This window comes from Alosa sapidissima, chromosome 13 (genome assembly GCF_018492685.1).
Source record: "Alosa sapidissima isolate fAloSap1 chromosome 13, fAloSap1.pri, whole genome shotgun sequence".
Classification (NCBI taxonomy): Eukaryota; Metazoa; Chordata; class Actinopteri; order Clupeiformes; family Clupeidae; genus Alosa; species Alosa sapidissima.
Genome location: NC_055969.1, coordinates 17,448,934 through 17,509,881, shown reverse-complemented (window position 1 = coordinate 17,509,881; position 60,948 = coordinate 17,448,934). Strand labels below are relative to the sequence as shown.

General features: G+C 40.6%; 2 protein-coding genes and 1 long non-coding RNA gene across 3 annotated transcripts; all 3 read left to right on the top strand.

Annotated features, from left to right (window-relative positions):
* Positions 1–6,388: 6,388 nt before the first annotated feature.
* LOC121680949 lies at positions 6,389–30,146 on the top strand. The gene is made up of 3 exons (XR_006021880.1): positions 6,389–6,534; positions 25,110–25,117; positions 30,137–30,146. It is a non-coding gene; the product is annotated as an uncharacterized LOC121680949 (long non-coding RNA).
* LOC121680850 (myosin heavy chain, fast skeletal muscle-like) lies at positions 11,301–21,544 on the top strand. The gene is made up of 38 exons (XM_042060398.1): positions 11,301–11,516; positions 11,616–11,759; positions 11,847–12,003; positions 12,117–12,144; positions 12,281–12,398; positions 12,487–12,579; positions 12,910–12,973; positions 13,058–13,156; positions 13,239–13,342; positions 13,421–13,559; positions 14,005–14,123; positions 14,229–14,378; positions 14,467–14,637; positions 14,722–15,022; positions 15,127–15,200; positions 15,286–15,373; positions 15,456–15,573; positions 15,673–15,796; positions 15,893–16,029; positions 16,202–16,457; positions 16,570–16,812; positions 16,901–17,077; positions 17,164–17,309; positions 17,423–17,513; positions 17,592–17,981; positions 18,070–18,315; positions 18,438–18,634; positions 18,745–18,928; positions 19,013–19,178; positions 19,278–19,402; positions 19,501–19,809; positions 19,954–20,157; positions 20,266–20,391; positions 20,500–20,670; positions 20,765–20,869; positions 21,013–21,108; positions 21,225–21,356; positions 21,446–21,544. The coding sequence occupies exons 1-38, from the start codon at positions 11,313–11,315 to the stop codon at positions 21,464–21,466; spliced, it is 5,817 nt and encodes a 1,938-aa protein (XP_041916332.1). The 5' UTR covers positions 11,301–11,312; the 3' UTR covers positions 21,467–21,544.
* Positions 30,147–40,687: 10,541 nt separating the features above from the next.
* LOC121680839 (myosin heavy chain, fast skeletal muscle-like) lies at positions 40,688–56,301 on the top strand. The gene is made up of 38 exons (XM_042060385.1): positions 40,688–40,903; positions 41,005–41,148; positions 41,236–41,392; positions 41,505–41,532; positions 41,669–41,786; positions 41,875–41,967; positions 42,828–42,891; positions 42,976–43,074; positions 43,157–43,260; positions 43,342–43,480; positions 45,282–45,400; positions 45,530–45,679; positions 45,771–45,941; positions 46,025–46,325; positions 46,430–46,509; positions 46,596–46,683; positions 46,767–46,884; positions 46,984–47,107; positions 47,212–47,348; positions 48,505–48,760; positions 48,871–49,113; positions 49,202–49,378; positions 49,464–49,609; positions 49,726–49,816; positions 49,896–50,285; positions 50,374–50,619; positions 50,714–50,910; positions 51,021–51,204; positions 51,293–51,458; positions 51,558–51,682; positions 51,765–52,073; positions 52,211–52,414; positions 52,520–52,645; positions 52,749–52,919; positions 53,014–53,118; positions 55,758–55,853; positions 55,990–56,121; positions 56,211–56,301. The coding sequence occupies exons 1-38, from the start codon at positions 40,700–40,702 to the stop codon at positions 56,229–56,231; spliced, it is 5,823 nt and encodes a 1,940-aa protein (XP_041916319.1). The 5' UTR covers positions 40,688–40,699; the 3' UTR covers positions 56,232–56,301.
* Positions 56,302–60,948: the final 4,647 nt, after the last annotated feature.

Sequence of the window (60,948 nt, the reverse complement as noted above, 5' to 3'; positions counted from 1 at the left end):
TACCATCACTTATCTTCTACACAGGACACATTCTCACCTAGACAAGGGGAAAAGTGCAACGGAGCGCCACAGGGAACTGTGCTCTCTCCAGTCCTGTTCACCCTGTACACATCTGACTTCTGCTACAACACCGAGTCATGCCACATGCAGAAGTTTTCTGACGATACTGCAATTGTGGGGTGTATCAGGGACGAGCAAGAGGAGGAGTACAGGAGCCTGGTGGAGGACTTTGTGCAATAGTGCAAACTCAATCACCTTCAACTCAACACTTCAAAGACCAAGGAGATGGTGGTGGATTTCCGCAGGTCTAAGCCCGCTCTGCTACCAGTCTCCATTGATGGGGTCAATGTGGAGGTGGTAAGCACCTACAAGTATCTGGGTCTCCACCTGGACAATAAACTGGACTGGTCAGCCAACACTGACGCACTCTACAAGAAAGGGCAGAGCAGGCTGTACTTCCTGAGGAGGCTGCGGTCCTTCAATGTGTGCAGCAAGCTCCTCAGGATGTTCTACCAGTCTGTTGTGGCCAGCGTCCTCTTCTATGCAGTGGTATGCTGGGGAGGAAGCACAAAGAAGAAGGATGCTGGGCGACTTGACAGGCTGGTAAGGAAGGCTGGCTCTGTAGTGGGAGCTGAACTGGAGTGCATCACTTCAATATCTGACAAAAGGACCCTGAACAAACTGATCAACATCTTGGACAATGAATGCCATCCACTCTACAGCACTATTAAAAAGCAAAAGAGCTTGATCAGCTGGAGACTTCGCTCACTGCCATGCACAACTGAAAGGCTGAGGAAGTAATTTGTCCCCAGGGCCATTGAACTGTTTAATGCTTCACTAAAGGGAAGAGGAGAGATAGACTTCTCTGCTTAGTCTGTCTGCCTCTCCACCCTCTCCATGTTTGAGTACTGACTGCCCACTACTGCTTTACTACTGTTTTACTACTGTTTTACTAATGTACACAGCCTAATGTTTTTACTACTGTTTTCCTTCTACACTGTTTTTCATGCTATATTAGCACACATGATCAATGGCTTCTGCTACAATACTGAATGGCTGTAACCCTATTACCTCAACCTGTTCTTGCACTGACATAGCTTTTGATGCGTTACTTAACAAGAGAAGACGTGCGATTGGATAAAAATGTATCGTACCCCCTCACTATTTGTTCACACAATCTGCCAATCAAATCACATATCGGACAGCGGTGGGATATCAGTAGTCAAGAACGATCGGGGAAGGAGAAGCAGAAGCAAATAATAAATGCTAAAGTATAATGTTATTACAGACACTATTATTTTTCATTCGTTTGAAAATAGTTAGGCCTTCAGAGAAGGCTTTGAAGGCCCTGACGGTCCACCACTGGACGTATGTGGAGAGCTTGCAGAGTGCTAATGGATCTAATTAGCATATGAATGCAGTGAAACCGCGCCTGGCCAGGCCTGGCTTAAATATCCTTACTCAGTATTGGATGAAACCACTACTTTCAAACAAGAAAAATCACTCGTGATTAGCAGCAAAACCACACCTGGCCAGGCCAGGCTTGAATTTCCTTACTCAGTATTGGATGAAACCACAACTTTCAAATAAGAAAAATCACTTGTGATTGGTTGGCAGGTCTGTCACTATTGATCACCCTGGCTCATAATAATAAATAATAAATGTAAACCCCAATAATAAAATAATAATGTATATATGTGTATATATATATATATACTTTTTTTTTTTTTTTTTTTTTTTGGACTGTGTAAATAGTCTACTACCAGGGAAATAGTCTACTACCGGGAAATAGCCTATATATATATATATTCCACTGCTTGGTTGAATTTCCCATTGTCCTACGTAATTAAGAACGACCATTAACCGTATGTTATCTGCACACCTATGAAGTAGATCCATTTTTTTGGCCGTATCACACTTGTATATTAATTCGCTGAACTCGTTGTGAAGTGTAAATGAACTGTCATGTTGCATCCGAGCTGTAAAATGCAGACGTTCAGAACATTGCAACATTGTAGCATATGACGGAGGAGGCTTTTAGCTAGATGGATGACAGCAGGCTAAGTAAAATAGCGATGTTTCAAAGCTAAAGTTCATCAGAATCTTGGGATACGCCCGCTTGACAACGGGAGAGATAGAACTAACGACTGGCCTTTGGCCGTAGCAACCATCCATTTAGAACTAGTAACGGCAGTTTGTCCTGTGAATTGAGAAATTAGTTGATATGTGTCAGAAGAAATTAGTTCTACAAACAAGACAGGTTTAGTGATTAAAACATTTAAATTGTAACAGGAAATGAACACAACGCAAGTAGCAACAGTGGAATAAGCGGGATAATGGACTCCACGGTGGTCTGTTCACAGAAGTTAATGCACTTACTCCGCTTCGCGTCGGGGCCGTTTTACAACCTCGACCGTGCATTAACTTTTGTGAACAGACCACCATATAGATAGATAGATAGAATGATAGATAGATAGATAGAGAGATATTTTCACACAATATATATATTTGCCTCTGAAATTCTCATTGTGTTGGTGTGAAGGGAAAATCTGAATCTAAACTTAAGTCTATCGACTGTTTTAAGTCAGGTTACATTATTGGAGCTTGCAGGGAACAGACATGCACAGTTCCCCCGGCTACCCTGATTTGCATTTGTATACCTCACAGCATTTTCATTTACATGTTGGGGGGACGACTGCCAAGAAAGGCCCACGTCAATTTCTGACAATTCATGGCAGTTTTCGGCGTTGCCTGCAAACTGCCGTGAACAGCCATTAACCTGAACTTCCACGACAATATACAGTGCCGCATACTGACGAAAATCACACTTTTTATGCAGTGGTAGCAACAGCCTAACAACCACTTCCGCAGTTACAACCTAGCAACCAATATAGCAACCAAAGAGATTAACCTAGCAACCACTACAACTAACCTAGCAACAGCCTAGCAACCACCTCAAATACCCTAGCAACAACCTAGCAACCACTTCCACAATGACATCATAGCAACCAATATGATTACCCTAGCAACCAGCATAGTAATATGGTTAGCATTGTTACCATGGTTAACATTGTTAGCATAGTTAACATTGTTTACATAACTGCTAGCAAACATTAGCTGAGTTAACTAAGTAACATGGTTAGCATCATTAACATTATTAGCATTGTAAACATAGTTAGCATTGTTAGCATAATTGCTAAAAACATTATCTAAGTTAGCTAAGTAATATGGTTAGCATAGTTAACATTGTTGGCATAGTTAACATTGTTAGCATAATTGCTAAAGACATTAGCTAAGTTAGCTAAGTAACATGGTTATCATAGTTTACATTATTAGCATTGCTAACATAATATTATAATTACTTATTCCACTGCTTGGTTGAATTTCCCATTGTCCTTCGTAATTTAGAACGACCATTAACCGTATGTTATTTTTTTGGCCGTATCACACTTGTATATTAATTCGCCAAACTCGTTGTTGTTTAAATGAACTATCACGTTGCATCCGAGCTGTAAAATGCAGACGTTCAGAACATTGCAACATTGTAGCATATGATGGAGGTGGCTTTTAGCTAGATGGATGACAGCAGGCTGAATAAAATAGCGATGTTTCAAAACTAAAGTTCATTAGCATCTTGGGATACGCCCGCTTGACAACGGGAGAGATAGCACTAAAGACTGGCCTTTGGCCATAGCAACCATCCATTTAGAACTAGTAACGGCAGTTTGTCCTGCAAGTTGAGAAATTAGTTGATATGTGTCGTAAGAAAATTAGTTCTACAAACAAGACAGTTTTAGCGATTAAAACATTAAAATTGTAACAGGAAATGAACACAACGCAAGTGGCAACAGTGGAATAAGCGGGATAATGGACTCCACGGTGGTCTGTTTCCGGTGGTCTGAGTCCATTATCCCTTACATATTAGCATAATTACTAGCAAACATTAGCTAAGTAACATGGTTAATATTATTAGCATTGCTAACATATTTAGCATTGTTAGCTAAGTAACATGGTTAGCATGCTAACAAACATTAGCTAAGTAACATGGTTAATATATTTAACATTGCTATTCAGTGCTAATTACCAACCATTTCGTTTGAAAATTCTTAAAACAACAATGTTTTTTTAATACTTCAAAATAACATTTGCTAAATGAACCTTACATTTTTCAGTAGCCATAGGTGTGTAGATTTGAACAAAATCTAGTTTGGTTCTTACAGGGGCTTTTACTGCCTGAAATATCCGATTTTTAGTACTTTCCTGTGTATTACCCGTATTGTATATAAGCCACAGGACAGTGTTTATGCAAGTTAAAAGAAACAAAACCATATACCATATTAACTGCCCCCGTGTATTAACCTCATAGCTGAAGAAATTTTGCAAAATCAATGTATAAGCTGCAGCTAATAGTTGGGAAATTATGGTAATTGCTAAAATGATCTACATTATACATTTCAGTTGTACTTTTGACTAGTGTGGGAATGAGCTGTAGATGAACTGGTTGGTGAAAATATTCATACTTTACACATTGTTATCATGATCTACAGACATTTACAACAGTTTTAAAAAATTCTACACAGTTAGATCTGATGAGATAGAAACTGAAATTGGATCAATCCATTTTCAGAGGAACATGAGTTAATTTGCATATCTACAGCAGACAAAGCAACACAAGATGTTAGGGATGATCTGATTTAGGCTCATACTACAGGCAAAGATGCAAGTTCATGACATAGAGGCTGGAGTCAGATACACCTAAGCACAAATTCCATGATACATTGACAAAGCAAAATTTAAAGACATTTACGAGCATGAGTCAAAAAAGAAAACACAGACACATGGCAAGACCATCATGTTAAAGACTGGACATGAGAGAAGTCTTTTGTCACCCTCTTGGACCTTAACCATGGTGATTGGCGACACCTGAGGGGACCCCAAGGAAAATCTCTAAAGCAGCACTTGCAAAGCATTTGCAGAAACTTGCATCACTATCAGATAATCTTCCAGATGAATATAATACAGCAACAATCATTGATGGAATGTCTCTGGTCCAGAAGGTCAATAACAATGTCTCAACTTTTGCAGACATAGCTGCTGCTATTCATAGCATGATCCGTAAAGAGGCAAAGCAGAGGCATATATTTTTTTTAGATTAAATTAGATTAGATTTAACTTTATTGTCATTGTGCGGAGAACAAGTACAGAGACAACGAAATGCAGTTTGCGTCTAACCAGAAGTGCAAAAAAGCAGAAAAGTGCAGTAGTAAAGACAGTAGTAAACAGTTGTTTTGCAGAAGGTGGTTTAGAGTAGCATAAATTAAATATAAATATGTGCAGTGTATTAGCAGTTACCTTATAAGAGCAGAATAAATATGGCTATGTAATATGAACAATGTATGAACAACATGTACAGGTATGTGCAATGTAGTGGCGGTACCATTATAGTAGTAGTAAGAACAATACAGATATATGCAGTGTATTAACAAAATATATTACAGAAAAACTGAATAAATATGGATATTTAGTATGAACCATATATACAGATATGTACAGTATGTACAACTATGCTGTGTGGTAACAGTTCATTGTAGTGCAGAAACAGTAACATTACACTACAGTAGTATTAATAATAAGTGTATGTGCAGGATGAAAAGCAGTAGAATATGGCTATGTACAGTATAAGTGTAATTACAGTATGTACATTTGTAAATAAATAGACACTATGGGTGGGATAGGGTAGTGCAGTTGTGTGTGTGTGGGGGGGGGGGGTGTCGTGGAAAAACCGGTCCACTTCCGAATCCAATGAACAATTTATCACTTAACTACTAACTATTAGCACTCTGGAACAAGGTGTCCGAAGGAGACAATGCAGACAGGAGATCTCTGAAACCTGTTGATCTTTATTCACCGTATTGCAGTGATAGTCCAGCCTAAACGATGTTCAGACCAGGTGTCAAGCAATAGGGTGATGTGAGATGTCATCAGCTGGCGCCCCCGATGAGATCTGACTAACAGGTGGCTGCGGTCTATCTTTTATACTCCTTAACCTTGGGGTTGGGCCCTCTCGCCACCCTAGAAAGACACCTGTTGGCCTATCAGCATCCACCAAGGTTACGACTATTGGTGGAACCCATTGTCTCATCATGCATAAAATTATATGCAAACTGTCTTCTTCTGGGTTTTTCCCAGATTCTGTTTTTTTCCAGTTGTAACAGAGCCTGTTACTTGGCCTTGCTGTTACCACCATTACATCGTCCAATTACATCATCCTCTCGCTCTCGACCATCTAGTTCACTGTGAACTCCTTTACCTCGACCATCTAGCCAGGTGTCACTTTGAACTCCTTCACCCCCTCGACCATCTAGCCAGGTGTCACTGTAAACTCCTTCACCCCACTCCTTGACTGCTGGTCTGGTCTGTTTAAGATGTGTACAGGCCTTGAAGTCTCATAATAATTGCAGTAATATCAAAGTTTATAAAAACCATACATGCATCCGTTCATGTCATAGAAATCCACCACAGGGGCTAGGGGATGTCCACCTCCTTGTTGTCCCTGTCAAGGCTGCCATGGTCGTGGACACCTCAACAGGCATAGGGCAGGAGGTGACGGGGGCTTAGTTTGTTGGATGTCACCGGGATGCAGAGCTAGAGTTCAGTAGGGTGACAGCCGCAGGAAAGAAGCTTCCTCTGAACCTGCTGGTTTGGATGCGGAGAGACCTGTAACGCCTCCTGGAGGGGAGTGGGGTGAACAGTCTGTGGTTGGGGTGAGAACAGTCTTTGATGATGCGTGCCTTACGCAAGCATCGCTTGCCCTGGATGGCCTCGATGGAGGGGAGTGAGGAACCGGTGATGCGTTGGGCAGTTTTCACCACCCTCTGCAGTGCTTTCTGGTCGTGGGCAGAGCAGTTGCCATATCAAACCGTGACACAGTTGGTGAGGATGCTCTCGATGTTGCAGCGGTAGACGTTCACCAGGATCTGAGGAGACAGATGGACCTCAGAAAGAAGAGACGCTGGTGAGCCTTTTTGATCAGGGTAGAGGTGTTGAGGGTCCAAGAGAGGTCCTCAGAGATGTGGACACCCAGAAACTTGAAGCTGGTGACACGCTCCACCTCAGTCCTGTTGATGAGAATGGGTGTGTGTGTGTGCTAGCTTTAGACTTCCTAAAGTGCACAATGAGCTCTTTGGTCTTCTTGGTGTTGAGAGTCAGGTTGTTATCAGTGCACCAAGATGTTAGGTGCTGGACTTCCTCCCTGTAGGCCATCTCATTGTTGTTGCTGATGAGCCCAATCACCGTAGTGTCGTCTGCAAAGTTGACAATGGTGTTAGAGCCATGTACAGGTGTGCAGTCGTAGGTGAAGAGGGAGTAGTGGAGAGGGCTCAGCACATATCCCTGTGGTACACTGGTGTTCAGGGTGATGGTTGAGGGGGTGCGGTTATCTAACCTAAAAGACTGAGGTCTGTTGGTTAGGAAGTCCAGAATCCAGTTACAGAGGGAGGTATTGATGCTTAGTTCACTGAGTTTGGTGATCAGTTTGGAGGGGATGATGGTGTTGAACACTGAGCTGAAGTCAATAAATAGCATTCTTACATAGGTGTTGCTATTGTCAAGGTGGGACAGGGCAGAGTGAAGTGTCATAGAGATGGCATCCTCTGTGCTCCTGTTCTGACGATGATGAATTTAATGAATAGTTTAAAGATCCTTTGTACTTGTTTCAGCTACAATTAAAAAAAAAAAAACATTTGTACTGCAGACCTATGTCATCATTAACATTAATGTCTTCTCACAATTGAAAGTAAGAAAGGTAGAACAGTAATGATCAATAAGGTCTGCATTCAGGTATTACTGTAACATGTTGCTTTGAAAACTCAAATTAGCTTTTTTTGCACATATATCTACCAAAATGAAGAGCAAAATCACATAATGAGTCAAAATATGTATGCCAACATCAAACACCATATATGCATCAGTAATAATAAGGTTTGGATTATTTTCTGGGCTCTTATGAGTGTTTTAAGAAAAAAAGCCAATAGGCGGATTTTTTTTTTTTAATCAGAGGTGAACTTTGAAGGCCTGTACAGCCACAAAGCTACAAGATCAAACTTGCTATCATACCATTTTATACTCCAGAGATATGTAGCTTTCAGAAAAATATAGTGAGAATTTGCCCCCCCAAGTGGTAGTGACGACCCCCTGTGGCTCATGGACTATATCTTATATTTTATTAACTGGCTGAACAGCGCAGGTGACCAGTACAACATAATTTCATAGAGTGCTGAAATGTACTCTATTTTCTACTATTTTTTTAACTGTGGAATTCAGCAAATATGTTTTGTGGTTGTAAACTTATTGCATTATCATCATAACTATCCCACCTATGTGTGCATGGTTAAAATTGCAAAAGTGCAAAATAGTTTAAGCTACAGCACCAATATTTCTATCCATAGATGTAAATAATCAATTCTAACCGAAAAAAGTGTACCAGATTGATACATTTAAACGTTAAAATATACAACATTTTCTTAGGGGGTCTTCTGCCCCAGTGCAGATCTAGTGTTAGTGTCTCCCTGTTAGGAGCTGAGCACCCCTAAAGGTCTGATCCTAGAGTCGCCCTTGGTGCCTTGCTTTGCCATTCATACGCTACATGATGGCTAGTTTGTGACATTTTGCTCAATGAGTGACATACATGGCTCTTTGCCCATCATTATTTAATTCAGTGATCTGTAACACAAAAAAAATATCCCATTGGACTTTGAGACAAAAAGACAAATAGCAATTTAATAACTAATGATGCAAATGCATTTATCAATAATGTGTGTCAGTATAACTAATAGGAGGCAGTTTATTATACGGTTCTTCAGAGTGCTGCATAATATTCCATTCACATAAATGGGCCTTTCCAACGCTCAAGGTCTAATAAATCTGTATAATTACCCTAGCTGATACACTACATTCAGTGGTGCCTTCAAACTACATGGAACATAATACAGTCTCTGTGACAAATATGACAGCATGGTGTTTCAACTATGGAGCTGCAGGCCGGTTGCACATATTTGGAGAGGCACCAATCAAAACACCATAATAGGCCAACATGGTTAGCCTAGAAGGTTAACAACTATTTATATCACAAGGTTAAGGAAGCACACAGAAGAAATTATTGCTCCTGATGACTTGTGATACCTACTTTAAAGCGTCAATTTCTTTACCTTGATGTCTATGTTGTACTTTTGTTAATGCAGTGTGTCCAGGCATGAAGAGGGCGTACAAGAAATCTGTCACTGAACACCAGTCATAAAACTGCTGTGCACTTCACTTTTGGAATGCTGCCCTAAAATTTACTAGTTCTAGCAGTGCCAAAACACTTGTGACACATGCCATTGATACGCATGAATGCATGGTGGGCATAAATAGGATACAGCACATAAATATCTGACATATTAATTACATGCAATTTATTTCAGGGAGCCTACAAATCTAAGGGGAACAACATTTATTAAACTGATATTTACACACCACATACATTAAAAACAGACAAGTCATCGGCCATAAAAGGAACATTGCATAGGTGAACAGACTTATGGGGCATGCCTTACCCTTTAATTAGGATATATGATAACAATTTCATTTGTATCACACTACTATCAAAGTATAGGCCAACTGTTCTATAGTATGTTGATACAGAAAACATAATTATGGACAACTTTGTTCAATGTGCCCCTACAATAACTTGTTATTCCAGTTTTTTTTTTCTGCTCAGTTAAAAATAGCCACATAGTTTACCATAATGAGCATCTCCAGATATGAAATGTTTTTGCAACTTTTTAAATCCTAATTATTCCATAAATGAATTGGTCAAAATACACACAAAATAATTTCACAAATTGAGTCACAAAGACGGAACATAATTATGGCCCTCACTTTGAGGTAATAAACCTCTTTTACTGTTGTGTGTGACAGGTTGAGATGATGTTTAAATAGATCCAAACACATCAATCAAACATACTTTGCCTTATTAGAACTCTGCTTAGTTGACAGAATACAGCCAATATAAGAAGGGCTGTGGAGGGCTGCAGAGGGCCAGGGGGAGTTCAAGTGCACAGTAAGTCATACCTTGCTTTCACAGACACAGGCAGACAGGAGGTGGCTCCTCCTATTACAGAATGTGTCGTGGCAGACTGCATCTCTTCATCTCTAAAGCATTAAAAACGAAGCATGGACTGCTAACATTTTACATTACATTTATTTCTATAATAAATACTTGACTTTGTATGTTTAACATTTTTAGATACTCAACTGAGGAAAATTCATCTGGTCTTGAGAGGAAAAGGTAAGGCACTACATCTGATTTATCATCTGATTTATCTGAACAGCTAAAGCCTTCAAGTAAACAAATATTTTAGGAGGCATTTATTAATTATTGGTATGAATTATGACACAGGTGTAGCTCCAAAGCCTAATTTGTACATATTTATCAGCAGATTGTGTCCTATATCCCTACACCATCAATTACCTGTGCCTAGTTATGACTCTCATACTGTATGCCGCCAAAGATCTTGAGAATGGAAGCTTATGTTTAAACATCCCTACCCTACACTAAGTTATTGACATTAAAAAGCTTCAACAGGGTAATAGGAACATTTGGAAAGGTTCTATCATTGTCAATATGTTCTTCTATAATGGATAGTTTCAGTCCTTGATTATGACTACAAAAATTAGAGAAGCTGCATCTTGATGTTGCTTGGCAACCATTTAGCTACAGGAAATATATTTCTATAGCCTATATGTAGTAACCGTTTTGGAAAAGCAATAAGCCACTCAAATCCATAGGTTACACTGATTTTAGATCAGCTAAGGGGGGTTTCAGGCGCTCTGCTTGTCTGTATTTCCTAACAACGCCCCTTAGCTGTTCTAAAATCAGTGTAACTTACGGCCTCTCAGGGCTTATTAACTTCAGTAGTTTGCATAGTGTGTTTTGGATATGTGTGTATATTCAATGCGTGTATATAAGTATGATAGGGATGGGATTAGATTTCAGGACAATAATGCAGTAAATAAATTGGTTCCATTATTATTTAGATATCAAAAGACTGTGTTGTATTTGACTTTTTAAAGATTTGTACAGTTTGAGTACCCTATGTACATTGATAAGCTCCATAAATGGAGGTCCGGCAAACAATTGTGGTTTTCCTTGTTTTGCCCCTTGATGACGATGACACTTTATTTGCAGTACTGTGTCTGTCTGTATCTGATTATGAAAAGCAGTTTATGTCGAAACTGTCTGCTCTTCATGTTTAATGCAGAAACCAGCAACCATGGGGGACGGTGAAATGGCCCAATATGGCCCAGCTGCCATTTACCTTCGTAAGCCTGAGAAGGAGAGAATTGAGGCCCAAACCAAGCCCTTTGATGCAAAGACTGCTTGCTATGTGGTTGACAAAGAGGACTTGTACGTCAAGGGTACAATAAAAAAGAGGGAAGGAGGCAAAGTTGTTGTTGAAACGCTTGAAACCAAGGAGGTAATTTAGCATGGGAGTTAAACTGTTCTGATGATAAAATTACATTATCACAGAAAGTTTCTTTAACTTTGTTAAAGCTGTTTTCTACATTGGTTTTAGGAAAGGACAGTGAAGGAAGACGAAGTCTTCCCCTTAAATCCTCCCAAATACGACAAAATTGAGGACATGGCCATGATGACCCACCTCAATGAAGCCTCCGTCTTGTATAACCTCAAAGAGCGTTATGCAGCATGGATGATCTACGTAAGCATTACACTTTTGACCAAATTAAAAAAATAAAATAAAAAATTAAAAGCTGAAAAAACAATCTTCTTTATTTCTTCATTCTAGACCTACTCTGGACTTTTCTGTGTCACTGTGAACCCCTACAAGTGGCTCCCTGTATACGATCAAGCAGTGGTGAATGCCTACCGAGGCAAGAAGCGCGTGGAGGCCCCGCCCCACATCTTCTCTGTCTCTGACAACGCATTTCAGTTCATGCTTCAAGGTATGCTTTCTGTTTTTAAAGCCAACACTGAATAATATTGATACATTATACTGTATATTTGATTCTTTTATATAAAATAAACCATTCATGTAAATCTCTATTTTGCCCCAAAGACAGGGAGAATCAGTCTGTCCTGATCACGTAAGTGTCAATACATCCCTTAAAACTTTTTACAGTTTTAATAGAGGGCTAAATCTTTGCATCATATTCTATGTATTCTTTTGATACACTTTGTAATTGTGATATAGAAAATTGCAATATATTCTGTTTAATACAGTGGAGAATCTGGTGCTGGCAAGACTGTAAATACCAAGCGTGTCATCCAGTACTTTGCAACAATTGCAGTGTCTGGTGGCAAGAAGTCAGAGCCACCAGCCAGCAGTGGAAAAATTAAGGTATAGGACCCCTTGCATATTTATAGGCTAATTATCACATAACAACACAGACATGAACTTCAGTAACAATATATTTATTGACATGCAGGGCTCTCTTGAAGACCAGATTATTGCCGCCAACCCACTGCTGGAAGCTTATGGTAATGCCAAGACTGTGAGGAATGACAACTCTTCACGTTTCGTAAGTTTAGTTTCTCATCTAATGTCTAACGTGATTTTCTTTTTTTCGTTTTCAGATAAAATCAACTTCTTTGGGTTTTTCTTTTAACTCAAACTTATCATGTAATTCGTTTTATATCTATTAGAATCTCTTTTTAAAAACATTCAATGATTTCTACTTAAACCTCTACACTATCATCTTGTGCTTTCTGTATTAGTAAAAACAGCTTTTATTGTTACTTTTAGGTCTATTGCTAAATATTTGAATATTTATTGAATACTTGAATACCTGCTTTAGTTAAAAGTATGCGCTAAATTAATACATGTTATGTCAAAATGTAATCTCAAACAGGGAAAATTCATCAGAATTCACTTTGGCACTTCTGGAAAACTGGCTAGTGCTGATATTGAGACTTGTAAGTATAATTGTTCCAAGTAGAAATGCTCTTTTATTGCCTTAAATGTATCAAATTAAAATAAATCCTTTCCTATGTGAAAAGACCTGCTGGAGAAGTCTAGGGTGACATTCCAGCTTCCTGATGAGAGAGGCTACCATATCTTCTTCCAGATGATGACCAACCACAAGCCTGAAATTATAGGTAAGGTTCATATTTTCACCAATTGTTCAAAAATCAATACATGTAATTCTGAATTTTTAAAATAATGTTTTGATCCTGACAGAAATGTCCCTCATCACATCCAACCCCTATGACTTCCCAATGTGCAGTCAGGGTCAGATCACTGTGGCGAGCATTAATGACAAAGAGGAGTTGGATGCCACAGATGTAAGTCTTCCAATAATGGGTCCCCACTTCAATTTCTTAAAGAAAGCTTTAAAATAATCAAATACTTTGTCATTACAGGATGCCATTGATATCCTGGGTTTCAGTAATGAGGAGAAATGCACCATTTACAAGCTGACTGGTGCTGTGCTCCATCATGGCAACATGAAATTCAAGCAGAAGCAGCGTGAAGAGCAGGCTGAGCCTGATGGCACTGAGGGTAGGTTACGACACTATACTGAATCAGTCAGTTCTAGTAATAACTACAAGGTAGTCTTATTCATTGAGAACATTTTATTATGTTAAGTTAAAGTTTAAAATGACTGATGTTTAGCAGACAAACTGGCATTGGCAGATTTGGAATTTAAACCCAGAATGGACCGCTGCTATACCACACCCAAAATTGATATACCATCATGTTATTCATATCGCCATGTGTATTCATGGATATTTGTATTCTAAATTTCCCTCAGGATTAGAAAAGTAATATACAAAACAGTGGTCACTCCGATATCTTCACATGTTTGTGATAGTATTTCAACCCACACCATCTTGGCCAAACTTTTTGATTTAGGGAGAGGAGATGGATGTGGACAAACTTGTTTCATATGCTGTCCCAAATGCTATAAATTTCACCAAATACTACACTGTTGCCCTGTTTGTAGATGCTGACAAAGTCGCTTACCTCCTGGGCCTGAACTCTGCTGACATGCTGAAGGCTCTGTGCTACCCAAGAGTGAAAGTCGGAAATGAGTTTGTCACCAAGGGTCAGACTGTGCCACAGGTATTAAAGGATTAAAATTCTATGAAATTACCTGCTTTTATCGTGTAAGCATTTTACTTTTTGGTCTGAATATAGCATGACCATGGCTTTGATATTCTATTTCAGGTCAATAACGCAGTGTCGGCCTTGTCCAAGTCCATCTATGAAAGGATGTTCTTGTGGATGGTCATCCGTATCAACCAGATGTTGGACACTAAACAGCCAAGGCAGTTCTTTATCGGTGTGCTGGATATTGCTGGCTTTGAGATTTTCGATGTGAGGATAATTTCACATTTTTTCAAACAAAGAACAATGTAATATAATTTCCATTGGGGACATTCATATTCCATTTTTCCAATCACAGTTCAACAGCATGGAGCAGCTGTGCATCAACTTCACAAATGAGAAACTGCAACAGTTCTTCAACCACCACATGTTCGTTCTGGAGCAAGAGGAGTACAAGAAAGAGGGCATTGTTTGGGAGTTCATTGACTTTGGCATGGACTTGGCCGCTTGCATTGAGCTTATAGAAAAGGTTTGTTTTAATCAAAATGATGAAGAACTAGATTCATATTATTTCATAATGACTTCTTTTAAAACCACAAATATTTTTTAACAGCCTATGGGTATCTTTGCCATCCTTGAAGAGGAGTGCATGTTCCCCAAGGCCTCTGACACCACTTTCAAGAACAAGTTGTATGATCAACATCTTGGCAAGACTAAGGCTTTCGAGAAGCCCAAGCCTGCCAAGGGCAAGGCTGAGGCCCACTTCTCCCTCGTGCACTATGCCGGCACTGTGGACTACAATGTTGCTGGGTGGCTGGACAAGAACAAGGATCCACTGAACGATTCTGTTGTGCAGCTGTACCAGAAGTCAGGAGTTAAACTCCTGCCTGTCTTGTACCCACCTGTTGTTGAGGGTAACAAAAAGCTGTATAAAAGCTAATACAGGAATATCCAGTCTATAGTTTTTCTATGCATGTAACTCAGCTGTCGAATTTTTCACTTGTCTGTATGTCAACAGAGGCTGGTGGTGGTGGTAAGAAGGGTGGTAAGAAGAAGGGTGGCTCCATGCAGACTGTGTCATCACAGTTCAGGGTATGCAAATTACACCAATAAAGCAGAAATCAATCATCCTAAAGAGAGGTGAGGAGATGATTTCACTGTATTCTTATCTCTACAGGAGAACTTGGGCAAACTGATGACCAACTTGAGAAGCACCCATCCCCACTTTGTGCGTTGTCTGATTCCAAATGAAATTAAGAAACCAGGTAGAGAGCTTAGCTGATATTATACATTTCATTGTTCTAACTGAATTTCCCTTGAAAAATACACATATCTCTATATTAACAGGTCTCATGCAGAACTTCCTGGTTATCCACCAGCTTAGGTGCAATGGTGTGCTTGAGGGTATCAGAATCTGCAGAAAGGGTTTCCCAAGCAGAATCCTATATGGTGATTTCAAGCAGAGGTGAACTGAGAAAGCCAATGATGTATTACACATAGTCAATACTGCATTTATAGAGGAGAAAAGTAATAATGTATATGTACATGTATTTATTCTGTCCAGATACAAAGTGTTGAATGCCAGTGTTATCCCTGATGGTCAATTCATTGATAACAAGAAGGCTGCTGAGAAGCTCTTGGGATCCATTGATGTTGATCACACCCAGTACATGTTTGGACACACTAAGGTAGATATGTTTCATGCAATTTATAATCACGAGTATAGACAAGAGCTAAGCTTTTTCTGCATCAAGTTCATGCTGATATTTTCCTTTGTCTCTCAGGTGTTCTTCAAAGCTGGCCTGCTGGGTACCCTTGAGGAGATGCGAGATGAGAAACTGGCTTCCCTGGTCACAATGACTCAGGCTCTCTGCCGTGCATACCTGATGAGGAGGGAGTTTGTGAAGATGATGGAAAGGAGGCAATTTACTTTTTATATATTATTATTTTATTTTAGCGCTCAAAAGTCTTAAAGATGTGTATAGTTTGAATTGTATCATTTGTATAGTCCTATTTCACTTGCTACCCATTTCATGTAGTCATGGTTTAATATAGAAGGCTTAAAGATAAGAATCACCACCTTACTTTTACAGAGAGGCTATCTACACCATCCAGTACAATATACGCTCATTCATGAATGTCAAAACCTGGCCATGGATGAAGGTTTACTACAAGATTAAGCCCCTACTGAAGAGTGCTGAAACTGAGAAGGAGCTGGCCACCCTGAAGGAGGAGCATGAAAAACTTAAAGATGTCCATGCAAAGGTTGAGGCCAAGAAGAAGGAGCTCGAGGAGAAGATGGTGGCTTTGGTGCAAGAGAGGAACGACCTGGCACTGCAAGTGGCATCTGTAAGTGTATATATTGTACCATTTTATGTTCACAATCATACCACTACCCAGTCTCGGCATTGTGTTTTCAATACAAATCAGATGTCATGCTTCTATCTTATATTTACAATAGGGAAATGAGGGTCTCAATGATGCTGAGGAGAGGTGTGAGGGTCTCATCAAAAGTAAGATCCAGCTCGAGGCCAAGCTCAAAGAGACAACCGAGAGACTGGAGGATGAAGAGGAAATCAATGCTGAGCTGACTGCCAAAAAGAGGAAACTGGAGGATGAGTGCTCTGAGCTCAAGAAGGACATTGATGATCTGGAGCTGACTTTGGCCAAAGTGGAGAAAGAGAAACATGCCACCGAGAACAAGGTTGGGATTTCTAAAGGGCAGATCAGGTGTGTTGTAAATAAAATATTATAGTTACACTGTTTACTAATTCAAAACTATCTATGTGCAGGTCAAGAACCTAACTGAAGAGATGGCCTCTCAGGATGAATCCATTGCTAAGCTAACAAAGGAGAAGAAAGCCCTACAAGAGGCCCATCAGCAGACTCTTGATGATCTTCAGGCAGAGGAAGACAAAGTCAACACTCTGACCAAATCCAAGACTAAGCTTGAACAGCAAGTGGATGATGTAAGTTCTTAACCAACAGGAGCTTACAAAGAAATTTACATTTGATACATTTTCCCACATGCTCACCTCAAACTTCAAATTGGCAGCTTGAGGGTTCCCTGGAGCAAGAAAAGAAGCTCCGTATGGATCTTGAGAGAACTAAAAGAAAGCTTGAGGGTGACCTGAAGCTGGCCCAGGAGAACATCATGGATCTGGAGAACGACAAGCAACAGTCTGAGGAGAAGCTGAAGAAGTAATGCATGATTCCACTGAGCAACTCTATTTATGCAAACCTTTAATCAAAATACAACTAAACACTTTTGTGTAAGCGTTTACTGACATTTATTTTACTTTACTGTGACATAGGAAGGACTTTGAAACAAGCCAACTTCTTAGCAAGATTGAGGATGAACAATCACTGGGTGCTCAGCTGCAGAAGAAGATCAAGGAGCTTCAGGTTTAATTATTCTCTAGCGTGTCAAAATCTGAGCTTTTTTGAAATTTTCTGTCTTACCAATATTCTTGTTATCAATAGGCACGCATTGAGGAACTGGAGGAAGAGATTGAGGCTGAACGTGCAGCTCGTGCCAAGGTTGAGAAGCAGAGAGCTGATCTCTCCAGGGAACTTGAGGAGATCAGTGAGAGGCTTGAGGAGGCTGGTGGTGCCACTGCTGCTCAAATTGAGATGAACAAGAAGCGTGAGGCTGAGTTCCAGAAGCTGCGTCGTGACCTTGAGGAGTCCACCCTGCAGCATGAAGCCACTGCTGCAGCTCTCCGCAAGAAGCAGGCCGACAGTGTGGCTGAGCTGGGAGAGCAGATTGACAACCTTCAGCGTGTCAAGCAGAAGCTTGAGAAGGAGAAGAGTGAATACAAGATGGAAATTGATGATCTCGCCAGCAACATGGAGGCCGTTGCTAAAGCTAAGGTTGATGAGATGTTTACCCTCATGTTATCTTTTAAACAAAACAACTTACAATAAACTTTGTGCTACTAATGGGCATTTTCATAAACAGGGAAATCTGGAGAAGATGTGCCGCACCCTTGAGGACCAACTTAGTGAAACCAAGGCCAAGAGTGATGAGGGTGCCCGTCAGGTCAATGACCTCAGTGCTCAGAGAGCAAGACTTCAGACTGAAAATGGTGAGCTTGGCCGCCAGGTTGAGGAGAAAGATGCTCTTGTGTCTCAGCTGACCAGGAGCAAACAGGCCTTCACTCAACAAATTGAGGAGCTGAAGAGACTGAATGAGGAGGAGGTCAAGGTACTGAAACCTATACACAAAGAGAAGAAATTGGATTACATAGAATCTGAAACAGCTTTATTGGCCAGGTTTAAATACACATTATGTGAAAGGCTTTAACACCCTCACTTGTTAACACATAGGCCAAGAATGCCCTGGCCCATGCTGTTCAGTCTGCACGCCATGACTGTGACCTCCTGAGGGAGCAGTTTGAGGAGGAGCAGGAGGCTAAAGCTGAACTGCAGCGTGGCATGTCCAAGGCCAACAGCGAGGTTGCTCAGTGGAGGACCAAGTATGAAACTGATGCCATCCAGCGCACTGAGGAGCTTGAGGAGTCCAAGTATGTGCTAAAGATGCAAAAAAACTGAATTTGGATGTTAATTAAAGCCTTGGATTTTCTTGAGGAAAACCCATAATGTCCCACTGACATCAATCTATTGGTATTTTCAGAAAAAAGCTTGCTCAGCGTCTGCAGGAGGCTGAAGAGCAAATCGAGGCTGTCAACTCCAAGTGTGCCTCTCTGGATAAGACCAAGCAGAGACTCCAGGGTGAGGTTGAGGACCTCATGATTGATGTGGAGAGAGCCAATGGTCTAGCTGCCAATCTTGACAAGAAGCAAAGAAACTTTGACAAGGTAATGCCTCCAAAACATTGAAATGTGGAATGTATGTGAAAACTGAATAAAAATAAGCCTCACAACAAAAACTGTTTCTAAAAGGTCCTGGCAGAATGGAAGCAGAAGTACGAGGAGGGTCAGGCAGAGTTGGAGGGTGCTCAGAAAGAGGCTCGTTCTCTCAGCACTGAGCTGTTCAAGATGAAGAACTCCTATGAGGAGTCTCTTGACCACCTGGAGACCCTGAAGAGGGAGAACAAGAATTTGCAACGTGAGTCAAATCAACCCAATCCATATCTCAATCAAAAATATTTTTAAACATCCACATAATATTGTTTACTGTAATATCCTGTAACATGCATATTTGCAGAGGAGATCTCGGACCTGACTGAGCAGCTTGGTGAGACTGGAAAGAGCATCCATGAGCTGGAGAAGGCCAAGAAGACTGTAGAAACTGAAAAGTCTGAGATCCAGACAGCCCTGGAGGAGGCTGAGGTAGAAATTCAGGCGGGCTTTTCTACACATTAATAAACTGAAATGATGATGTTATATGATGTTTTAATTTTTAAAAATTCTTCATTTTCTTTGTTTAGGGAACTCTCGAGCATGAGGAGTCCAAGATTCTTCGTGTCCAACTTGAACTCAACCAGGTCAAGGGTGAGGTTGACAGGAAACTTGCAGAAAAGGATGAGGAGATGGAGCAGATCAAGAGGAACAGCCAGAGGGTGATTGACTCCATGCAGAGCACTCTGGACTCTGAGGTCAGGAGCAGGAATGATGCCCTGAGAATCAAGAAGAAGATGGAGGGAGACCTCAATGAGATGGAAATTCAGCTGAGCCATGCTAACCGCCAGGCTGCTGAGTCCCAGAAACAACTGAGAAATGTACAAGGTCAACTCAAGGTCAGTTATAGAATGAAGTAGTACAAGGGTACTATGTGATCTCATCTAACCGCCATCATTATCCATTTGACAAGTATCCATAAAACACCTGAGCTGTCTATTGGTAGCATGACATCTCTTTTGTCATTCCATGTTTTCTATTAGGATGCCCAACTGCATCTTGATGATGCTGTCAGAGGACAGGAAGACATGAAGGAGCAGGCTGCCATGGTGGAGCGCAGGAACACCCTGATGGTGGCTGAGATTGAGGAGCTCAGAGCTGCCCTGGAGCAGACAGAGAGAGGCCGCAAAGTGGCTGAACAGGAGCTGGTTGATGCCAGTGAGCGTGTTGGCCTTCTGCACTCTCAGGTGGACATATATTTTTTTACCTCACATAAAAGAATTCTTTCCATCGTTTCCACAGTACTTTCAAAAGATTCATCATTTAACATTTAACAAATTGTTTCTGAATGTTAGAACACAAGTCTGATTAACACCAAGAAGAAGCTTGAGGCTGACCTGGTTCAGGTCCAAAGTGAGGTTGATGACATCGTCCAGGAGGCTAGAAATGCTGAGGATAAGGCCAAGAAAGCTATCACTGATGTAAGTAGTGATATATTTTTTATGAATTCATCCCTAACATATTAAATATGTGAACATTAAGGATATGTTTTCATGCTACCTTCCATGAACAATCATGCTGTCATCTAGGCTGCCATGATGGCAGAGGAGCTGAAGAAGGAGCAGGACACCAGTTCTCATCTGGAGAGGATGAAGAAGAACCTGGAGGTCACTGTGAAGGATCTGCAGCACCGCCTGGATGAGGCTGAGAATCTGGCCATGAAGGGTGGCAAGAAACAACTCCAGAAACTGGAATCCAGGGTGAGTGGCTAAACTTGGGTGAGATGAAAATTGTTCAGAATGTAATGAATAAAATGAAGACCGTGTCTGAAATGAAAATGTTGCTCATGTAAAGGTTCGTGAGCTGGAAGGTGAGGTTGAGAATGAACAACGACGTGGTGTTGATGCTGTCAAGGGTGTCCGCAAATACGAGAGGAGGGTAAAGGAACTCACCTACCAGGTACAAACTTTATTTAACCACTATTGAAATAGATAGATAGATAGATAGATAGATAGATACTTTATTGATCCCCAGGGGAAATTCAAGGGGAAATACATTTAACTTGAGGAGGACAACAATTGACAGATTGTTTTTCTTTTCAGACTGAGGAGGACAAGAAGAATGTCACCAGACTGCAGGACCTGGTTGACAAGCTGCAGCTGAAAGTCAAAGCCTACAAGAGGCAGGCTGAGGAAGCTGTAAGCAGTCTCTTATATTGCCTATATGGCCAAATGTCTTGCCTTTCATATATAATATATAAAGTTTGCTTTAGAACTAAAGCCTCTGTACTCATCAAACATCTGCTCGTTATTAGGAGGAGCAAGCCAACGGCTACCTGTCCAAGTTCAGGAAGGTTCAGCATGAGCTAGAGGAGGCTGAGGAGCGTGCTGACATTGCTGAATCCCAGGTCAACAAGATGAGAGCAAAGAGCCGTGATACTGGAAAGGTAAATCTAATTTGCCATATTTCAATGTGTTGTAAGTCATCATATGTTCCTACTCAATTACATTACATTTCTCAATTTCTCTGTCTTAGGGCAAGGAGGCTGCAGAGTAAATCCTGTGAAATCTTCTGCCTTGTCACTCAGCTGGATTAATATCCTGATTACTGTGGCTATTTTGTAACTACATAATAAAAGTATCTTCATTATACCGTATGAGTTTATTGTTTTTAATGTCAGTGAGAATAATTTTCTTATTTTGTACCATGTTTTGATTTCATAATGGCATTTAAAAGCACTTAATAATGAAATAATGAAAGATGCTTCTTAGATAACTGAAGGAAACTGAAAACGGATACTTTTTGGTGTGCTTAAAACTCAGATAGATACAGTAGATAGATAGATAGATACATAGATAGATAGATCAATAGATAGAGACTTTAATAATGTCTGTGTTGCCCTACAGGAGAAGTGAGTGAGTAATTCCAGTATTTTGATGGTCCTGTGGCAAACAACTGCTCCTGCCTTGTGTTTTATTAGGGCTCATCTAAGCCTACCAGCTTAAACATAGAAGCAGCCAATCCACAAATTAGTATAAGTAAGTATAAGTATATATACTCTTTTGATCCCGTGAGGGAAATTTGGTCTCTGCATTTATCCCAATCCGTGAATTAGTGAAACACACTCAGCACACAGTGAACACACAGTGAGGTGAAGCACACACTAATCCCAGCGCAGTGAGCTGCCTGCAACAACATCGGCGCTCGGGGAGCAGTGAGGGGATAGGTGCCTTGCTCAAGGGCACTTCAGCCGTGCCTACTGCTCGATGTTCGAACCGGCAACCCTCCGGTTACAAGTCCGAAGCGCTAACCAGTAGGCCACGGCTGCCCCAATTGACCATTTAAAAAATAACAATACTTATGACAACTAGATGTACCGCAGAGCGGTACAAAATATGACCTCCGCCCAGTCCAGCACATTTTTTCCACAAAAATAAATCACGCTGAAAGGCCTATATGATTCTAACTGTCTCACTAAATTGCATTATCCACACTCAATTCTCACTGTTATCTGCTAGACAACAAGTACCAAAACATGATTAGTTCATAGATTGTTCATAGTACCCTTGTAGTTCATAGACACATGTAAAATTCATTTTATACAACCCCACCCCCATCTTGCCTGTTCATAATTCTGAGAAATTCTTGAATTGTGTGCATGTGTGCGTGTACATGTTTATGTGTGTGTGTGTGTGTGTGCTTGTGTGTTTGCCTGCGTATGTGTGTTTGTGCATGTGCATGTATGCGTACATATGTCTACTGTGTGAGTATGTGTCATATGTATCATTACGAAAAAGAAAAAAAAAATCTGACTAAACCTATATGACCGCCGCTTCGTTGCGCGGCGGTCATAATTATAATATAAAATGCTTAAGGGGAAGTGTTGAATGATGGTTATAACACTGGCAATAAATTATTCACTGAGGGGGAGGGAGGGAGTCTTGAAGAGCTGCTGATTTAAAAACATCTGAAATATTTTGTCAATATAAAAATATCATATGGCCAATAAATTGCAAATGTCATGAATAGAATGTGTGGGGCTGTTATAGCTAAAGAGTCTGACACATACCCACACAAGCTCAGTAGGAACTATATCTGTCTGCAACTGCTCCCCTCTGCTGCCATACCTGTACATGGTTTTCTATCCCTGTGTTGCTATTAGGTCCTACCTGGGCTGTGCTATTAAGGCCTACTGTTGTGTTTCATGGCATTTGAGTTGTGGGCTACGCAACCATTTACATCTGTAGATAGCTCCTTCTAAATATGCAGTTAACTCACAACATGCCTGCTTGTCATTTGTGCAATGCTCGCTTCTAGGCTTTCATCACTAATACATGCTTTGGGTGTGCAAAGGCTACAACAGCTTACTATGGGTTGCATTTTTGGGCTGTACAAGAGTTAACTGCAGTTTAGAGTTCATTTCCCCTTGTTTTATCAACCAAACTCGATCCTACATGCATTCAGAAAAAATCACGTGATCAGTACTAAGAGAAAAATAATCCATGAGAGTGAACTGCGGGAGCAGCAGTAGGGTAAACTTGTTCGTTCCTCTCCAGGTTTGATGTCAACAAATAATAGTACGTTAACTTTAAACTTTAAAAAGTTATCTGCTGGCTTGCATCTTTCAAGCCTGTGTTGCTATTAGGTCCTACCTGGGCTGTGCTATTAAGGCCTACTGTTGGGTTTCAGGGCATTGAAGTTGTGGGCTACGCAACCATTTACATACCCTGGAAATCCAGAGTTCTCGCAAGAACACAATGGAATTGTCTCTGTGACTCTGGCAATGAGCAATTGATGCACGTTACTTTTACCCCTTGCATCCCGTGGAACCAATCAAATTGGTGTATCTGATATATGCGGGCCAGAGGCGAGCTAAACTGATGACGACAGCGCTGCAAGGTTGGAGGTCAGTAAACATTAATTGTAGTGTTATCCAACTGCATCGAAGTCCGGAATCATTCAGAGTAATTGGTCTAGTGTTATCCAATTGCGTGCAGTGAGATTTTCAAATGCATGCTTGGTGCCGCCCCTCGGTTGGGCCATTACATTGTTCGTGGCTAGACCCTTAATCTTTCTAGATTACCAGGGTCTGGATTTTTCAGGCTACCATTTACATCTAGCTCCTTCTAAATATCCAGTTAGCTCACGTCATGCCTGCTTGTCATTTGTGTAGTGCTCACCAAAATCATAGAAATGATCTTTGCAAGACACTTCTCTCCGATGATCCAAGATAGATTTACTTTAAGTTGTTAGGTTTTTGAACCTTTATATTAACAGGTTGCAGACACAATAATAATCAATTCAGCTTACAGTGCATTCAAAGAGTATTCAGACTTTCTTCAAAATTTGTAAACTGACTGAAAATTGAGAACATTTGCTGTGAAAAGAATACAGTTTGTAGATTTATTGACTATTTTGATTATGTAACCATCTTGCTTTCAGTGTATGAGATGATGAAGAACCAGGCACCTTGTCCTAAAATGATGTATTTTAATAGTTAAAACTACAATTGAGGGAGCTGCCAGTATAATGCCCCTGTTTTGAGACAGACCTATACTTTGAATCAAATAAACTTGCTTCTAAAAGATATATCAGTTTCAAGACATTGTAAAAATCAGTGAAAAAATTAAACAATCTGACCTGTTTACAGCTTGCCACACAGGGGCTATGAGAACTGCTTACTCACAAACTCAGTACTTTAAAGACATGTTCAAATATGTGGAGCCCAAAAATCTTGTTGAGCAGAGATGAGAACAGGACAGAGAAGTCTGCCTGTTATGTTCCAGTGCTAAACACTTTAGAAGGTATGCAGGAGTCCGGTTTTTGGCAGGGCCTTATTTCAGTCGATCATTTGAATGTTTCCAAAACAGATGTCCTCTCGGACTGTTGTGATGGTGAACTGTTCATGTCGAACACATTTTTTCAGGAAAACCCAAGTTGTCTGAAGTTGGCTTTATACCATACCAGGATGCATTCGAAGTTGTGAACCCACTGGGCTTTGCTAAAAAGAAGCACATGGTTTTGGCTGTGTACTTCTCTCTACTTAACATGCCCCCCTATGTACGATCAAATGTTGACCACATCCAGCTGGTTTTGTTGTGTAGAGATTAGGATTTTAAGGACTTTGGCCATGCAAAGGTTTTTTCTGAACTGCTTACTGATTTAAAAGAACTGGAGGTAAATGGGATAACAATGGGAGATGAACTTGTTGTAAAGGGAGCTCTCTCCTGCATTGTTGGAGACAACCTGGGTTCTCACACCATTGGTGGTTTCACAGAAAATTTCAGTTCATCTCAGTACTTCTGCAGATATTGTTTGATTTCTCGAACTGAATTTCAGGGTGCTGATCCTAATATCTGTGGACTGGAGCAGACTCCAGTCCACAGATGTTAGGATCCACTCCAGACTCCTGTTTTGTTCATGATATTTTCAAGGGTGTCCTCTCATATGATGTTGGTCTCTTCCTCAAGTACAAAAAGAAGAGATGGTTCACATACCCAATTTTGAACAGGAGAATCAAGCAGTTCAAATATAAAGCAACAGATGCTTGCTCCAAACCTTGTGAGGTAAGTCCTCAAACTCTGAAACTGAGTGGACATGCTGTCTAAAATGGGAACTGATAATGGTTGGCAGTTAATTTAGCATCTTAAGGACATTGTTAACCTGATTTGTGCTCAGCAAATGCAGAAAGCTGAGATGCACTATTAAAAATCATGTGCGCACAGGATTGTGGGTGTTCCAAGCATGCAGAGGATACACGCATGCATCCTTGAAAATCTCAGAACGAAGGACTCAGTACTTGATAGAATTTTAAAGCACCCTTGACATTGGAACAGTGCTTGGCGAGATTCGATGACGTAACATCCTTAAAAGAGCGGCTTTGAAGGACCCATCCTTGACTTTAAGAAAAGCCCCATGTCTCCCAATTCTATCCACCTACTGTGGAGAATCCACTTCCTGGTAGTGGCGTGGGAGCAGCAGGCTGCATGGGCTGGTGCTGTCCTGTCGAGAGTGAGGAACAATTTGGAGTGCGTCGTTCCATGTTCCAGCTGTGAGCATTTTTCAAATGTCAAAGCTGACCAGGTGGTTGCACCCATGTAGCCAGACTTTCAAGCCAGTGGTGTAGTTAACCAAGTTCCTTGTGTTTGCTTCTCTCTCTGGTGCTGGACAGGAGCTGTTGGGTAAAAGCGGGTGCCAAGCTGATTCCTAGGTGGTGGTGTCCCATCACTGTCCTTTGTAATAGCTGTGCATCAAGTGTGTGTGTGTCGTGTTCACCTGTGGTGTGCTGTGCCCAGATCCTATCCCCTTGTCAGCCTCCTGCTAGCCCCGGTGAGCCCACAGCCCTGTGTGCAGTAATAGTAGGCCTATAGGACCTGGTGCAACCTGCTTGTCTATGTGTGTATAGTGTATGTGATTAGTGTCTTGTGGTTGTATTTCTGTTTGTATTGTTTCTAAGTGTAGTCCATAATGGACCTTCTATTGTGTCAATAAATTGTCTTTTTTATTTTAATAGAACCATGTCTCCAGTCTCAGTGTTACGAACCTGTGTACCCAATGGGTAGCCTGACGAGCCAGACCCACATTAAAATGTAGGGTCTGGGCACTCACCGTTCCCAGTGCTCAGTCCGAGGGGCGGGATAATCAGTTGTCTTTCAAATTCCAGCGGCAGCGCTATGAGTCCCATGCGTTTCCCACCATGGGAAGCTAGTTGGCTAGTTCAAACGTTTGCCAACTTAATAAAAGCTTAACTCGTGTCACACTGTTTGCCAACAGCAACATCCATCTTATTTGTTTTCAAGTAGCAGGGAATTCAAGCCAAACCGTTGCAACTCTGCCATCAATCATTATGTTAAGCCCACCTAACGACTCTATACACGATTTCATTGGCCTGATTGAGTTTCGATTTCTGGAGCTCACAAGCCAACGGAGAGTTGCTAGACTAGCCCTGGCAGCAAATATAATTTGCTGCCGCTAGGGGCTCGTCTAGATTTCTAGGCTACCCAATGGGGTCTAAACTGACCAAAAGGTTTCTAAATAACCCTCGCAGGAACACTATTTCCAGATATCAATTTGAGACGTAAACATTTGCGGCATTATCCATGATTAATCTTGAAATTTTCCCCACTCATTAGGCTATGGACTATGTGTTTTGAGAGCAAACATAGTTACTTCAAAAGATGTACAAGGCATCTTAAGAATGTCAAAATCTGTGTTTGACTCTTTCAGGGAGGCATCAGATATTTCAGGCCTTTCTTTCTGCTGGGTCAGTGAGTCCTCCAACCCTGGAAATTAAAGATGGCTCACCATTTTACTTTACAGTCAGCAAGTTAAAGACACAATCCGACAATTTGGCTTCACTGAAAGAAATACACAAATTCCTGTTGATGTGCAGTATAATGGGATAATTCACAGGAAGGGACAATTTCTTATTCATAAAGAATGATGATTCAGTAGAGTTTGGTGAAATCATTCTCATTCTCATTAAAGATGATTTTGCACTTCATTTTCTGATGAGAGTGTATGATGGGGAATTTCTTTCCTGAATGTACTCAGCAGTGGAAGATTAGAGTTCAAACATGTTAGTGAACTGATTGACATGTGGCCTTTATCATATTACTTAAACAATGGATTCCAGATTGTCCCATTGAAGCACAGTCTCTGTGTTGTTGATTTGTGTTTTGTTTGTAGCTGTGCAGCATCCCATCACCCTGTGTAGCCTACTGATTGGGTGGACTAGGCCGAATGTTTATGGTAGGGAGATTAAATCACTGTGTGGTGTAGTGATTCACTGGGTATCAATTTTAATATCACCCCTCCAGTGTGTGTGTGAGACTGGGTATCAATTTTAATATCACCCCTCCAGTGTGTGTGTGAGATGCACTCGTATTCTTGCAACTCCTTTCCAGTAAATCCCGGTTCAGTAATTCCAAAAGGGTGGCCAGTTCTGTGGTGATTTCTGGTCCCTGCCTTACTTGTCTGACTTTTTGTGTCTGAAGTCTGTCTCTGTATTTATTAAATGATTGTATGTGTCCATGCACTTATGTCTCAAACCTGTGTGACCTAATAGGTTAAGTGGGTGTTTCCTCGGTCCCCGTAACTGGGGTGGTGTAGTCGACTATAAATTGTCCGCCATGCTACAGTTACACTGATTTTACAACAGCTAAATTCATTCTTCTGCCAAGAAATATATTTCCTCTATGTGAATGGTTGCCAAGCAACATCAAGACGCAGCTAGGCCTACTTTAACTGTATCAAGTCATGGTAGTGCAGTAATATACAACGAAATGCGGTTAAGGCGTATGTTTATGCTGCATTTTACAAGGCATCGAACGCAATGCAGCCAATCATAATCAAAGACCGGAACTATCCATTTTGCAATAATAATAACAGATGGTTGATAAAGCGTTTTAAAGGATCTTTGATAATAATAATACGGGGGTCCGGGGTGTGTCTCCTGCAGGATTTGGTTTTTTTATTCTGGTTGCTAATCACATTTTAATTTTAATGTGATTTGAGAGAGACAGGATTCAGGAATAGGCTACTAAAGACAGGCCAATATTCTGTCTCACTCGTGTCACGTTGCCCCATGCATTAAACCATGTCACTGCTTGACTAAATGAAAAACATACTGAACATGGACATTGTCATAGTTCACGTTGACAACGGAGAACACAGCCTTTATTTGGTGCAGTTCACTTCTATAACTTTCTTTGGTTACAGTCCGTGATTGTGTGATCCATTGGAAACCTCTGAAATGATTATCGTTAGTGCCGTTTTTCATTAGGTTTACTTGCCTCTATGCAATGCTTTACCTTAACATACAATGTAGGCAACATAGCTTTGTTCATGAGTTTCAGTGCAGGCTGGACTGAGCTTCTTATCCAAACAATACGGTTATCTCCCTACGGTGCATTAGCTTCCCTACAACCTGACATGCTAAACATTCTTCTTACAGAAACCTAACGTTACATACGAGGTAGTAGAGTCTGTTTTGCCTTGTATTGTTTATGTAGATAATACAGAAGCTACAATGTCGGCACACGATATATGCTAAATGCTTCTATGGGGGTTAGCAGAGAAGTGGTCCCTCCGGCCTCCATTGATTTTCTACTTCCGGGAATTCGCCTGCCCCCTTGGTCACTCCCTGATGTGAGTCGTTACCGGATATGAGTCGCGCATGTGTCACTTTGCTACTTTGCAACTACCAGTGTTGTTAGCCACAGATACATAGCAGTAATGTAGTATTTAGCGTAACGGTGGGTTTCCACACAGCGAAACACCTCGCGAATTTCGGCCAACAAAATTTCGCCTCGGGGGCGTGACGGCCGAACCGCTAACCTTTTGACTGCAGTGTCTAGCCAGTGGTGGCAAGCGAGCTGATTAGCCTAATTAGCTCGCTTGCCAAACGTATAAGTACTTAAAGCTGCAGTTGGCAACATTTTTTTGATCATATTCACTGAAAACGACATAATGCTCCGACAGAACAACATAAATGAGCCAGTTTTAGAAAAAAAACCGAACTTCTACCTCCACCTAAAGCCTGTTATTTGTTTTGCAAACATCCACAACTCCCAGTTCTTCTGGTACAATCAGAGCAGGGCTGTGTGAGATATGACTGTTAATCACAGTCTGGTGCTATCTGGTGCGCACTGACGAGCACAAACTCGATGAGCGGGTGCTCGGTGGTAGTGGGGGAGGGCATGACAGTTGTAAACATTCATAATTTTGGCTAACGGCTCCTACACACAGTTGCGTGCATTGCAGTGCTGGAGACGCATCCCATTCGCTTTACATGGGCTCACGTCATCCGTTGCCGAACTGAATTGTGGGTCCGTCGCATTTCTCCCGTCACTCGCGTTGAGAAGTTCAGCTGTTGCTGCACCGACAGACGGCACCAGCCAATCAAGCCAATCGACTTGACGGGACCAACCAATCAAATTACGGTTATACTTCAAGTCATTTGCATAGGTACCGTTGGGAACACCCACTGGTATGCGTTGACAGAACGCAACTGTGTGTAGAAGCCGTAAGTCCCCTCAATCTGTCAGACTTGCCAACTGCAGCTTTAATGAAGATATCCAGGGGTCTTTATGCCTCGACTAAGTTGATGTTGCCTATAAAAAAACATTCATGTTCATAGGTTAATAATATATTTCATACCTGTGTTGCAGCATGTAGCCTAGAACATACTAGCAGTTCGCCTGTCCGCTAGCTAAAAAGTTTGAGTGTTTAAACTAACATATATAGTGGTCTATTTAGTGGTGTATGTCCCCTGACTAAGTTCGTGTGGCTTATAAACTGCAATTCGTGTTGATACAAGTGCCAATGTTCGTGTAGAAACATTTTAATCACATACAAATTTTCGTGTTACAGCTCAGGTAGTCTCCGCCATCTTGGTCAGATTTGTTTGTAACTCCCGCCTCCAAACACAAACACGCGGACCTGATTGGTTCTCGAATAGTCCTCATTTAAATACAGTTAAACTTTCGCCAACTTTGTTTCGCCTGCCTTGGCGATTCGCTCTCATTTCGCCCAACCAGGGTGAATTTAGTCTCCATTCAACCTCAATGAGAGCGAAGAGAAATTTCGCCGTGTGGAAACCGACCATAAGGCATCACATTTTCACGGCATGATCTCTAATGTCATTTCTAGATTAGAGGCTGAAGTAGCCTGCTAGCGAGAGACTTCTGTAATTAATAAAATAAAAATGGACCTACATAACGAAGTTTGTTCACTGCTGGCAAGTAAGAAAGTAAGCAAGCAATCAAGCACAACAAAGGCTGTCACTTGAATGGCCTTTGATAAAGTTAGCAATGCGCGACTCGCATCGGGGAGTGACAGTCTCGACTGACGTCTATGTGATAACTCTGTCCATATCTTTGTTTCTCCCAGTTGACACGACAACACATAACCGGCGTTATCAGAAATCTCCACTTTGGCCGGAGTTTTAAGAATGAATAGTTTTCTGTGATAAAACCGGGTTTTTGTGTAAATGAGAGGCCAAACCACAGGGAAATATCTGCATCTTCCCTTCGTGTAAACGGGGCCTGTGTTAAAGGAGTTCTCCTTTATGTTTTTACTGTAAAGATAGGTACCCAGATAGCAAAATTAGCAGATTGGCAGATAGCAGACCGCTGGTGGTATACTGCCGGTGGCGTGCCACTTGTGGTCCGCCGTTGGACCACCATCTCTTTAAATTTAACTTGTCATGAATATTAACAAATTAATATATAATAATATTAATAAAATGATATATGGAGTATAACTGAATAATTGAAATAGTTTACACCAATAGTGGCAAAATATTGGACAATTTGTCTGCAACCCGCCAGCGGATCGCCAGAGAATCGATGAGCAAAATGCCAGCAGACCACCAGCTATGCCCCCAATGGACCGACAGTGGTCCGCCAGCATCTTGCAATCTGGGTATTTGTAGGTGAGTATGTTTCATAGCCAATCCCCGACTTACAGAGGCCAACACACTTTATTTGCACTGTTGTCTCTCGTCTTTCCCATTTTGAAGAATGATTAGAGCATTTGACCTCTGTCACTTTATGTTTACTTGGTGGTGAAATGGGAAGTAATAGGACACAAAGACTAGATTCTAATTACGATGCATGTTTGTTTTTTTCTCAGAATGCTTCCCTTTGTTTTCATTGTGAGACAATGATAAATGACTTAATTACTCTTTTTATTCAATTTTCCCAGGTGTGGTGATAAATGTGGAACACACAGTATTTAATTCATATGTTTTCTTACAAAGGTTGTGCAATATTTAAATTGCAATTCGGATTCATGTTTTTGCTACCTCATTTGAAATGCAAGTGAAATTCAAGAATTTAATTGGAATTTAAGAGCCAGTTTCAATTCAATTCTAGAATTGTGCATAACCCTGTTTCTTAGTGGAGTGTATGACAGGCAGTTCTATAAGGTAGCATCTGGTCTAATTTTATCCTGTGCATTGCTGCACAGTCACAACACCATTCCCTTCTTTGACATGTTGGCCTTTCCATTTCCAATCCATGAGTTTTAAACATATTTCCTGTAATTCTATACTAAGACACGTGCACCTGTCATTTGCAGGCACATGCAGAGAAGGGGGGCTAAAGGGGATCTAGCACCTGCCCTTTTGCCCCTTTGATGTCCAAGTGCCCTTTTGACAAGACCCGTTTTTTACTTTTTAAAATTTGTAATACTTCCGCTAGTTCCAACGTGAATATTCGCTAAAATGTCTCATTAATAGTTTGTGAAATTAGAAATTTACAAAAATAAATTTTCTGTGTTAATTGAAATGCCTTGCGGCCACCAATCCGTGATGTCATACATTCAGTGAACTCTCAGAAGGTGCACGCAGGCACAGTGCTGCAGGAGACGTTTGGGAGCACGGCAAGGTCACTTGGCAGTTAGCCTATCTGAACATGCAATAGTATTCAGCTTAGAGATAGAGAATAAAATGTTTAAAGTTGTTTCATGTTTAATGAAGTAGGCTATCAAACCTGTTTTAACCATGTCATGGTCCATCCATTTCAATAACCTGGCAGGTTCGAAAATCTAAGGCTGAACATTCATAACATATTCTGTTTAGGTTACTATGTTATAGTAGCTTAGGTTAGTAGACCTAGTTCATAAAACAGAGTAGGCAAACCTTTTCTAAATCGTCATAAGCCGACGACATAGGCTACTGTAGTTGTTTAACTAACCCAACTCCACACGTCGTTCTCTGTTTACAGTAGGCTACATTATCATTTCACTCAGTGGCCACACGCACAGCACATGAATCTGCAAGACACCAGCTTGCTAATGGTGGTAGTTCACTGTGATAAACATTAAAATTATAGCCTGACAAGCCAGACTAGGCAATAACATATTTGCTGCCGCTAGGGTGCGTCTAGATTTCTAGGCTATTAAAATTAGCTTTGAATTGAATCAATAAGATGTAGCCTTATAGCCTATGATCTCTGCGTAGACAATAGCCTAATGAAAACTGAAAAGACCTATCTGTCTGTGCCCTGGCTACAGTAGGCCTACAGTACATATGCACTCCTATTGAATTTTCAGAACCAAGGAGAGAAATGAGAAAAATGTGTTACAGCTCTGTCTGCTATTTACACCCATTCTTCTTGATACATAATGAATATAAAAATGTATAAAATGTTTATCAGTACATTAGACTACTTTGCAAATTGCTAAACCATATAATAGCCTGCCCCACCATCATCATTGAAATAGCATAATGCTAGAATTTAAATGCAAAAAAAAAAGGTTCAGAAGATCAAAGCTTTATAGACTAGGGAATGTAAAACTTAAGTTCCAGTTTACACCATTCAAATTGTGTGTATCCTTTCTAGCTTTCGTATGCATTATGTTCTATAAAACATGATATTATATTCTGCAGTGCAAAGATGCCCACTAAAGACAGGAAGCGAAAGCAGAGGGAGAAAGAGCTGCGGGAGGCAGCAAAAGGCAGTGGATCTCTGTTTTATTTTGATATAATTTGCATGTAGCCTATGTATTCCCTATTGGGTTGTAATCAAATTTAAGTTTTACGTTTTCTGACAATTTTGTTCCATGTGCCCTTTTTTTAAATTTGAGCCCCTGCCCCTTCAAAGGTCTCTGCACGCCCCCGGTCATTTGTGTTAATGTCACCCACTAAGTACACCATCACGTGGATCTCACAGAATAAAATTAAAATAAAGAACTTTTCCCTCACTAACACATAAACATGCAGCCCACATGCTGAGCTTGGCATGTCTTGTGCACCTGTTGCAGCTGTCACTCATGAACGTGTTGAGTTTGTTGGGCAGAGACAGTTAGAAATAAATATAGCAGCAGTCACAGCAAAATTGTGGCAGTCACACACACAAGCATGTTCAGTGTCAATAAGGAAGCATGTTTAGTGTCAATAAGGAACTTAGGAAATCAGATGGAAATGTTCATATAATACATATAATACATAATAACGATGGAACAGCATCCTCTGTAATCTGTTTATATATTTGGGGAGGATATTGGTCAACACTACATTAAATGGCTCAATAGGTCATAAATGAGGCGATTGGTTGAGGTTGAGGTGATAACGTTTTGGCCAGTCTGGCTTTCTGCGATATATGTGATCTGAAAAAGGCCAGACTGGCAGAAACGTTATTACCTATTAGTAATTAGCTTTAAACTCTGAGTGTGCGGCATCTCTCTTCTTTCACTAGGTTAAACCACATGTCAGTGTTGAAATGTCACAACAACCATTTTCTGAAGCAATGCCACTGGTTGTGAAAGTCAGTTTCACAGAAAAATGTCATACTGCGCAGTCCACGCTTTTTATTTATCAAAGACGATTGATTGGCAGTGTTTCTGTTTTCATTTAAAATTGTTTTAAAGATGGGCCCACTCAAAAAATGCCAGATCCATATGCAAATCCTGACCACTGTTGAAGGAGGAACCTTGTTAACCATCACCAATGTGTACCACCCACTTGGGTGTTGAACAGCAGCTATTATACGGACAGAAATTGTTCGCATGAATGCTTATATTAGTATATCAAAAGTATCAGTATTCTTAAAAGTATTCTTTTTAAAGACACCAATGACTTGTCTTATGCAAATCTTTCTTTTTTATTTTCAACCCTGAACATGGGCAAAATACACCATAGACCTCTGAAGTTCGCCTACAAAAAAGAACCAAAACGGCCACCTTTGCCCATATAAGGAGATCCGGTTGTTAATTGAAGCTAACTACCTATGGCAAGTTGCATTGCAAGTTAGCTCTGGGGTAGCAAAAATCTAAGTGTGCAGCTTTCACATACCGGAGATCACAGTATCCACTCGAAGGCAGAGGACAAAAGTGTGTTCAGGAAAACGTCTGCATTTCAGACTTTTTCATCCCCGCGAGAGTTTAACAGGTGTGATAATTCAAAATCCCCATGTTATTTTTTCAAATGATACCAAGATCCACGCACAGCCTGGTTAGGTGCAGGTAGATTGCAGGAACATACTTAAATAGCAAAAATTAAGATAGTTCTACCGCACACTGTTTTGACGTTTGCTTGATTTTATTCAGAGCGAACAACGCGTTTCGCATACAGCGTCCTCAGGTTCGCTCAGGTGTTATTTATGTCAGGTGTCCTCATGTTATTTTCCCATAGGAAAAATCGCCAGATACCGGATGTCAAAGATGGCAGCTTTTTTGTAGGCGAACTTCAGAGGTCTATTGAGATCAATGTGTTTTTTATAGAGTTACCACAGGTTACTCTATACAACCACAGGTGGCACTGTGGTAACTCTATATAAAACATATTGATGTCAATGGTGCATTTTGCCCATGTTCAGGGTGGAAAATAAAAAAGAAAGATTTGCATAAGACGAGTCAAATTGGTGTTTTTAAAAAGAAGGAATCATGGAAAATAAAGAAAAAAATATGAAAAAAATCTTTGTATATTCCCACGAGGTGTTTGGGTGCTCTGAAAATGAGAACCAAAATGATTTTTCAGACTTGTGAGGTCTGCTGTTCAGACCCTGAAGGGATTTCTTTTTTGTGAGAGTGTTTCTACTTACCTCAATAAGGAAAATAAATTAAGAGCCTATGTTGAGTACACATATGTCTTCTGAAAGCCTAAACAGAGCCCAGCCAAAAACTCCAATAACATTTTGATCAACTTTGCGGGACAGCTATGACCATGCAGGATCATCCAGCCTCCTACATGGTTTAGTTCTTGCGCTATGGGCTTGTGAACTTTGACAAAAAAAAGAGGCCGAACAAAATCGACACCCCCCTCCCCACGTAAAACTGGCTGTATCTTGGAAAGTATTGATCTTATATAAAAGTAATGTTACAGTGTGTCTCCTGGGTAACATAGGTACACCTGGTCATTTTTTCAGATTTTTTTGAGACCTAAGTGCGTGGGCCCTGGTTGAATTGACGTGGAATGACCCAAGTGGTATATCAGCAGAGTTTGACATGTCTGGCATTTGGGGATGGGCTAATAATCAATCAAGCTTACAGTTTAATCAGAAAGTATTAAAGGTGAAATCCAGTCCAGAAACAACCTAGGGCCTCTTTTGTATGTTTATGTATATGGATCATAGCAGACACTTTTGTCCAAAGTGACTTACAATAAAGATATCATTATCAATAAAGATTACATTAACATGAAAACAGTTTAATGAAAAGGAAGAAATACATCTATAGTTCTCTAGAGCTAAGTGATGCATTTATAACATGTGTGACCATCTGCAATATACTGTGGGATGTGGACATTATTACCTTAGTCAGTGAGGGTGAAGTAGCAACACTACAGCCTCAAGGTGGTCGAGGGGAACAAGAGCGTGGCTACCATAGCTACAGGTCAGCGGCAGGTATGTCAGAACATCCTGTAAGTGAAAGAAGAAATTATGTTGTTGTTTTCATCAATAATTTGTCTGGATTTTTTTACAGTTTGGAAGTTTTGCATTTACATTCACAAAAGTTTTACAGAAGTTTTTAAGACACTACAGGAGGAAGGCTATAAGGCTTATGAAAGGGTTTTATAAAATAGAGTAGACTAGTAGAACAATATATTTATAAGGTAGAGTAGGCTAGTAGAACAATATATTTTTCACAAAATAGTCATTCACATTTGGCCTACTGATTTGGATTTCACAACTGAGTCTAGCTATTGGCCAGCCAACAAGCTGCAATAATAAGCAAACAGGTCCTTAAATGTGGCCTCTCTGGCATGTTTGTAAAATGGAAGGTTAATCTTCAGTACACGCTCTTGCTCCCTTGGTCTTTAAGGGTAAATTGCTTGGCATGCATAGTGAGTGGCATATATTCAGTACTGTTGACATGCCCATAATTTTAAAATTATGACTATGTCGGGCTGTTCTTGTGACACGCTCATGGTCATATTTAACTTGCCATCCTCGCCAAGCTAGTTATTTCTATCAGTTAGTTTAAGTTAGAAACTGTCCAAGTTATGTGTTATCTCTGAAGACAGGGAAAACAATCCCTAAAAACCTGATAGATCTCAAAAGCTAGATAAACAGTAAAAATAGAAAATAATATGACAGACAGTTTTCAGGGAGTAAAAGAAAATGTAATATTTTGCCATTAGAACCAATCAGTAAAGTATTTTGGGTGCTATGATATTGATGGTTCAATAATTGCCACTTTAAAACAAAATGTACCGACATGTTTATGTCTTTGCGTTCATGGTGTAAGGCAAGGGCCGGCAAGTAACTTTGGTCGCGGGCCAGTATTTTTCTTAACCAATAGATAGCGGGCCCAACGATGGTCTAGCCTACACCAGTGGTCTCCAACACGGTGCCCGAACGGCTATGAGGCGCCCCCAGCGCACCTTCTAAAAATAGCCATCAGTCAGATCACGCTCTAAAAACACGCTCCATTGTGAAGTTTTCAATATATATTTAAGTCTAGACTAGAACCATTTTAAGAATGTATGTAGCCATACATCTGTAACATTAAATTTATATTGGTGATACCTTACAAATTGTAGCTGCGTTAAATTTTAGCCTTTGGCTCCAATCCGTTTCCCATTCAATCTTTAAACAACAACGGAAGCGGAGCGAATACATGCTGCTCGCACGCATACACAGTAAAAGGGAAAAAATGCTCGTCTGGTGCCAATGGAAGCATATCTTTGCAAATGTTCTGTGGCCATTCTATGTTCGTCAAATACGGTTCTTGCATGATTGTTCAAGGACTGAAAAACAATTGCTTTAGCTCACAGGCCTTTTCTCCTCCGTAGGCTACTGCCGTATAGTAGCGCTGAAAATGTTGTGGCATGCTTGACTGAGCAGGACTGTACATTACCTTTTTTGTCAGATCATGGAGAGATTTCAGGTGTGCAATAACTTTAAAAGGAGACTTCATGTTAGGGTGGTGTGGGTGATTACTATTGAAATGTTAAAACCGAATTGTCCACTGAAATCAGAACTTAACCAACCCCTGAATTCATAATGGTGGGTGGGTATAAATTGGGTACACATTGTAACCCAAATTATTAATTGCACAAAAATAAAAGATTAGATTCCCCATGCAAACTTTAAAATGAACAAACTGAACAAATATGTTGGTAGTGTTGCATATTGATATTAAAGTATTGAAGAATCAGATGAAAATACAGTTGCTTAATATAAAGACTTACAGGCCTACAGAATATTGATAATTTAAAAGTAAAACATCACATAGGCCTATTATTTAGGAGGACTATCCTCGCAAAAAAGGGGTGAGGGTCTGTTTGTTTCAAATGAGTAGCCCTCCATATGATTTCGGGTCTTCAGGTAGCCCTCATTCCCAAAAAGGTTGGAGACCCCTTACTTGAGTAATTAATGCTCTATAAACTTTGTTATATCTCCCCTTTCAATATTGTGAATAGTAACAATATAAGCTACAATCATTTGGGCAATGATGGACTGTTTAACACAGAGCCTGACTCATTCATAGATTGTATAGAACTGGACATAGGCTCTATTCTGCCATTTTGGAAAATTTGGAGCCAAGTTGAAATATGCCTGCACAGTAGGAGTTGAAGCATGTGCAGTGAAGAGGAAACATTTTTGGTTTGGTTTGGTTTGGTTTATTTATGGATATAGAAAAACAAAAAAGATCCAAGAGATAACATGTAAAAGCACTTTTTTCCAACATGGTCCCTGATGGAAGAAAACAGGACATACTGTACAACACATGCAAACATATACTAAACATCAGCAATAGGACTATCAGATGAGACACCATGAGCTACAAAGCAATAAATTACCCGGTCCCCAGTCTAGAGTCTTTTTCTCTAATTATCTATTTTATTCCTCAAGTAAACCCTAACTTTATGTTTAAAATCCCTTTTTGTTTCTGCCATTTTAATATTAAGTGGAAGACTATTCCATAAAATAATTCCTGTGTAAAAAAAACAATTTTCTTGCTTCACTATTTACACATGCTACTATTAAAGTATGGGCCTACGGTTGATGTTGATAGAGAAAACGTATTTATGGACAACATTGCTCGACCTGCTCCTTCCATTAACTTCTTCTTCCAGTTTTTTCTACTCAGTTAAAAATAGCCACATAGTTTACCATAATGAGCAACTCTAGATTTTAAATGTTTTTGCAACTTTTTTAAATCCTATATAATCCATAAATTAATTGGTTAAAATACACAAACATTTCACAAATTGAGACAAAAAATGGAACAACATAGTTTAATTACGGCCCTCAATTTGAGGTGAGAAACCTATTTTACTGTGGCAGGTTGAGGTGATGTTTAAATAGGTCCAAACACGTTGCCTTATTGGAGCTCTGCTTAGTTGGCAGAATACGGCTAATATAAGGAGGGCTGTGGAGGGCTGCAAAAGGCGAGGGCAGAAGGTGAGCAGGTGGGCAGACAGGAGTGGGCTCCTCCTATTGCAGAATGTGTGATGGCAGACTGCCTCTCTTCATCTCTAAAGCATGGAACTAAGCATGGATTGCTACAATTTATGCATTTACATTACAGTTGCCGGTATTTCTATACTAAATACTTGAGTTTGTATGTTTCCTCATTTTTAGATACTCAACTGAGAAAAATTCATCTGGTCTTGGGAGAAAAAGGTAAGGCACTAAATCGGATTTATCTGAACAGCTAAACGATTCAAAAAGCTAATTGCCTTCAAGTAAATTAAATGTTTTAGGAGGCATTCACTACATGGTATGAACTATGGCACAGGTGTAGCTACATTCAAGGCCCAATTTGTATAAACATATTCAATCTTTGCAGCAGATTGTGTCCAATACCCCAACACCATCAATTAGGCTACCTAATGTGCCTAGTTATGACTCTAATGCCGCCAAAGATCTTGAGAATGGAAGCTTATGTTTAAACATCCCTACCCTCCACCATAATTCATTGATTTCTTACTACTGTACATAAAAAAAGCTTCAACAGGGTAATGGGAAAGGTTACCTTGGAAATTTGGAAAAGGTTGATCATCATCTAAATCTTCTAAACCATCTTCTAAAATGCATTGTTCCGGTCCTTGATTATGATTGTGCTGGATTTTACAACGGCATCGAATGGGATTCAGCCAAACATACACCTTTACAGCATTTTGTTCTATATTACTGTGCTACCACAACTTGATACAAAAGTTAGAAGCTGCGTCTTGACGTTGCTTGGCAACCATTCAGCTAGAGGAAATATATTTATTAGCGGAAGAATGATTTTTTTATAAATAAATTGTTAGATTTCTTGTTATTGTCCCTTTAATTTTATCTTGCCAGATAGCTATACAGTATGTAGTAATAACCATTTAAAAGTCACTCAAATCCATAGGTTACATTAATTTTAAAATAGCTAAGGGGGGTTTTAGGCACTCTACTTGCATGTCATGCCTAACAACGCCCCTTAGCTGTTCTAAAATCAATGTAACCTACGACCTCTCGGGGCTTATTGCTTAAATAAATAACTTCAGTAGTTTGCATGGTGTGTTTCGGATATGTGTGTATATTCAATGTGTATATTAGTATGATGGGGATTGGATTAGATTACAGAACAATAATGCAGTAAATACATTGGTTTCAGTATTATATAAATATCAAAAGACTGTTGTATTTGACTTTTTAATTAATTGTACAGATTGAGTACCCTATGTACATTGATAAGCTCCATGGAGGTCTGACAAACATCTGTGGTTTTCCATGATTTGCCCCTTAATGACGATGACACTTTATTTGCAGTACTGTGTCTGTGTATGATTATGAAAAGCATTTTGTGTTGAAAACTGTTTGCTCTTCATGTTTATGATTAATGTAGTAACCAGCAACCATGGGGGACAGTGAAATGGCCCAATATGGCCCAGCTGCCATCTACCTTCGTAAGCCTGAGAAGGAGAGACTTGAGGCCCAAACCAAGCCCTTTGATGCAAAGACTGCTTGCTATGTGGTTGACAAAGAGGACTTGTACGTCAAGGGTACAATAAAAAATAAGGAAGGTGGCAAATGCGTCGTTGAAACCCTTGAAACCAAGGAGGTACAGTAGCAAGGGACTTGTTCTGATGATAAAATTCAAGTATCACGGAAAGTTTCTTGAATACATCTCTTTGTTACAGCTGTTTACTACTTTGGGTTTAGGAAAGGACTGTGAAGGAAGACGAAGTCTTCCCTATGAATCCTCCCAAGTTCGACAAAATTGAGGACATGGCCATGATGACCCACCTCAATGAAGCCTCCGTCCTGTATAACCTCAAAGAGCGTTATGCAGCATGGATGATCTACGTAAGCATTACCATTTTGACCGAATTAAGAAAACAAAATAAAAAATGAAAAGCCGAAAAACCAATCTTCTTTATTTCTTCATTCTAGACCTACTCTGGACTTTTCTGTGTCACTGTGAACCCCTACAAGTGGCTCCCAGTGTACGATCATGAAGTGGTGAATGCCTACAGAGGCAAGAAGCGCGTGGAGGCCCCACCCCACATCTTCTCTGTCTCTGACAACGCATTTCAGTTCATGCTTCAAGGTATGCTTTCTGTTTTAAAGCCAACACTGAACAATATTGATACATTATACTGTATATTTGATTCATTTATGTAATATAAACCATTCATGTAAATCTCTATTTTGCCCCACAGACAGGGAGAATCAGTCTGTCCTGATCACGTAGGTGTCAATGCATCCCTTAAAACTTTTTACAGTTTTAATAGAGGGCTAAACCTTGGCATCAACTTATATGTACTTTACTGGTACACTTTGTAATTGTGATATAGAAATTTGTAATATATTCTGTTTAATACAGCGGAGAATCTGGTGCTGGAAAGACCGTAAACACCAAGCGTGTCATCCAGTACTTTGCAACAATTGCAGTGGCTGGTGGCAAGAAGTCAGAGGCACCAGCCAGCAGTGGAAAAATTAAGGTATAGGACCTCTTGCATATTTATAGGCTAATTATAACATAGCAACACAGACATGAACTTCAGTAACAATATATCTATTGACATCCAGGGCTCTCTTGAAGACCAGATCATTGCCGCCAACCCACTGCTGGAAGCTTATGGTAATGCCAAGACTGTGAGGAATGACAACTCTTCACGTTTTGTAAGTTTAGTTTCTCATCTAATCTCTCATGTGGTTTTTGTTCCCGTTTTTAGATAAAATCAAATTCTTTGGCTCAAATCTACCATGTACTTTGTTTTATATCTGTTAGTATCACTTTTTAAAAACATCCTCCGATTTCTACTTAAACCTCTATATACTATCATATTGTGCTTTTTGTATTAGTAAAGGCAGTATTTATTGTTAGGGCCTACTCTTAGGCATAAGCAAAGTGACATTCGAGCCAGTGGTGGCAAAAAAAAACCTGATTGTAGCTGAGACCTGGCCTACCACTTGGGAATCATAGCACGAGCACATGAACAAAACAAACATGCTAAATTTAACATATATGTTTATTTTTAAAGCAGATTTTTAATTACATTGTAACAATTTATCAATTCGCCCTAATGAAATCCTTCTTGGAACGCAAAAGACAGATGGTGGCAGAATGCCCTGACACTTAAATTCTAAAAATAGAAGTTCCCTCCAAGTTCACAACGGTGTCTGTTTGCCTATCGTCATTATTGGTTATTGTTGTTTGTGTTGTATCCTTGTTAGATCAGAATGGCTGACTGCTTCGTTTGGAGCTCGACATTTTAAAAATCTTCTTACGTCCATATTTTCGTGTAACGACCAGATAACTGCAACGTTATTCCATGCTAGCTGAGAATCACTGCACTTATCGCTGCTCTCCACCCCCCCCCCCCCCCAACACCCCCACCCCCGCAAACTCCACATATAGGTCTATTATTGAATATTGAATATTTATTGTATACTTCAATATTTTCCTCATGTGTAACCTGCTTTGGTTAAAAGCATTACCTAAATGAATATATGTAATGTCAAAATGTAATCTCATACAGGGTAAATTCATCAGAATTCACTTTGGCACTTCTGGAAAACTGGCTAGTGCTGATATTGAGACTTGTAAGTATAATTGTTCCAAGTAGAAATGTTATTTTATTGCCTTAAATGTATCAAATTAAAATACATTATTCCCTGCGTTAAAAGACCTGCTGGAGAAGTCTAGAGTGACATTCCAGCTTCCCGATGAGAGAGGCTACCATATCTTCTTCCAGATGATGACCAACCACAAGCCTGAAATTATAGGTAAGGTTAATATTTTCACCAAATGTTCAAAAATCAATACATGCAATTATGAATTTATAAAATATTTTTTTAATCTCGACAGAAATGTGCCTCATCACATCCAACCCCTATGACTTCCCAATGTGCAGTCAGGGTCAGGTCACTGTGGCGAGTATTAATGACAAAGAGGAGTTGGATGCCACAGATGTAAGTCTTCCAATAATGGGTTTTCCCTCTTTCAATTTATTGAAGAAAGCTTTAAATTAAACAAATACTTAATCATTACAGGACGCCATTGATATCCTGGGTTTCAGTAATGAGGAGAAAGTCACCATTTATAAGCTGACTGGTGCTGTGCTCCATCATGGCAACATGAAATTCAAGCAGAAGCAGCGTGAAGAGCAGGCTGAGCCTGATGGCACTGAGGGTAGGTTACGACACTATACTGAATCAGTCAGTTCTAGTAATAACTACAAGGTAGTCTTATTTATTGAGAACATTTTATTATATTTAATTAAAGTTTAAAATGACTGATGTGAAGCAGACACAAACTGGCAATGGCAGATTTGGAAAGTGAACCCGGAATGAACCCGGGTCAAGCAGTAACCTTGCCGCTGCTACACCACACCCAAAATTGATATACCATCATCTTATTCATATCAACATATATATTCAAGTATATTTAACAACCTCCTCCTGTCTGCTGACTCTGGTTCACTTAACATTCTCATCCTCCTTGACCTTAGTGCTGCTTTCGATACCATCAACCACAATGTTCTAATCTCCCGTCTGTCTGCTATTGGTGTTTCTGGCACAGCCCTCAATTGGTTTCAGTCATACCTCACCAACAGAAAGCAGTTTGTAACACTTCGTCCACATCACTCCTCCAAGTCCCCTGTTACTCGTGGTGTCTCTCAGGGTTCTGTACTTGGGCCCCTCCTCTTTCTCATATACAGTACATCCTCCTTCTTGGCCAGATTATTCGCAGCCACGGTCTCAACTTCCACTGCTATGCAGATGACATCCAACTCTATCTTACCACACCCTCTCCCTCTGACCCCCCACCACGCTCCCTCACTGACTGCCTCTCTGACTTAAAATTATGGATGCAAAACAATTTTCTCAAGCTCAACACAGACAAAACCGAAATCCTGCTGATTGGCCCTAAAAGCATCCTCACCAAATCTCCCCGTCTCACTCTCAACATTGATGGCTCACCTGTCCACTCTACCCCTGTTGTTAAAAACCTTGCCATTCAGCTTGACTCCACCCTTAGCTTTGATCCTCATATCAAATCACTCACTAAGATTGCTTTTTTTCACCTCCGTAACATTGCCCGCCTCCGACCCTTCCTCTCTGCTAGTGATGCACAGACTTTGGTTCACTCCTTCATTATGTCCCAACTAGATTACTGCAACTCACTTTTCCTTGGTCTCCCCACTAAAATCCTTTAAAGACTACAATATATTCAAAACTCTGCAGCCAGGCTCCTCACCCATACCAGACGATCAGCACACATCACCCCCATTCTCCATCAACTCCATTGGCTACCAGTTCCGTCCTGGATCAAATACAAAGTACTACTACTCACCTTCAAAGCCCTCCACAACCTTGCTCCCCCCTACATCTGCGACCTCCTGACCCCTTACACTCCTTCCCGCTCACTCAGATCCTCTGACAAAAACCTCTTGACTATCCCCCGCTCCAGACTCTCCACCCTGGGTGGTCCTTCAGTGCCTTGGCCCCCAAACCCTGGAACTCCCTCCCCCAACCTCTTCGTGCCTGTCCTTCTCTTCCTTTCTTCAAAGCACATCTCAAGACTGTTTCTGTTTAATGATCACTTCTCCTCCACACCAAACACATAGCTCCATATACAGTTAACTTGTCTTTATTGTATTGTTTTGTTTGTTTGTTATTGTGTTTCCCTGCCTTCCTACTATGTAAAGCGCCCTTGGGTTTGAGAAAGGCGCTACATAAAATAAACATATTATTATTTATTTGTCTTCATAATTTCCCTTAGGATTAGTAAAATATCTTCAATTCACAATAATGTACAAAACAGTGGTTACTCCGATACCTTCATGTTTTTGTGATATTGTTTTAACCCACACTATCTTGGCCAAACTTTTTGATTTAGGGAGAGGAGATGGATGTGGACAAAGTTGTTTCATTTGCTGTCACAAATGCTATAAATTTCACTAAATGCTACACTGTTGCACTGTTTTTAGATGCTGACAAAGTCGCTTACCTCGTGGGCCTGAACTCTGCTGACATGCTGAAGGCTTTGTGCTACCCAAGAGTGAAAGTCGGAAATGAATTTGTCACCAAGGGTCAGACTGTGCCACAGGTATTATTTTCGTCACCGAAAACGTCACTAAAGATTTAAAATCCCATGAAATGACCTGCTTTTATCGTATAAGCATTTTACTTTTTGGTCTGAATATAGCATGACCATTGCTTTGATATTCTATTTCAGGTCAATAACGCAGTGTCGGCCTTGTCCAAGTCTATCTATGAAAGGATGTTCTTGTGGATGGTCATCCGTATCAACCAGATGTTGGACACTAAACAGCCAAGGCAGTTCTTTATCGGTGTGCTGGATATTGCTGGCTTTGAGATTTTTGATGTGAGGATAATTTCACACATTTTTTTCACTCAAAGAATAATGTCATATAATTTTAGTTGGGGGCATTCATATTCCATTTTTCCAATCACAGTTCAACAGCATGGAGCAGCTGTGCATCAACTTCACAAATGAGAAATTACAACAGTTCTTCAACCACCACATGTTCGTTCTGGAGCAAGAGGAGTACAAGAAAGAGGGCATTGTTTGGGAGTTCATTGACTTCGGCATGGACTTGGCCGCTTGCATTGAGCTTATAGAAAAGGTTTGTTTTAATCAAAATGATGAAGTACTAGATTCATATTATTTCATAATGGCTTCTTTTAAAACCACAAATATTTTTAACAGCCTATGGGTATCTTTGCCATCCTTGAAGAGGAGTGCATGTTCCCCAAGGCCTCTGACACCACGTTCAAGAATAAGTTGTATGATCAACATCTTGGCAAGACTAAGGCCTTTGAGAAGCCCAAGCCTGCCAAAGGCAAGGCTGAGGCCCACTTCTCCATGATGCACTATGCCGGCACTGTGGACTACAACATTGCTGGCTGGCTGGACAAGAACAAGGATCCACTGAACGATTCTGTTGTGCAGCTGTACCAGAAGTCGGGAGTTAAACTCCTACCTGTCTTGTACCCACCTGTTGTTGAGGGTAACAAAAACCTGTATAAAAGCTAGTACAGGAATATCCATTCTATAAACTTTATGTGCATGTAACTCAACTGCCAAATTTTTCACTTGTCTGTATGTCAACAGAGCCTGCTGGTGGTGGTGGTGGTAAGAAGGGTGGTAAGAAGAAGGGTGGCTCCATGCAGACTGTGTCATCTCAGTTCAGGGTATGTATATTAAACCAATATAACACTAATCAATCATCCTAAAGAGAGGTGAGGGGATGATTTCACTGAATTTTTTATCTCTACAGGAGAACTTGGGCAAACTGATGACCAACTTGAGAAGCACCCATCCCCACTTTGTGCGTTGTCTGATTCCAAATGAAATTAAGAAACCAGGTAGAAAACTTGGCTAATATTATACATTTCATAGTTCTAACTTGTATTTTCTTTGACAAATACACATATCTCTATATTAACAGGTCTTATGCAGAATTTCCTGGTCATCCACCAGCTCAGGTGCAATGGTGTACTTGAGGGTATCAGAATCTGCAGAAAGGGTTTCCCAAGCAGAATCCTATATGGTGACTTCAAGCAAAGGTGAACTGAGAAAGCCAAGGAAGTATTAATCATATTCAATACTGCATTAAGAGAGGAGAAAAGTAATAATGTATATGTACATGTATTTATTCTGACCAGATACAAAGTGCTGAATGCCAGTGTGATCCCTGATGGTCAATTCATTGATAACAAGAAGGCTTCTGAGAAGCTCTTGGGATCCATTGATGTTGATCACACCCAGTACATGTTTGGACACACAAAGGTAGATAAGTTGCATGCAATCTATTATCTGCTTATCATGAGTACAAACAAGAGCTAAGCTTTTTCTGTGTCAAATTCATGCTGATATTTTCCTTTATCTCTCAGGTGTTCTTCAAAGCTGGCTTGCTGGGTACCCTTGAGGAGATGCGAGATGAGAAACTGGTTTCCCTGGTCACAATGACTCAGGCTCTCTGCCGTGCATTCCTGATGAGGAAGGAGTTTGTCAAGATGATGGAAAGGAGGTAATTTATTTATTTTATTGTTTTATATTAGGGGCTGTATTTTGCACACTGGCGCATGCGCAAAGTTTAATTCGGTATTTTGCATATTTATTTTTTAAACAATGCGCCCAGGGGTGTGGCAATTAACAACCTAGGGAGGGGCCTGGCGCTATTGTACACCTGGTCAGAAGTCTATGGCGAGTTGTTTATATGTTATTTTAAGAGCGCATTGTGACAGTCATATTGGCAGGTGCACGCACCATCCTTCTATCATTCATGAACGCACACCAGCGCCCGTCCATGTAAAAATTACAAATTGCACGATTACAATGGGAAACATAATTAGAATAAAGATATTACGAAATACTGTACATCTCATGATGAGTAGTTATTCACCATCATTTGCAAATTGGTAATGACGGTTAAAAGTGATTGGGGAGAGGCGAGAGACAGGTATGGAGCACAGCTAAAGATGCACTGTCACGAGATTTAAGCAACTCCTCTGCAGGATAAATGTTGTTTTATTCAGTCATTTGAGCAATATTAGGGTAAGTGTTGGTTTTTCCAGCCTATGTTTTCGATGGTAACCCATTGTCAGTCAATAGTGAAAGTATAACTGTCTTGTCATTGACTGACACCTTGGTGAAGTTAGTTTCACATTGCCAATGAGTTCAAATAATAGACGAGTGCAAATGCGTGAAGGCTATGCTAGGTTTTAGTAAAGCATGGTTTAGTGGAATTCCATAGTCTCGCAAGCAGCCTCCTTCAAATGCGCCGTTGAATGCCAAAATACCGATGCATTTATTTAACATATCGCGCTTTGCGCCGTTAAAGGGAATGACAGATGTCATTCTCATTGGTTTAAATGATGTTACGCCCCAAACACACCCATAGGTGGAAAAAAACCTAGGAACAGCTTGTTGCGCCATGCGCTCGATGTTTGATAACAAAACCCCTCCCAATGTGGACTGGACATCCTACTAAATTTGAATAAGCTTTTGATGAGTGACGATGCACTTTAGAATGTCATGATAGGGCCCTAGGGCTCAGAAGTCTTAAAGATTGCTATAGTTTGAATTGTATCACTTGTAGTCCTTTTTCACTTGCTACCCATTTCATGTAATCATAGTTTAACATAGAAGTTTTAAAAGTAAAATTCACCACTTTTCTTGTATAGAGAGGCTATCTACACCATCCAGTACAATATACGGTCATTCATGAATGTCAAGCACTGGCCATGGATGAAGGTTTACTACAAGATCAAGCCCCTACTGAAGAGTGCTGAAACTGAGAAGGAGCTGGCCACCCTGAAGGAGGAGCATGACAAACTTAAAGATGTCCATGCAAAGGTTGAGGCCAAGAAGAAGGAGCTCGAGGAGAAGATGGTGGCTCTGGTGCAAGAGAGGAATGACCTGGCACTTCAAGTGGCATCTGTTAGTGTATATTGTACCATTTCATGTTCACAATCATACCACTACCCAGTCTCAGCAATGTGTTTTCAATACAAATCAGATGTCTTGCTTTTGTCTTATATTTACAATAGGGAAATGAGGGTCTCAATGATGCTGAGGAGAGGTGTGAAGGTCTTATCAAAAGTAAGATCCAGCTCGAGGCCAAGCTCAAAGAAACAGCCGAGAGACTGGAGGATGAAGAGGAAATCAATGCTGAGCTGACTGCCAAGAAGAGGAAACTGGAGGATGAGTGCTCTGAACTGAAGAAGGACATTGATGATCTGGAGCTGACCTTGGCCAAAGTGGAGAAGGAAAAACATGCCACCGAGAACAAGGTTTACATTTCTAAAGGGCGGATCAAGTGTGTTGTAAATAAAATATCATAGTTACACTGTTTACTAATTCAAAACTGTCTATGTGCAGGTCAAGAACCTAACTGAAGAGATGGCCTCTCAGGATGAGTCCATTGCTAAGCTAACTAAGGAGAAGAAAGCCCTACAAGAGGCCCATCAGCAGACTCTTGATGATCTTCAGGCAGAGGAAGACAAAGTCAACACTCTGACCAAATCAAAGACTAAGCTTGAACAGCAAGTGGATGATGTAAGTTCTTAACCAACAGGAGTTTACAAAAAATTCTACATTTGATACCTTTTCCACATGCTCACCTCAAACTTCAAATTGGCAGCTTGAGGGTTCCCTGGAGCAAGAAAAGAAGCTCCGTATGGACCTTGAGAGAACTAAAAGAAAGCTTGAGGGTGACCTGAAGCTGACCCAGGAGACCATCATGGATCTGGAGAATGACAAGCAACAGTCTGAGGAGAAGCTGAAGAAGTAATGCATGATTCCAATGAGCAACTCTATTTATGCAAACCTTTAATCAAAATACAACTAAACACTTTTGTGTAAGCTTTCACTGACACTGATTATTTTACTTTACTGTGACACAGGAAGGACTTTGAAACAAGCCAACTTCTTAGCAAGATTGAAGATGAACAATCATTGGGTGCTCAGCTGCAGAAGAAGATCAAGGAGCTTCAGGTTGAATTATTCTCTAGCGAATCAAAATCTAAGCCTTTTCTTGCAATTTTCTGTCTTACCAATACTTTTTTACCAATAGGCCCGCATTGAGGAACTAGAGGAAGAGATTGAGGCTGAGCGTGCAGCTCGTGCCAAGGTTGAGAAGCAGAGAGCTGATCTCTCCAGGGAACTTGAGGAGATCACTGAAAGGCTTGAGGAGGCTGGTGGTGCCACTGCTTCTCAAATTGAGATGAACAAGAAGCGTGAGGCTGAGTTCCAGAAGCTGCGTCGTGACCTTGAGGAGTCCACCCTGCAGCATGAAGCCACTGCTGCAGCTCTCCGCAAGAAGCAGGCCGACAGTGTGGCTGAGCTGGGAGAGCAGATTGACAACCTTCAGCGTGTCAAGCAGAAGCTTGAGAAGGAGAAGAGTGAATACAAGATGGAGATTGATGATCTCGCCAGCAACATGGAGGCTGTTGCTAAAGCTAAGGTTGATGAGATGTTTACACTCATGTAATGCTTTAACCAAACCAACTTACAATATATATTTTGCTACTAATGGACATTTTCATAAACAGGGGAATCTAGAGAAGATGTGCCGCACCCTTGAGGACCAACTCAGTGAAATCAAGTCCAAGAGTGATGAGGCTGCCCGTCAGGTTAATGACCTCAGTGCTCAGAGAGCAAGACTTCAGACGGAAAATGGTGAGCTTGGCCGCCAGATTGAGGAGAAAGATGCTCTTGTGTCTCAGCTGACCAGAAGCAAACAGGCCTTCACTCAGCAAATTGAGGAGCTGAAGAGACTGAATGAGGAGGAGGTCAAGGTACTGATATACTGATGCACCAAGAGAAAAACAATTGTATTACATAGAACACAGTATGTGAAAGGCTTTAACACCCTCACTTGTTAACAAATAGGCCAAGAATGCCCTGGCCCATGCTGTTCAGTCTGCACGGCATGACTGTGACCTCCTGAGGGAGCAGTTTGAGGAAGAGCAGGAGGCTAAAGCTGAACTGCAGCGTGGCATGTCCAAGGCCAACAGCGAGGTTGCTCAGTGGAGGACCAAGTATGAAACTGATGCCATCCAGCGCACTGAGGAGCTTGAGGAGTCCAAGTATGTGCTAAAGATGCAAAAAAAGTAAATTTGGATGTTAGTAAAAACCTTGCATTTTCTTAAGGAAAACCCATAATGTACCTCAGACATCAATCTGTTGGTATTTCCAGAAAAAAGCTTGCCCAGCGTCTGCAGGAGGCTGAAGAGCAAATCGAGGCCGTCAACTCCAAGTGTGCCTCTCTGGATAAGACCAAGCAGAGACTCCAGGGTGAGGTTGAGGACCTCATGATTGACATGGAGAGAGCCAATGCTTTAGCTGCCAACCTTGACAAGAAGCAAAGAAACTTTGACAAGGTAATACCTCCAAAACATCATTCAAATGTGGAATGTATGTAAAAACTGAATAAATATAAGCCTCACAACTAAAAACTGTTTCTAAAAGGTCCTGGCAGAATGGAAGCAGAAGTACGAGGAGGGTCAGGCAGAGTTGGAGGGTGCTCAGAAAGAGGCTCGTTCTCTCAGCACTGAGCTGTTCAAGATGAAGAACTCCTATGAGGAGTCTCTTGACCACCTGGAGACCCTGAAGAGGGAGAACAAGAATTTACAACGTGAGTCAAATCAACCCAATCCATATCTCAATCAAAAATATTTTTAAACATCCAGATAATATTGTTTACTGTAATATCCTGTAATATGCATATTGGCAGAGGAAATCTCAGACCTGACTGAGCAGCTTGGTGAGACTGGAAAGAGCATCCATGAGCTGGAGAAGGCCAAGAAGACTGTAGAAACTGAAAAGTCTGAGATCCAGACAGCCCTGGAGGAGGCTGAGGTAGAAATTCAGGCGGGCTTTTCTACACATTAATAAACTAAAATGATGTTATATTTTAAAATTCTTCATTTTCTTTGTTTAGGGAACTCTCGAGCATGAGGAGTCCAAGATTCTTCGTGTCCAACTTGAACTCAACCAGATCAAGGGTGAGGTTGACAGGAAACTTGCAGAAAAGGAAGAGGAGATGGAGCAGATCAAGAGGAACAGCCAGAGGGTGATTGATTCCATGCAGAGCACTCTGGACTCTGAGGTCAGGAGCAGGAATGATGCCCTGAGAATCAAGAAGAAAATGGAGGGAGACCTCAATGAGATGGAAATTCAACTGAGCCATGCTAACCGCCAGGCTGCTGAGTCCCAGAAACAACTGAGAAATGTGCAGGCTCAACTCAAGGTCAGTTATAAAATGTAGAGAATGAAGAGATTGCATCTAACCGCCATTACTGTTCATTTGATAGTACAGGTATCTCCATAAAACATCCAAACTTAGTAGCATGACATCTCTTTTGTCATTCTATGTTTTTCTATTAGGATGCCCAACTGCACCTTGATGATGCTGTCAGAGGACAAGAAGACGGGAAGGAGCAGGTTGCCATGGTGGAGCGCAGGAACACCCTGATGGTGGCTGAGATTGAGGAGCTCAGAGCTGCCCTGGAGCAGACAGAGAGAGGCCGCAAAGTGGCTGAACAGGAGCTGGTTGATGCCAGTGAGCGTGTTGGCCTTCTGCACTCTCAGGTGGACATATAGTGGACATAAAATAATTATTTCCATCGTTTCCACAGTACTTTCAAAAGATTTTTCATCATATAACATTTAACTAATTATTTCTGTTAATGTTAGAACACAAGTCTGATTAACACCAAGAAGAAGCTTGAGGCTGACCTGGTTCAGGTCCAAAGTGAGGTTGATGACATTGTCCAGGAGGCTAGAAATGCAGAGGACAAGGCCAAGAAAGCCATCACTGATGTAAGTAGTGTTATCTTTTTCTTAATTCATCCCTAACGTATTAAACATGTGAACATTAAGGATATGTTTTCATGCTACCTAAATAAATCATACCGTCATCTAGGCTGCCATGATGGCAGAGGAGCTGAAGAAGGAGCAGGACACCAGTTGTCATCTGGAGAGGATGAAGAAGAACCTGGAGGTCACTGTGAAGGATCTGCAGCACCGCCTGGATGAGGCTGAGAATCTGGCCATGAAGGGTGGCAAGAAACAACTCCAGAAACTGGAGTCCAGGGTGAGTGGCTAAACCTGGGTGAGATGAAAATTGTTCAGAATGTAATGAATAAAATGAAGACCTTGTCTGATATGAAAATGTTGCTCATGTAAAGGTTCGTGAGCTGGAAGGTGAGGTTGAGAATGAACAACGACGTGGTGTTGATGCTATCAAGGGTGTCCGCAAATACGAGAGGAGGGTGAAGGAACTCACCTACCAGGTACAAACTTTCTTTATCCACTATAATGGGCCATTTCTATAACCTGACTCTCGCCAGATGAGATCGCTAGCTCCACTCATCCATCTGGGATCGATCCATTGGAGTGTTGCTTCAGAAGGCTGGGCCTTATTAAAAAATCCTTGCATAAGATTGGATAAGCCACTTGTCCGTCATCTATTGACGTGCTACTTCAACCACTCACATCGAAGCCAACCCGTGACGCTGAGAACAGTCTCACAGTCGCTTCTACGCTACGTCACATCTATGAAACTCCCGCCCTGCGTCCTGATTGGCTCTACCATACAATCTCGTGCTGAAATCACTCTCAACGGAACCGATCCCAGATGGATGTGAGTGGAGTTAGGCGGAACTAAATTCATCTTCATAAATTCAGTTTCTTGAATTTCCCCTGTGGATCAATAAAGTATCTATCTATCTATCTATCTGGCGAGAGTTAGGTTACCATTTCTAGGCTTTCCCCACGATATCTGTGAGACCCTATAGTTTCTTAGGAAACAACCAGAATAATTGTGTGAAGTACTGGCACAGAGTTCTAGCCTGGAAACCAGACTCTGACTTTGCAGAGAGTCTGGCTTAGATCCATAGGCGTACGTTTATTTCCGGGTGGGAGGGCACAGTTTGAGGTTTAAAATCATTGGAGTTCCTTTGAACCGCTTTGAATCACTACCGTTTCGTCATACAGAGAAGTTTCTCTGCATCACGCCCATAACAAGCAAGCGTGCATCTTATCAGCAAACAATCACACGTTTCATCTGCGTAACTCTCGCCAAAATGCATCATATAGTGTTTTGTGAATGTACCCAAGTCAAACTCATATAAATGCATAAGTACGTCCAAAGCGTCACTTTTAAGCTTGTATGCGTTGTCGTTTTCGGGTAATATGACCTTTTGAATGGGAATCCTATAGGGCCACTACTTTTTTGATACAATCGCGTCAAAATCGCTATTTTAACACTACGAATGCTCAACAAAACATGAAACTTTGATCGAAGTATCATCAGTGTCTCTACACATGAACTCGAGCACTGAGAACATTGTTGGTGTACTAAAAGTACACCAACAAGTTCTACTAAAAAAGTTTTACTAAAAGAAAGGTTTTGAACAACTCACTTTTTTTTTCTGCTCGCTGCCATCTTGCAAGGAGTGAGTTGGCTAAAATCTTTCTTTTTAGTAAAGTATGTATACGCAAACAATGTTCTCAATGCTCGAGTTCATATGTAGAGACACTTGATGATGCTTCGATCAAAGTTTCATGTTATGTCGAGCCTTCTTAGTGTTTGAAAAATAGCGATTTTGATGCGACCATGTTGCCTACTAAACTAAAGTTTGACTCGGGTACGTTCGTAGCCTATTTCAAGTGACAAAATCTATGACTAAAAATTAGCCGACGATATAACATCCTACTCCACTGTGACTTCGTTTGTGACACTCCTGTTAATAGGCTAAACTAGAAAGAGCTAAAAAACCAATCTTGCGCCTTTTGTTCACATTTGAACATAAGCCCTTTTCGCTCCCTACGTTGATGTATTCCAAGCGGTCTGCTTCGGGGGCGGGGACATAGTAATTGAAACACCATGCCTGGGTAAAGTAATCGCTCTCAGGGACGCCCTCTGTTCGCTGGTTGGTTCGGCTGCCCAACCTCCGAAGGAAACAAGCATGAATCAACCTATTCCAGACGGAGTACTGTAGGGAAAAGAAATCGAGCGGAAGTACATAGGCAGGCCGAGGCCAGAGTTCAGAGGCTAGAATATGACAAGCATCTCTGAACTGACTACATTTTAGCCCTCTAGTTCACTTGATATGACCTTAGAAACACAACTGAGCCCCAGCACCAGGTCTTGTGAAGCTGTGTGCAAACATAGATCAATATAGAATGAAATATGAGTACTTTAGATCATTATGTGCCAAGGTATGCTCATGTGTTTTGTAAAATGCCCTATGGAAACTCCCCATAGGACTTTTAGTTACCCAAAATGCATACTGACAATAAAAGGATTTTTGTGTGGCAACCTCTTGGTGTAGAAGCATAATCCTGGTATCAAATGAAAGGTAACACTTTGAAGTTTCTTGTAGACTATTCGGAGGGGGGTCAGGGGTTCGGATATAGAATGACTACACAAAACTAATTACACAAAAGTCTCTATTTTTGCATTTTCTTTGTTGGTTCAATGGGTGTGTATAAGATGGATTATACAACTAATATTGGATAAAACAACATGCATACTCAATTTCTATGGATTCCTGTGAATATTGCAAGACCCAATATGTTGCATCTACATCTAGCATATTGCTAAGGATATACACTGCAGCTAGAAAGTAGGGAAGCACCAAAGGTGGAGGAGGGGGAGGAGGGCATTTTTGATTCAATTTAATTGAGATATAAGATTACGGTAATCTGACAATATAAAGCACTAAAAAGATTGTACATGAAAAAGGTTGTCATGTATGGATCCCCAAGAGTCCAAACTTTCAAATGGTGTATAATATTACAATGCTACATAGCAATATGGTGCATACAATTGATTTAGAATCTTGGGGGGAGGGGGTTGGTGTGCCAAAAAAGGATCACTGTTTCATATTGATGATGACAACAATTGACCAATTGTTTTTCTTTTCAGACTGAGGAGGACAAGAAGAATGTCACCAGACTGCAGGACCTGGTTGACAAGCTGCAGCTGAAGGTCAAAGCCTATAAGAGGCAGGCTGAGGAAGCTGTAAGCAGTCTCTTATATTGCCTATATGGCCAAATGTCTTGCCTTTTGTATAAAATAATAGGTTTGCTTTAAAACTAAAGCCTCTGTAATCATCAAACATATAACACTAAAGCCTCTGTACTCATTTCCTTATCAGGAGGAGCAAGCTAATGGCTACCTGTCCAAGTTCAGAAAGGTTCAGCATGAGCTAGAGGAGGCTGAGGAGCGTGCTGACATTGCTGAATCCCAGGTCAACAAGTTGAGAGCAAAGAGCCGTGATGCTGGAAAGGTAAATCAAATTTACCATATTTCAATGTGTTGTAAGTTATCATATGTTCCTACTCAATTACATTAAATTTCTCAATTTCTCTGTCTTAGGGCAAGGAGGCTGCAGAGTAAATCCTGTGAAATCTTCTGCCTTGTCACTCAGCTGGATTAATATCCTGATTACTGTGGCTATTTTGTAAATACATCATAATAAAAGTCTCTACATTATACTGTATATGAGTTCATTGTTTTAATGTCAGTCAGAATAATTTGCTTATTTTGTAACATGTTTTGATTTCCCTATTGCCATTTGTTTTTTAGACATCTGAATGAAACTGAAAACATTTACATTTTGGTGCGCTCAATACCCAGGTAGATAGATAGATGGGTGGGTAGATAGATAGATAGATAGATAGATAGGAGTGTATGTGTTGCACTCTCATCTAAGCCTGCCAGCTTAAACATAGAAGCAGCCAATCCAAAAATTAGCATTGACCTTTTAAAAAATAATACTTGTAACAAATAATTCCAGTACATTTCAGTCAGGATATTGACATGCAAATAATTGCACACACTGTACAAATGAACAAACAAATACACAATTGCTAAAACTAGGATGCCAATTTCTCCCAAGCTGCTGATATATTCATAACAAAATATGTATGTTTGCAACACCAGACAGAGCACAAAAAGTCTTTAAATGCAAGCAATATCATTGTTAGGATCTTGACAGTGGTCTTATTCAGTACATTTTCTTCAAAGGCCAGAGACTGTCTTACATCTTAAAGTCACTGAAGTTAGTCGTTCAATGTTGGCTGCATAAGGCTACTAGCCTGACGCAGTCATACTCAATTATAGTCAGATTACGAGTCTACTGTAATACTGCTCCATTGGGACGTAATTATGGGGCGTGTTTCAACCGATGCAGGTGGGGAATGCCTCTGCACTCAATTGGATAGACCTAACCGAGCAACGAAATAGCTTACCGTGAGGTGTAGGAAGAAAACACACAAACCATCTTTCTTCTCTACAAATGCCTTAACATTGTTTTCTGGTCTTTTGTAAAAGTTAGTGCCGTCAAAAACTCCTAGCCTACAACACTCATTAGCGAAATCTAAGAGATGCGTAGTAGGCCTAGGGTAGGCTATTAGGAAAAAAACTGATAGCCTATATCCCCTCCGTTTTTAAAAATAATTCTGTTGAACACTGATATGCTACAAACATGTTAAACAACTGGGAAAGGCTGTCGCAAATCCCTCAAACAGGTGGTCATTCAATCAGAGATTTCAAACGAACGAGGGAACATGTCGCAATGCAACAGCGCTGTTTTCCCTTGATGAAAGTGAAACCACGAGTTTTCCCACATCTCAACTTTGGCCAAAGTTTTCAGAAATAATCGTTTTCAGTGATAAAAACCTCATTAACTAATATGCATTTTCCATATGGGGTCTTAAAAGCCATGTATCCTTCTAGCCACAGCGTTTTTGTTTCAAACATAAGCCTAATCTAAGCGTGCTCAGATGACATGATGGACAGGTGAGCAACAGCGCCTGGTCTATCATCGTAAAGCCCGATTTGATTGGTCCGCCCGATCTAGGGCGAGCATACTTGCTCCACAATTGAGCAATGCCAGACCGAACTTCCCAACCTCAAATGTTGTGGGCGGGACTAAGTTCGGAATGCCACCCAGGTTATAAGGCTACCAATATGCAAGAAAATCTGATTGTAAGACTCAAATCACATTTTCACATAATATGCACAGACCAAAATAGGCTGGATTGACGAATAATTGACCAATTGGTTTTATAGCCAAGTCAACATCAAGGCTACTCCGGGACATGGGAGTGCGAGGAAAGGTCCACCGGCAAGCACTGAAAGATCTTGCTGCTGCTGCTGAAAAGGGCAGTCAGTGGCTCTGCATTAAGAGAAAAGATTCCACTTGGGCCTCAACTGAGATGGTGTCTAGGGAGTGAGCCCGGGATGCCGGGAGTCACTGCTGAACCCTCTGGAGACACCGTGGACCTGTTTAATTTAAAGAACATGTCAATGAAGGGAATGGTAGCGTGCAGCAATTTACAGGATAAAATTAGAGCAGATGCTGCCTTATAGAACTGCTGGTCATGCACTCCACTAGAAGAAACAGGGTTGTGCGTATCAGCGAACTGTTGAGGAAGGAGGGCTCCCACTTGATGACCTTGATTGAGGGGTTAGGTGTCTTGCTCAAAGGCACTTCAACCGTGGATGTGGGCATGAGAGAGCGGTGCTCTAAGACTTCCCCCGCCCACATATTTCCTACTGGTCAGGGATCGAACCGGCAACCCTTTTATTCCAAGCCCGAAGCCCTAACCCTAACCAGTAGGCCACGGCTGCCCGTAATGTCTCATGTATACTTAGGGATATCAACACCTAGTCCTACATAACAGAACTAAAACAGGAAGTAATAGGACACTGTTCATAGACATTCTAATTACAATGCATGTTTTTTTTCTCAGAATGCTTTCATTAAAGGTTGAATTTTCCCTTTTTTTCATTGTGAGACAATGATAAATTAGCAAACAAAGACTTAATTACTCTTTTTATTAAATTTTCCCAGGTGTGGCGATAAATATGTTTTCTTACAAGGGTTGGGCAAAATTTGAATTGCAATTCTGATTCCTGTTTGCTCCAATTGAAATGCAAGTGAAATTCAATAATTGAATTGGAATTTAAGAGCCAGTTTAAATTTAGCTCTGGAAATGTGCACAACCTGGTTTCTTCCAGTGGAGTGCATGACAAGCAGTTCTATAAGGCAGCATCTGGTCTAATTTTATCCTGTGCATTGCTGCACGCTACCATTCCCTTCTTTGACATGTTGTTCTTTCCATCAGCATTTGTCCTGACGCATGATTTTCAAACATATTTGCTGTAATTCTACACTAAGACACGTGCACCTGTCACTTGTGTCAATGTCATCCATTAAGTATACCACTTAGTATACAAGGACGCATCCATTTATTTATATAATGGATCTCACCGAATAAGATTAAAATAAAGAATAACTTTTCCCTCACTAACACACAAACATACAAACATGCAGCCCACATGCTGAGCTTGGCATCTCTTGTGCACCTGTTGCAGCTGTCACTCATGAACTTGTTGAGTTTGTTGGGCAGAGACAGTTAGAAATAAACATAGCAGTCACAGCAAAAATGTGTCAGTCACACACACGAGCATGTTCAGACCGTATGTATCAATAAGGAACTAAGGATATCAGATCCTCCTCACAGCTAGATACCTTGTATGGCACAGAGTCTTAGTGGTACAGTGACATTTTAGCTAGCAGCTGCTGGCACTAAACATGTTCTGTCATGGGACACCCCAGTAGGTAAATTATATTATCATGACATTCAAAATATGTGTTTGTTTTGAAGTTGAACGCCTGCTGGTCAAATATTTGTATACAATACCTATAGGCAATTCACATATATTTCAATATATGCTTTACTTTATGGTTTAACAGCACAATATTTGTTTATACTTTCAGGCCAACATTAAAGAATTGCATTCTACCTTTTTGTTCTGTTTTATTCAAACATTAGGCCTATATTTCAATACAACATCTGTATCTGTCAAACCTGATGATATTGTAGATAAACTATGATTCACTTTGGCCTGGAGGAAATAAGCCCATTAAAATGATACACCTCCTAGTTATGCATTATTAATCTATTTGGAAGTGTTGAGAGGTGGCAATAAATTCCCTGGCAATAAATCATTCACTTGGGTGAAGTCACTGATTTCAAAGCATCTACAATTTGTCAGGCATGTCTGTCCAATAAAACCTAACATCATAAATAGAACTTGTGAAGTTGTTAACCCCAAAGGGACTGACACATATCTCCACACAAGCTTACTGGGAACTCTAAATCATTCGTTGTATGCAAATGCTCCACTCCTGCTGCTAGGGTCTCACCACAATTAAAGGGTTTGGGATTGTTAAGGCTATACAGCAGCACTCAGTGGGTTGCATTTTATTGGCTGTACAAGGCCTTTCAATACATTGTTTTTTCTATTACTGTATATTCAATTGTAAAGTTGTTGCCTTTTTGTTATTTACCAATGGCAAATTATTTGGACAACATCCAGTATCATAATGCATTTTGACAGGAATGGGAAATGTGGTATGTGTAACTAACTGACTTTCCTTTAATAGTTGTATTTAAAAGTCAATTGATATAGTTGCAGTAATACAACAAATATTATATAGGCCTACTTGAGCAGCTCAAATATAAACAAACGTATTCATAGCATGTATGAGGAAATGTTCATATAATACAAACTTAACATATGCCGCTACTTCCATGATGGAACAGCATCATCTGTAATCTGTTTATATATTTGGGGAAGATATTGGTCAACACTGCATTAAACAGCTAAATAGGTCAACAATTAAAAAAACTCCTGCCTATGCATACTACGTAAGGGATAATGTATAGAATGCCGGTCATTATTGGTAAAATAAGAAACAAATAGTTTGCAACAGCACACACTGAACTTGAATCAAACATTCTTTAGAACACAGCTGATCAACCGTCTACTTTCACTTTTGAATGAAGTTCCAGTCCTTGCGCAGTAATATGAAAGACGTAAATTAGAAGCACAAAGCCCATTTTCCTTGACAGCGGTCTGTTATACTTAGCAGCGGTCTGTTATTGAGAATTAGCAGACCACCTAACATTGGGAAGGCCCATTCAAGTGAATGGAGCATTCTGCAGCACTATGAAGAGCCGTGTAATAAACAAGTTGAATGGCCCCCTTTTAATGAAGGCCCCCTCCTGCCTCCCCTTGAGTCAAGCCCAGAGGTGTCAAA

Coding starts and splice junctions, on each gene's coding strand:
- LOC121680839 (XM_042060385.1), top strand. CDS start 40,700: ATGGGGGACAGTGAAATGGCCCAATATGGCCCAGCTGCCATCTACCTT. Junction 46,510..46,595: donor CTGTGTCATCTCAGTTCAGG/GTATGTATATTA, acceptor TTATCTCTACAG/GAGAACTTGGGCAAACTGAT. Junction 49,817..49,895: donor AGAAGATCAAGGAGCTTCAG/GTTGAATTATTC, acceptor TTTTACCAATAG/GCCCGCATTGAGGAACTAGA.
- LOC121680850 (XM_042060398.1), top strand. CDS start 11,313: ATGGGGGACGGTGAAATGGCCCAATATGGCCCAGCTGCCATTTACCTT. Junction 12,004..12,116: donor ATTTCAGTTCATGCTTCAAG/GTATGCTTTCTG, acceptor TTTGCCCCAAAG/ACAGGGAGAATCAGTCTGTC. Junction 19,403..19,500: donor CAGCCCTGGAGGAGGCTGAG/GTAGAAATTCAG, acceptor TTCTTTGTTTAG/GGAACTCTCGAGCATGAGGA.